Source organism: Amblyomma mixtum, chromosome 3 (assembly GCF_055824585.1).
Source record: "Amblyomma mixtum isolate Tamu chromosome 3, ASM5582458v1, whole genome shotgun sequence".
Classification (NCBI taxonomy): domain Eukaryota; kingdom Metazoa; phylum Arthropoda; class Arachnida; order Ixodida; family Ixodidae; genus Amblyomma; species Amblyomma mixtum.
Genome location: NC_143014.1, coordinates 172,024,892 through 172,096,655, shown reverse-complemented (window position 1 = coordinate 172,096,655; position 71,764 = coordinate 172,024,892). Strand labels below are relative to the sequence as shown.

The window sequence follows — 71,764 nt, the reverse complement described above, 5'->3', positions numbered from 1 at the left end:
GCCGGGCCAGGCCCGGGCTGGGCTTCACTCCTGGATTCACGGGCCGGGCTCGCTAGAGCGATAATTTAGCGGGCCTGGGCCGGGCCCGGGCTTGAAGCCGCGGGCCTGGGCCGGGCTCGGGCTTAAGGTCTCGGGCCTCGGAATGAGGCCCGTGCAGTGCTCTAGTGCGTAGTTGCGTTGATTGTGTCCTCAGCGAGACGGCTGCGACTTGGCAGTGGAGTATCATACACCACCTATTGTGTTTCACGCTGCATGACGCGTACGCGACATTTCGGTTCCTCACGTGAGCATTTCATCGATTCATCTGCTTACGCAAAACGAATCGTGCTGCGCAGTGTTCACCTGCGCGCTTTCTTGAAATATAAGCTGTGTCGAAAGAAGTTGGGTGGCATTAAAGAGCATAAAAATACAATCTGTGGATATATCGACTGCTATTGTACAATCCTTACGGTATGCAAAAAATTTCGTTCATAAATAACTTTCCCGTGAAAAAATGTGCTCGTCCAAAATTCCTGAGTACGAGGAACTTGCGCCTTAAAGTTAGCAGAAATTTAAGATGTTTCATCAATGATATGCAGGAATGGAGGCAATACTTCGAAACAATGTGGATCGCCCGGAAATTCAGAAATAAGCTAAAAAAAATCTGTTGATGTAACCTTACCTGGGTTACCCATGGCGAGCATGCATTCTCTGGTTTTTGTGCCTGACTAAAGCGTTAAAACGCCAAAGCTTTACAGGCGCGGTCCCACGTAAGAAAGAGAGCATTGCCTTCTCAGTACCAAACACTGAGTTCACGTAAATTTTCTTTCTGATTAAAAAAGCCGACATATTTGTACGTATCGTTAGAAGTTATCTGCGTACTGTTAACGTGCGCAAATAAGAAAAAAGGAGTGCGAAAGGAAAGGCAAGGAGGCTAACCGGGCCCGCATGAGGAGGAGACAAACGGGCAAAAGAGTCAGCAGTGATTGAAGCTTGAAGCTTGAAGCTTGCATACTTCTGCGGCACATTGCTCTCGCGGCGAAATAATGCACACTATCGCTCCTTGCGCCATAGGTGATATCAGTCATCCAAGTTGGACGCCTCGAAAGTCGCGCTTTTTGCTATCGAAGCTTGTCATCGCATTATCTTGAATGGGATAAAACGTAAGAAGTCACATTAGTCGTGTCTGCCTCGTCGTTTCTCCGGTGTTGTAAGCCCAGAACCTGTGTGATGTAACTTTTCTGGGTGCAGTGTAAGAATTCAGGAGGTAGGGGGCAAGGGTTTGACTTTCTACGGGTTGCGAATAGTCGCAACAATTTTCTTAGAGGTTCTTGCAAAGAAGTAAATAGCATTTTTGCATTCATACGCTTATGACAGGTAAGAAAAACACATGTGGATCATTCGCAAAAATCTCTGTTCGTCGGAAGATCTTCTTTCGATTCGGTTGCTTTTTCATCGTTAATATCGCCGTTATTTCGGTCACTTTTGACTGACTTATTACCAGAAATCGTTGTGCGTGAATAATCTTATTTGTTTTCAGTTATTTTTTTAACAAGCTCTTCTAATGTAATTGGAAAGCACGTACTTGGTGACCACTAGAATTGGGGCCGTAGGCTCAGTACGTGGTGCTGTACTGGCGCAGAAACATTGTTGTTCCCTTAGAGTTTACTTCCGACTTCACATGCATGACTTGTGTCAGTTTCTAGATAGACTTGACAGCACGTACATCTGACGCGGCGATCCTCCGAACTTACCCGAGCTTAGCCGAGTTACTCCCATGCTTCACACAAGATTCTTGGTCGGGTTTGACCCCGTTAAGTAGTGCTTTCGCACTGAAACACACTGAACTCCAGACATATTGCACTGCACAAATAACACTTCTTTTATTTCTTTGAACAAAACGCGCACTTTATACAGAGGGTAGCAGAAATATTAAATACCAAATCACAGACCAGATGACACACGTGCACGCTTGAAACTACGTTTCGAGTGCCAAGGAGTTAGTGCGACGCTGAGCGCTCGACCGCTCGTCACAAACACGCGCGTACGCACACAGCACAAGGACGACCGCAGCTAACGTGTTAACCTATTCGAGACATGGCTTGCACCATAACGGCGTTATGGCACTGCGAGCAACGCCCGCTCGCAGACACACAAAAGCATCACTCGGCGTCTGAGAGCAGAATGAAGTACGCCGGAAAGCAAGGTGTGAATAATACATGAACATATATACACAGGCTTCGCTTACGAGGCTTGCGCGCACAGTGAAGCAGTGCAGGACACTGAGGACCGGCGCATTTTATACGGCGGTTTTAATTAGCCTCGCGGCGATAGGTACTGAAAATAACCTGATTTTGCGTTTTTCAAGGAGCCAAGTAGGTCGGAAACCTAAACTTCCCGGCTTGCACCGGGCCTGAGGTGCTAGTGAAGCGGAACAGTATACTCATCCGAAGCAGTTCCCTAACCGACAGGAAAAACGGCCGGCTCGCTTCTTGGAGAAAGCAATCAATGTTTTTCTTCCCGCTCAGAAAACGGCGGCAGCCCTTCCGCATTGGTTCTGGTTGTTCAGCAGTAAGGCTCAGGCCTAAGGCCGCGAGACTGCGTAGTTCTTTATTTTTCTATGACTGCAGTGTGCTGCAAAAAATAAAAAAAAATGAATTAAGCAAGAAATGAACAAAAAATTCACATGCGCGAAGTGATTAAGCTGGTGAAAACAAGTGCGGCTAGACCTGCGGCAAGCGAAGCACTAACAAATAAAGGACGCGGTAAGCAGTGGTGCATCGAACCTCGTGCCTTTACGCAAACACTTGGCTGGTTATTCACAAGCAAACTATGAGAAATTTACAAGCAGAAGCAAACATTGAAGAGAGTCGCCTATACACATGTACACAATGAATACCGCTGCTGTGAAAGCCGGTGATGTCGCCGCTGGGGAGACATCACGGTCGCTGCGGCCTCGCCGAATTTCTGAGCACAAAAGGATGGGATCTCAAGGGCTGAATGTGCTCACGTCCCCATTACTTTTGAAGACGAGCAAAACGTATTTACAACTCGCGTACTCTCTGATGAAATAAAAGGTAAGCTGGGCAAACATGGAACCGCGTATAGTTTCCTAACGTGGAGTCAAGTGGGAAAGGAAGTGCCGACGAAATCTTGCAGTATTGATTTTAAAATAATTAGGCTCGTACCAGGTGGCAGTGAATAAACATCGAAGTAATGAGCACCGCAATTGCCTCACTGACATAATTTAAGAAACTTTTAAAATAATTTAGGGTACATTATAAAATTAAGTGGTTCCAACCCTTGCTTTCATCCAAAAAAGAAAATTGCAGTTTTGGAAGAGCAGCTTGAATATTTGGGAGGTACTGCTCATAGCTGTTTAATGAGCACCACCTCTACCAGCTGTTGACAATTAGCACCTGGGCTAGGTTTAGCACCAGGGCGCACCGCTCCACAATGGGCCAGACCGAAAGCTTTCTTCCGTGTATTTTGTTAAAAGCTGTCCCTTTGCCGGCCGCATTGTCCTTCATATTTATGTTTTGAATGAAAACAAGCTGTCGCACTTCCTATTGCTTCATATTCGAATACGGTACCTCGATCAACACTCGAAGCGTCTAATTACCTAAACTTATTGCCTAATGAGGAGGTCACTAAATTCATGTACCTTCCGTGGTGGCTGACAATGCAAGCGAATGAAAGAAAACTATACAGGCTGACCTCTCGCAGTTACTTATTCTCTTTAACATCGTTTACAAGTGCACCTTGCACTTACACGGTGCTGAGTCGATTTTGGGCCAATACACTGAAATGAATAGCTTCGTAAAAATTAAAAACAAGCAGGTTTGACCTCAGCAAAGGAAGTGCTTAGCTGAAGATTTTCGGGCCGATATGCGTTTTTGCTTGGCTTGCTTCAGGCACTTCCCTATTATGGTCGCATTTCTGAGAAAACATGTAGCCGCAACACTGCAGGCAGCCGCACTGGTCGTCCGGGACAAGGCCATCCGCCAGGCGGGCGTCGTGCTTGCTTGCGTTACCTCCGTGGGTGGCAGTTTGTTTGCTCCAGGCGCTCGGGCGGATGGCATCTGGAAAAGTCTGAGGCGAAAGAAACGGCGTCTGACGTCTGCAGTGTTTTTTCTGAAGGGGCCACCAACGTCTCAACGCGCCGACTGGCGACGGGGGCAAACCCTACTCAGATCAGAGATTATGCACTGTCCCGCAAGAGTGGGACGAGCGAAAAGTGAACGACAGATAGCAGTCGAGGCAAGCTTTTGATGGTAGTTTTATATAGGAGGTGATAGGAACACTTAATAATGATCTTTATTTGAATGACTTTGAGACAGAAAGGGACGACACTTTCTAAAAGTAGACCAGAAGTTTTGTGGCGCCGTAAAAGAACGCCCAATAATGCATCAATCTAGACAAAAACTACCTTATTACGACGCCTCCTTGCGTGTTCGAACCCATGTTTGGAAAGAATGAAAAGCCTGCGAGACTGCACTCCCTCGCATGAGTTGACATGCTGCTGCCAGTTAGCATAGAAAGGGCTTGAGGCCGAAGCGTATGGGCGCGTAGCATCGAATTATGTCGAGCATACAGGAGATCATCTAAATGCTGAGCTTCTTTTAAGAATCACGCAGGAATTTCTTATTGCAGTGGAAAATAGTCAGGAATTAACAAAGGACTAACGTTGTTGTCAGGTTCGGTCCTGTGTCCACTGTGAACCACAAGGTTTGGAGAAAGCTGTACGCCTTTCCAACAGATGAATCTAATCCTAAATCATTCCTTGCAATTTGTTGTACTTCGCCGTGAAGAGATCAACCTTGCACCCTTACGTGTGACCCCTCCAGTCACGAAATATGATCGAATGCCAGGAAAATATTCATCATTAAAATAATATTGTTGAGCATGCTTTCGCACAAAAAAACGTAACTAGACAATTGCAGAAACTGAAAATTTCATCAACGCTCGCTTGCAAATTCGCTTTCTGGTGGCCACTGTACGGAATAAAACGACAAAGCGTGGCTGAAAAGGACAGTCGGAGATCACGACAAGTTCTGTATTTTTGGGACCTGAAACTTACTACGCGACAATTTTGATTAACCACCGTGAAAAAGTCAGATAATCTGGTGAGATACGGACAAGCATCGCATTAAAGGAATGATTTTTATCATCTCGGCACTTGAACGTACACCATTGCAACCTCAGAAAGTTGAGACGGTTTGTTATGTTTTACCAGAGCACATGCCGTTGAGATACCATATGAAACCGTCGAAACTGAAGGCCAGGTTTTACCTGTAGGTACGAATTTCTTTCTGTATGTGAGGAATTATGTAATTTTGCAGGCTTAGATTCTAAACAGAAAAAGTATGCAGAATGGACAAAATATTAAGGAAATATATGTTGCATGTTGTTCAGGTTTGACTCGCATGCCATCGGACGAATCGTATTCACCCTGCATAATGAACGAAATAGTGAGCAGATACTTAATCTCATTGCAGGCTAACCTGAGTGCAGAGAAAGCGTAAAGAAATTCTAAAGAAAGCATATTTCAAGACAGTAGCCAGGCGTAAAAGCTTAATCTGGTGTTTTCAAACATTTTCGTTGCAAAATATTTGTGCACAGTACAGCTCCTGCTTTCCAATAGGGCTCAGTTGTCTTTTGCCTCGTAGCTCCGAGGTAGGCCGTTTAACTCATTAGCCGCAAATACTTAGAGGCCGATAGTCCCCTTCGTACTGTCCCTCCACAGGTGCCATCAGGGAAGTTCGCGAAAATGAGTAGAGAGTTGGGAGTTTCAGATCTGTTCTAGCTAAAGAAGCTTGCCGTATAGCCATATTTAAGTTATGAATCCTGTGCTGATCGCTTTTAGTCAAACATTATTAGAGTAACGGTGATGATGATTGATATGCTGCGTTACAAGTTGCCAAACAGTTGATGTGGCATATGAAAGGCTATATATAACTGAACCGAAACAAATCACATGTCTTTAAGCTGCTATGAACGCCATTTTTTTATATTTACTAAAAATGGAAAACTTATTAAAGCTTCAGTGCTATCACAAAAATCCCAACGACTTATAGGAGAAGCAGGTATGCGTTAAGCAATCGCAATATGCAAAGGGCAGCTGCCAGTAAGGCTGCTTGCTGAAAGCTTGACCTTTCTATAGTTTAAATGGTTCAGTTCGATACTGAGCGCTTTTCTTTATAGTGTTTCATGGGGTGAGCCTAAATATAAAGTTATCCTCTTCAAGTTTTGTTATATGGATTCGGAACACAAGCGTGTGAATCAAGCTTTCCTTCGTTCCGGTTCTACAGTGTGCTACGCGAAAATTAGGGAAGCGCTGTCATCGCAGTGCTTACTCGTTGGGGCCCCTTTGCCATTGTTGGTTTAGCCGTGGTATCCGCCGTAACCTCCGTGGCCGTAGCCGGAGATGCCATACGCGGGCACGTGCTTCCCATTGGCCGAGTGGTATGGTGCAGCCGCTGGAAGACTCGTCTTGGTGCCGGGCTCGTTGGTCTTGACCATGGCGCGGAAGCCCCACTTGTCGGCCACGTAGTGCACCTGCCGGTGGCGGCCGTCGATGTTGCCCAGGTAGTAGGATCCCACCACCGGGCCGTACGCCGAACCGGTCTCGTGGCGGCCGTGAATGCTTCCGTAGCCGTCGACGACGTCGTAGCCGAAAGTGTACTCGCCATAGTCCTGGTAGAGCACAGGGAGATCACAGTGAGGCACGAGCAGACAATGTTCACAAGTTTTATTTCCCTAATGCTCATTGTCCCTCGTCTGGTGCGTCCTAGAACTCAAGGTAGAGTAACCACTCGGAATTATTCCTACCGCACCAGCCACGATATGTACAACATACAGTTCTTTGCCAGTGGAGGAACATTATACACAAGTACCATTCCATCGCGGCAGCGGTTTAATGGACAGGTGCTGAACTACCATTATAAGTGAAAGGGCGCCTAAGGTAGGATACCTGCCTTCCCATTTTGCCAGGCTAAACTCCCCCGCGGCAGCTGTTACTACTGTCTGTGCCATCGTCGCCACTATGGAGCAATGCATAGCCTTTATGCCACTGTCACAGATCGAAGTGCTTCCTGCTGCCTGGCACGACCAATGGGTTGACATCTTTTTGAGCAAACTGAGAGTAGTTATAGCGAATAGAAAACCAGCCGAGTTAGTCGAAGTGGCACCTCGTCATTCCACTTTGTTGACGTACTATGAGCTAAGGCTTGGTAGTAGCAAACTTTTGCAACAGTCCAATAGCAGAAAAAAATCAAGACTAGAAATGCAGACAGCTTAATTTTTGTATCCTTCTTTAGGTGAGCCAACACTACCGCCTGCTTTGCTGCTTCGGTCCTCACTACACAGCACTGGTATCCCGCGAAGAAAGAAAAAAAAGAGTTACGTTTTGCTTTCTGTAGGTATTGCTGTGTCCTCCATGGTGTCCGTGGTAACCGGCGTTCACCAGAGCCAAGAGAGCAAAGAAGGCAGCAACCTAAAATACAGGACATAAATGGGCAAGTGAGTGTACCACGAGAGCTGCACATAAAACTCCTGCTTACAGAGCAGTACGCTAAGGTACCGCGCCGAAATTCTCATCTGTCACAAGTGACAGAACCTATCAAACAAAATGACTCGTCAGACTTCTTCAGGATAATCTGTTACCAATTTCACAGCCTACCGGGCAAGGGGAAAGTAAAAATTTCAACAAATACCGACATTGTCATGCTGTGTTGAGTTCTGGTTGTCGTCAGCAGAAAAAGAAAATACACGAGTCAGGCATGGAAATTTCGCTTCAACACACTTCACGCGAACAATATCGAGATCGAAGTTGATGTGTGAGTCTGCTGCGATGGTTAAGCCACCAAGTAATCCTCGAAGGTTACCGGTTGGATAAAAGCTCTAGCTTCTTCGTTTCTACCATAGATTAGCGTTGCTTCCTACCCACTACCCGCACCAGGAAACGCTGTGAGTCAAAGAGGTTATTCAACAATTGACTACAAGTTACCACATAATAAGAGCGGCCAGCCACCGCTTATAATCCTCCCCCCTCCCCTCTCCTCTACTCTTCTTTCGAATTTTCTCCTCATATCAGGCTCGTTTATCTAGATAACGCGACAATGGCGAAAGCAAATGTAAAATGAGGTCTCGATGAGCAGGAGCTGAGCGTCAAATTATCAGGCTGCTTCAAACAACCCAATAATTTTTCACCAGGCTTACTACACCGGACACGAAAGAGGTGTACTACGGGAGCAACGCACGAAAGTTCAGTTAAGCGACGTCGCAGCCGCGAATGAACTCGCGTCAGCGCCACATATCCTTTCACGTCGCAGAGGCAAAAGCAAGGCGAACGTCGTCACATCCATCCGTCGAGTGGCCACGCGGCGACGGCGTGCCGATGCGGCTCCGGCGGAGAGCAACGGCCGGCCCTCGCGGCACGGGCCACCCGGCGGGGACGGCGCGTGCCCTTGAAGCGGCGCTACTCACGGGTGCGAGCGTCATGGTAGCGTCTCTGTGTCCGGCGGCGGTGCGCACTGATCGAGCGAAGTGAGGCGAGCGGCGGCGGTGCACTGCTTGGTGGGGAGTGACCCTACGCAGCGGCCTGCTTTATACGGCCATTTCCGGGCGGTGCTGCGCCCACCTACTTTCGCCGCGGAACGGGCCAATCCGGCAGCGCAGAAAAAAAGTATCTAGGCTAGCGGAGGTTATTAAAAGGGAGTCCCCTTGTAATCCCCCGGCCTTTGTTGCGCGGCATTAAACTCTTTCTTCAAACGGTTCTCACCATTACGCCCGCTTTCCCAAGTTGTTTTCCTTTTCGCCTCAACTCGAGCGGAGAGCGCCCCCTCTCTCAGATTGGCCGGAGATGAGGTGCGCATTACCTGCTTTGCGCCGAACAGGAAGAGGGAGAGGCAAGCGGCGCGGGACCGCCGCAGCGCACTGCTCCGCTTCCGATGGTAAACATGCACGACGACACGCGTGCTTAGCCATTGCTTTGCGGCCGCGACCGTTTTGTCCGCGGCATCAGCGATGCGCGCCTGTCGTAGATGGCTGGCCGCGCGCCGAGAGGAGGAAGCGTTCGATGAACGACGCCGCAGCTTTGCGCGCTCCGAAGATCGCCACAGTTCGGTGCCTCGCATCGCCGGTCTGCTTCGTTAGTTGCTGAATATCCACTTTTCCCAAGGGCTACTGCTCACGTTGTTGCTCACATGGGTGCACTGAACGCACGGCCCACTCTTAGCTTACTACTGGTGTGACTGAGAAGAACGAAGCTAGGAATCCTGGCCGATAAATCTGTCATTCAATCAGTGAGGTGACCAAGCGGTGGCTTTGTCGCTTAGCTGAAGGAAACCGTGCATGAAAACAAGAGAGAGATACGATTTGCATGACAGGGCAAATGACAAGTTGCAACATGAGAACTTTGGGAGGTGTCTTTGTGCTTCTTCTTTTTTTCGTTTTTTTTTTGTTGAAACATCGTTGCTACACACTTCAGTCTCAATTATGCCACAGACGTCACATCAATGGACACTGACCGATGAATTCGCAGATTATTTGGCTATTTTGTTGGCAATGGAGTGACGAACCTCTTGTTATCCTAACGTCTGCGTAATTCTAAGCTTAACTAAAAGGCGCTGTTCTCACGCGTGTGAGCATGCGCAGACATCAAAGCGTGCTTATACAAGTGTTCAAATTTAGGCGTCCACGGTTTTTAAAAAGAAGCGATGAGCAGAACACACATGCCGAGATGAGCTTATGCGATAAGAATATGCGAGAGAAGATGCGATTATGCCAACACGCGGACACAAAGAGTAATTGTAGTCATTTTGCTCGCAATTAGTTAAAATCAATAACAAACTGTTTAGTCACTTTAGTGAGCCTGTGTGTTCATATTGGAAAGAGAGAGAGAAAAAAAAATTATATGCTCTAAAATCTCTCCGAGGTTGGGTCCTCATGTATTCATGGACTACCCCATTTTCTAAATACTCGCAGCACACGTGCATTGCGAGATATCTCTCTACAAATCCGCATAAATACGCATGCATCACAGGGACGGGGGATGCGAAGTTCATCCCTGCCCTGACCCAGCTGTTTCCTCTGCTGGTTCTTCGATTTTGCAGGCCCAAAGTAAAACGCTTACAGTCATCAGCCTATCCGTTACCCGAAGCCGTTGACCGACGAAACGGCATGCACAACTGCGTCATACTGGGATGGAGTTTGGCGTGGATATTTCTAAACCCATTTTGGACTGGACTGGAAAATTGGACGCACATAGTTCGGGAAACGGGCGTGCTGCGACAATCCCACCAAATAGATTAGCCTAGGAGCACGACCTCCTTTGAGCCTTCAATATGAATATGCGCACTGACTGCAGTGACAAAACAGTTAATGAAATGATTTTAGTTTATTATTTTACTGTTGTCTGGTCAAACAGCATGTGCTCGAAAATTCCTTTCGTGAGCCACTCGTCGATTCATGTGATTGTGAAATCCTACTTTTCAGTACCCTGAATAAAGGCCACTAACCAACTCTCAAGATCAGTGATCCGCAAAGCCTCCCCATTCACTTTTCTTTCATATAAATTTTAATGGAGCACCAGCCGTGCCTCCATGTATCTTTGCGGTTGCCTCCCGTAGTCCTACCCTAACTCCTGGAGCAAATTTTTGAAACGTCCGCCACAAAACAGGAATCTTAGCTGAACCCCTGCTCACGTGCACTAGCTTTCCCTTGGTTATCTATTTGACGCCGTGAACAACTCAAATAAGTAATAGAAAGTAGCAGATGGTTTAGCATGGCTAAGCGCGGAATAGTGTGCAGTAGCACTGTGTACGGTGGGCACTTAAGGTAATTACGTGCTGAAGGCATCCAACCTAAAGGCCTTTACCCGGAAGGAATTTACCGCAAATGCCTTCACCATTAAGACCTTTACCCGAGAGGACTTTGGCCTAAAGGCATTTGGCCCAAAGGTCTTTACCACAAAGGCCTTTGGCGAAAAAGCTTTTACTCTGAAGGCATTTACCTTGAGGGCCTTCACCCAGGTGAAGGCTTGCCAGGAGTTGCACACCTGGCAGGTTGTCCGCAATCCGGTGGGAAGGTGGCCCGCCTCCCACAAAGCAGACTTCAGGGACGTATGTACTTACGTACAGTCTTTGTCAAAAGTTTAGAGCTCAGGGGGTTTGCTTCTAAGCCCTGTAGTGGGACTCCTGAAGCATTCGTGGCGGCCCTACCCATTGGAGGAGACAGAACCAGAAATCATCTTACCTTGAGGAAATTTGGAGCGCTGGAGATGCATAACGAACCACACAGTGTGGCTCAGAAGCAAACCCCCTGGGCTCCAAACTTTTGACAAACTTTTGGCTGTACGTATGCCCGAAATCGGAAAATGCGCCTAGTATCACTACCCTCTAGTAGCGTCATGAAAGGCGGGAAAATACGAAATATTAACCAGTAATAGTTAGTTGGTACTTACAACTGCACCTACTACAAAGGAATAGAATAGAATGAGCATTTCACTACGGCGTCCCTCATAGCCGGACGTTAAACCCCATAAACCATAAACAAGAATGGAATAGAATTCGAATTAAATTTGAATAGAATCGAAATAGGATTGAAATAGAATTAGAATGGAATTAGAATATAATTGGAGTAGAACTGCAAAAGAATTGCAATGCTTTCGCATTACTGGCACGCAAGTTCCATAAGTGCCCCCGGTAGTTTTTTTCGCGCTCTGTATCTACATGTTTCCTATTTTGACCAGCCTGGCGTCTTGAATCAGCTTCCGCATGTGGACGACAGGGTAACAAAAACTAGACATGATCATCCCAGGGCACCAACAAGTTCGACGGAATTACATCAAATCTAAACTGGGGTGTTTTGTTTTTACATCCGAGAAACGGAGGCCGTTATGCCATTTTTGTAGCGCTAAAATGCCAAACCCGCCGCTCGACAGACACGTTCATACAGGCGGTTCGAAAATCGCTTACTGTGAGACGACAAAGAAAAGAAAAAAGCCCGCATGATTACAGTTGGGCCACCGTGCCGTTATGAGCACGCTTAGTAAACCGCACCCGTTAAGTTCGAGCTATCGTATACGGCAGTGCACGCACCGTGACCACGGGAAACCGCCTCCTTGTCTGTACGTCTAGCGGAGCGCTACAGTAAACAAATGGTTGGCAAGATCACGTCATTTCTGTCATTATAGACGCCCATGATTAAACCAGACTGCATATAATCTGGAGAAATGGTTCGTTTGACGAGCCGTAATGAGCGTGCTCTTTACACCAAAACTCAAGCGTCCACGCAATGGACGTTTTTCTGCCCCGCGCCGCCGTATAACGGCCGGCTTGAAACGCGCGTTTGCCGTTCCGCGTACTTACGGGCACTGCTGTTTACGTGGATTGCAATGTCACTGCGGTGAGCGAGAAACCGGCACTTACATTGCGCAATTTCTGCATATGCAGTGTGGCGCAACCGCCACGTTTGAAGCGGGGCTGCTTGCTGACCGCCGCTCCCACCTGGAAGCACATAATTGGCAGTTTTGCGGTCGTTTTCGGCTTTGGGAAAGCCCGTCGTTTCTTCGGGCAGTGGCTGATGTTCCTGCAGTCACTCACCTGCGCTATGCCGGGCCGCAGAAAGCGGCCTTCATTTACAGACTAGCGGTCAAGGATTCGGCTAAAAATTTACGTCGGCGAGCATGCTGTTTTCAATATGGATTTGTAAGAAGCGCATTTGATGAAACCTGTTGGTTATTATACAGTTGCTTCTTTTTATTTTCAAGTGGACTTTTGTACAGAAAATTTATTTTGTATTAGGGGCGTGGAGGATAGATGACGTCTTCGATCGAAATTTCTGTACGGAAGATGTGAATATGCCGTTCTTCGTTTGGCTGCAGATCATTCCAGCCGCAAGACGACGCGGCGGAAATTGCCCGGAGGTGAACGCTGTTCTTTGCAGTCGGAGCGCACAGACGACCTTGTGATGGTGTATGTCGCCGGAGAAACGATGGGCTGACTGATACTCCTGAATAGGAAGGGTACAACTTATGAATGAGACACCATGGAGAAATTTTCCGTCCCGTTTCTAAGGTTTAGAAAGGCTTATGGTTTATGGGGCTTAACGTCCCAAAGTGATTCAGGGTGTAAGGGACGCTGTAGCGGAGGGCTCGGAATAATTTCAACTAAACAGTGCACGTTAAAAAACAGTGTTTTTTAACGTGCACTCTGATCGCACAGTCCACGGGCCTCCATCATTTCGCCTTCATAGAAATGCGACCACCGCTGCCGGAATCGAACTCGCGCCTTTGGGGCCAGCTTGCAGCCGTGCACCATAACCACTGAGCCACAGCGGCGTTATAAGTTAGGAAGGTTTTATTTTTATTTTATTTTATCAAATACTGCCGGCTGCCCTTCGGCGGCCAAGGCAGGAGGGGGTACAAACAAAAGATAATAAAAAATACACTCTTGGCGTTCACATGAAGTTACAAAATGGACACTTCATAATCAGAAGAACACCATCAAAAGAAGTTAAGCAGTACATGGTAGATATGCTGTGGGGAGAGCAGATATGAGCAGCAAGAATTGTGATGACGCACGAAGAAAACACATGCACAAAAAGACAAAAGGTACAGTAGAGTGCTAGGCATCGCTTTGCCAGCTATCGGAAGGATAGCTTGCTTTGTATTTAAAACTAGACGCAGTAGTCTAGTACCAATATTCGATATAAATGAACTCGATAGCGCGATTATGTACCGTTTCTAGTGTTAGAGATGTGTTATGCATACCAGGGCCCCAAACTGTTGACGCGTGTTATAAAAGGTGAACAAAGGCTAGGTATGCTAACCATGTTATCGATAGAGTGGCAATCCGCAGATCACGGCGGAAAAAAGAAAACAAGGCTGAAGTTGACATAATTATTAATGTTTTTAATATGAAGTGTCCGTGTTAGATTATGCGTTAGAGCGATGCCCAAGCACTTAGACGAAGAAACAGCTAAAATAGAACCGGATAAGACGTGTTTGGATGTCACGTTTGATTGCGTGCGATGGAGAGAAATGAAAGATGCCTTGCTGATATTAAGTGGCATTAACGAGAGCGCACCAGGTTTCGATTCGGTTAAGATCCTATTAAGGATGTCAGTACTGTTAAAAATAAGACGGAGAATTGCGCAATAAGCCGATAATAATCAGACGTTAATGGAAGACTCGTGCGCAGGCCGTTACCTTAAGCTTATGATTTCTTCCTCCTGTGGCGTCGATAACATTAATTCGAAATTTCTGGTTAACACAAAGATGTACAGTTCAATGATGTTTACCAAACGGTTTGACCAGTCTCTGGAAACAGGCTGTATTCCCAATGACTGGAAGGTTGGGACGGTGATTCCGCTGCACAAGTCTGGCGATAAACATTGCCCTGATAAGTTTCCCCCTGTGTCGCTCACCAGCATTCCATGTAAAATGATGGAACATGTCATCTAATCTCATCTTGCTAACTTTTTAGAATCCAATTGCTTTTTCAGTAATGCCCAACACGGCTTCCGTAAATTGGTTTGGTTTGGTTTATGGGGTTTAACGTCCCAAAGCGACTGAGGCTATGAGAGACGCCGTAGTGAAGGGCTCCGGAAATTTCGACCACCTGGGGTTCTCTAACGTGCACTGACATCGCACTGTACACGGGCCTCTAGAATTTCTCCTCCAAAGAAATTCCAGCCGCCGCGGCCGGGATCGAACCCGCGTCTTTCGGGTCAGCAGCCGAGCACCATAACCGCTGAGCCACCGCGGCGGCGCTTCCGTAAATTGTTTTCATGCGAAGTGCAACTCATATGTTTCACAAATGACTTGCATTGCATTCTAGATCGCGGGTCCCATGCTGATTCTATATTTATGGATTTTCCTAAACCATTTGACAAGGTTTCACATGAGCTTCTTTTTCTTAAACTAAACAGCTTAACATCGATTCCACATTGCTAGCATGGTTGCATTGTTTTCTTTCAAACTGAAGTCAGTTCGTAACAGCAAATAACGTCAATTCAGATTCCTCGCCTGTTTGCACTGGCGGACCTCAGGGGTCCGTTCTTGGGCCCCTTCTCTTTCTCATATACATAAACGTTACCAACTAATATATCGTCTTCCATTTGTGTTTTTGCCGATGACTGCGTTATTTGCCGCGAAATTAATTATGATAACGATATATCTGTTCTTCAGTCAGATATTAACAAGGTACTGGATTGGTGTAACCTGTGGATTATGAAGCTAAACATTACTAAATGCAAGCAATTGCCCATTTCTCGTTTATCTACTACACCCTCTACCTACTGCATTAATGGCATCACTCTTGAAACTGTGTCGTCTTATAAATATCAGGGTGTCCACGTCTCTTCTAGCCTGTCTTGGAAAACTCATGTTGACTACATTATAAATAACGCCAACCGCATCCTTGGATACCTTCGCAGAAATTTTTCATGTGCACCGAGTTCATTAAAACTATTACTTTTCAAAACATTGGTCCGCTCTAAATTGGAATATGCTTCAACGGTGTGGAACCCTGGGGTCAAATCTCTCATTTCTGACTTAGAATCAGTTCAAAACCGCGGTTGTCGTTTCATACTTTCCAACTATCATCGTACTAGTAGCGTAACTGTCATGAAAGCTAACCTTTCCCTACCGCTTCTTTCCCATCGCAGGTCAATAGCTTCATTATGTACTTTTCACAAAATTTATCATACTCCTTATCTTAAAGAGAAGTTATTAAAAAGACCACCGTATATTTCAGCACGCACTGATCAAGGAACCGGCACAAAGTTCGGATCCTTGCTTGTCTTACAAGATGCTTTCACGATTCGTTCATACTTGAAACTTGTGTCAGCTGGAATCAACTTCCCCAAAATATTTCTGTAATTACTGATACTGCTGCATTTCGTAACGCTGTTACTAATTTTATATAAGTATGTGTTTATAACGTTGTTTTAATTTATTAGCTGCTGTTTCATTTGTGGTTTGTTTTGTGCAATGCTGCAGTTTGTTAATGCTGTTATTGATTTTATACAAGTGTGTGTTGTAACTGTATTCAATTTTTTAACTGCTGTTTTTGTTTTTTGTACTTGTATGTTATTCCTACTCCCCTCTGTAACGCCTAACGGCCCTGAGGGTAAATAAATAAATAAATAAATAAATAAATAAATAAATAAATAAATAAATAAAAGTAAATAATGTCAAAGAAAAAGCAATTGGACAAGCTCCGTACCATGAGGAACACTTGAAATAACGGGGAAACGAAGGGAAGAATATTTGCTGGCATATCCAAATTGTTCTTTGTCAGTCAGAAAGTTGTGAATCCTTTCCAAAGTTACGGTTTAAGCGCGAATTTTGCGTCCCTGTGGCTCTCTGCTGTTGTCATGGTGTGCCCCGCTTCGTGCATGAAGTCGCCTGATTTTGTTCGATGTGAGGTTCCCGCACTAAAGAGCCCGCTAAGGAGATTGGATCGTTTTCAAGGTGTTTCCGTGAGTGCAGCTGATCAGGGGCATTTGAATGTTGTTGCATACAACTTGGCACAGACTTTGCCAACGTTGTGGGTATGGCTGGCTTTCAACAGTTGTTTGTTTTCCGGCAGTTACCTCATGCATATTATTCGGTTCACTGCTCAAAAACAGCTCACTCTACTTGGTTATTTGCTAACGGTAGTGCGACCTCATCACGTCATTGGCCATTTTTATGCCGCGTTTCGCTACAGGCCGATGTTGACACTGGGCTTCTGGGGCATTTAACGTTGCTAGTGCAAAGGTATGAAATCTAGCACTTTTTCAAAAAATCCAAAGGAAATGACAGCGGCAGCTCTGCCAAGGGCTTCCTGTAGAGTTAATGGGCATCCTCTGCGTCATCGATGTAGTATGCGATATGTACTTAGATATCACAACTGATGAGTCGCTGTATTCAATCCTACTCTAACTGGATTCTATTAGATTCAAATTAATTTCATACACAAATGACAGAGGTTAGAATTCCGCGGGAAAATGCGTCAACGTACCGATTGATGGCTTACGTGCCATAAAAAAGGGTGTTCGCTAAATTAACGAAAAATAAAAACCAAAACCCTTGCGTCTTTGTGATGCCTAACTGCATCTCGTGTAACTTGTTGCTCTTTTTTCTGTTACACGTTATAGTATCTTGCTACACATTTCACTAACTTCTTTACTGATTGTGGACCTTATTTTTGTCTGGTGAAGAGAAGATTGCGCACATCGAAACTAGAGCATCTTGACTTATTCATAGGCAGCAATACAAAGACAGTAGCCGGTGATAGTATTCTGCAACGCCGTTCCTGTACTAACTGTTGGTGTAGGCGGGCGTTTAGTGTGCGGAAACAAACAGAACAAAAAAATGAGGCTTATAACAGCGCACTCAAGCACACAGCTGTTACAGACGTTCGGGAGAATGCACTTTGCTGTACCGTGAAACAGGCCACCCTGACCACTGGATCTTGAGAGAAGCTCAACGCGGTGGCTGCATGGAGGCTGAGGTGAGAGAGCGCTGAGCAAAACCTTTACTTGTAATCAGAACGCACGCATGCGCGCACTGACACGCGAACGCGTTCGAGTGAAGGCACAAGTGCACGCACCTGGCCCACTGCACTGAAGAGACAGACGTTTTCCTCTCGGCTCAAAGGAAATTGAATTAATCCTGTTTCCGTTGCACGAAACTGGCCCGCGATTCTGAAAAAAGGAGGAAATAATGGCTCCTCACTGCGCAAGCCTGAACCACACATTTCACTTGTCGCGCGCAGGCGTTCGAAGACCGGGAGTTTCAATGTAATCCCAAATATATAGGGATGCAGTTATGGGGGTCGTTGTCAGAGCTAATACATGCAATATCAGGAAAAAAAAAAGGGGGGGGGGGGGGGGGGGGCCTTCGCGTCAGGGACAAAAATATGCACGGCGATTATGCGAAAAAAGCCGCTATACGGTGACGAGTAACGCTCTTGACAGCTCGCCGCTTGATGCCGCTTCGGGCGCTGAACAATCTCGGCTCATAACCGCGGGCAAGCGTCACTCACACCTGACACACATCGGGCAGCATTCAATGGCGGTACAATCGATTGTGCGGCCGAGGCTGGCTGCGCGCCGTGAATGCGAAACGAAGCTCCCTCGGAAAAAATTGTGCCGACATTTCGAGCTGCAGCGGCAGTCGCCGCATCGAGGAGCGCCCGAGCGAGCCGCTCGCATGACGCTTGACTGACTGCTGTGTCGGCGGGCGGGCGATCTTTTGTTTCTTTGCCGCCGACGAGCGCACCCCCCGTTCGATCGGCTCAATTGGGAAGGGGCCCTCTCCGAGCTGTTTGCGCTTAACGCGACTGCCGCGTATTTTCTCGCCCGCCGTATTTTCTCTTCATCTGCCGCGTGCGCGCACGTTTGTTCGCGGCGCGGTGTCGGTGGCCTCCGCGCATTGTACAAGGTCTATTGAAATAGGTCGCGAAGCCGGAGCCCGAATGCGGTCCAGAACCAAGTGCTAGCGACATCAAATTATGGGTGGAACTAAAGCGCCAAAATGAAATGAGTGGACAAACAACTAGAAGAGGAAAATAATTAGGACATATTTTGTGTTTCAAAAACATTAAAAACAATTGCAGTGATTCCTTTTTAAAATATTTTAGTTGTGTGCATTTTGTTAGAAAGTATAGCGCTTGCTTAGTAAAAATTTATGACAGCGTTCGCTCAGAGTAGCGGCAATGGCAGCGGGACGATGCCAAGGTTGACGGTGCTCTGATGTAATACCCTGGTCATATCTTTTGACCATTCTGCTTGCTTTTGTTTGAAACTCGATTCTGCTAGCCCTACTTTTTCCTCGTTGCTTGTTGCTCGAGTTCTTGGTGTGCATCGTTCGTGTACAGTTTCCGCTTTTGCCTTTTGCCAGCGCTTCTGTTTAGTTTCGTTCCGTTGGATGCGGTTCTGTCGCTTTTGGCCCCAAAGGGCATCGTCTGTGGCCATGGCGCCCCCGTACGCAAAAAAGAGGTGTGCGGTCGCACGATGTGCGAGCGATAACCTGTCTGGCGGCGTCACATTTCATCGCTTCAGCGCGACACCTGCGACATTCAGCGCGACACCTGAGGTGAGGACGAAGGAAAAAGGCACAACGAGAACTGACTACCTAAAAATAGCGTTGGTGGTCGGCACTCGTGTCTTCTTTCTTCGTTCTCGTGTCGGGTGTCGCGCTGAAGCGTCGCGGCGTTCAGCAGTTTATTTTTCCCGCCAAGCAGCACCTGACGCTGACGTCACGTATATGACGTCACTAAAACACGTGACTTCGACGTCGCGTTTTTGTTTTAATTATGACGTCAGTTTTTAGTTGTCCACGCATTTCGAAGACGGCGCTGGCTGCGCACCACAAGCCGCCATGTTTTGAACGTATGGGCTTCTATGGAGCCTACGCTACCATAGTACATCTACCTTGCATTGTATCCCGCCGGCCGCCGTTATTCCGGGCACTATCATTTCGCGCGCGCGGCGCAGCTTTCTCGGCGCCATCGCACGCACGCGCGGCCGCCCGGACGGCGGTAGCTGCCGCCGAGCGTCCGAAGTCCGTCACGCTTTGTGGCGCGCGGGCATTTCGCGGCCTTTTGTGTGTATTTGCGTGCTACCCGCGCCTCGGTGCCTTTTATTTCTCGCCACTCGGCGGGGGTCCCTCTTTTGCTGTGTTTGTTCCGCGCAGCGGCGGCGGCGGCCAGTTGGTCCCCATCACGAGCCCCACTTATCCTCTGGGCGGGGTCGCGGCAGCAGTTGCTCAACTTGCGTTGAAAGGTGCGCTCGCCGTTGTTCTTTCCCGTCTTTCTCGGTTTCGGCCCGCGAGATTGACGGCGCCGAGAAGCAAGGGAGGGAACGCACGCCGTGATATTCCTCTCGCGAAACAAAGAGAAGTTTATAAGAGGAAGGTCATACTCGACGTCAGTCTTTCTTCATTTACTTTTTAACGGGATACAACACGAATTTTCGCTGCAGTTTCCAGGATACCACGCTACAGCCTTCCGCGATATAGTTGCCTCTGCCAGTGACAGACCATTGCGCTAGTGTTATTTCCAGTTTCCGCAATAACATTTCGGGCTTTTTCAGACGCTTGTAAAACCCGATGAAGGAAGCACGCCTTCTGTAGAGTTGATACATTACGACCGGGAACGAACAACACCCAGTTGAGAAGAACCGTATGTTGTTCATCCACTGGTGTCCGGATTGAACCCTTGGGCCTCGATAACTTGGTAATTTTTTAAACGAAAGCGCACTGATGAAGGCTTTTGTGCGCATACCTTGCGCAGCTGACGGCAGTTGGAGGCAATTCTACAATCAGGTCGACTATGGAATCGCGTTACCGGCAAGCCCAACGTAGCCGAGGGCGCGGAATAAGCTTCCTGAATCCGCCAATTGCACAGCAGAGTGAAACATGTGAACGCTGCAAGGATCGTAGATGAGGTGTACGCTCCTTCCAAAGGAGGCCCAGGTTACAGTCACATTCAACCAGGGGGCCACAATTTCGATCTCGTAAGGTACGTAAAGGCTCTGCTCGGCCCCGTAGATCACGAGCGTTGACCACCGGCATGTGCGTGTCGATGTTGCAATTAGCTTCTCTTCGCGCAGGAAACTCTTCGGCTCGCATAGCCTTACATCACACTGTATTTTATGACCGATGCAGAACTTTGCGGCCTCCAAAACTGCGACGAAGATAGCCAGGGCGGAGCTGGTGTGCTTGTTACCTCAGCCGATGGTTTAATGCTTCTCTGTGGAAATGAGGAGCCATTTCCGAAAGAAAGATGCGCATACCTTTTCGATAAACGCTTCAGTATAAACCGGACCACTGCGCAGGAGGGAATGAAGGACAGGCAGAGAGATTAACCAGGCTTGCATCCGGTCGGTTACCCCCCATTTGAGGAACAAAGGGAACAATAAATAGATGGCCGACCATCGAAAATGACCACGCGCGTAGGCGTGTCCGCAGGCGAATCTTACTAAAAAAAAAAAAAAAAAAACATTCGGCATAGACATTTAATACTGCCTACGTGCGGGAATGCGAAAGAATTACTGAACCTGGGTGCACTCACACTTACCCACCCATTCGCCCCGCCGCGGTGGCTCAGTGGCTATGGTGCTCGGCCGCTGACCCGAAAGACGCGGGTTCGATCCCGGCCGCGGCGGCTGAATTTCTTTGGAGGAGAAATTCTAGAGGCCCGTGTACTGTGCGATGTCAGTGCACGTTAAAGAACCCCAGGTGGTCGAAATTTCCGGAGCCCTCCACTACGGCGTCCCTCATAGCCTGAGTTGCTTCGGGACGTTAAACCCCAATAAACCAAACCATACCCACCCATTCACCCACACACGCACAAACACACGCGTATGACACCACCCGCACCCGGAATGCTGTACGACGAGTGGTTGCATCACAATTTTGATACGAAAGTCTGAAAAGGCATACAATTAAAGGTGCATATGTAGCAGGTTCGAATCCCTGTCGCAACCTAGCCTCCAACTGACTAGCACATATAAGCTACATGCAACAAAAAAATCGCATGACACCACCCGTAACGCTGTACGACAAACGGTTACGTCACAATTTTGATACGAACATCGAGAAAACTGTCGCCACATTGTGGGCGAGTATGACGAACGACATGTAGAGGGTTGTCTGAAGTGGTGGTGTTCGCCTTGCTGTGTGTGTCATACGGCCGCATGATGACGTCACTCCGTTCTTCTTGGCATCGATGGGATTTTCTGTACCATTGGCGAGTACACGCGTGCACACACTCACGCGTCGCCAGCTTTTCTCGTATTGGGACTAGTAATGCTTGCGCGTTAAAAAAAAATGGCGGTTTCAGTTCAATGGCGCAATGGCAGCTCCATGTTTTTGGAATTTTTTCAGAGAAGGCGAGCACAAGCTATGCCAGGAGAAAAAGCTCGCGCTCATTGGAAACAGGTGAGTGCCCGGCCGCACTGGGGATCGAACCCCGTGAATAGGAAAGGAAAAAGAAAACCCTGTGCATGAGGCCATTCAGCCATGTAAGGTGCAAAAGTAGAAACGCATGATGTTCGCAAAGCGGCGGACAGAAAAGCACTCAGCTGCAGCTTTTTTTTTTTCGCTGGCTTTCGCACTGTCTATGCCAGCATGTCCATGCCCATGAAGCTTTAATTAATGAAAATGCTTAGATACCTTTCAGAGCTAATAAACAAAATAGTTTGACCTATCGTTTTACGTGCGTGCGTGCGTGCGTGCGTGTGTGTTTGTGTGTGTGCGTGCGCACCGCACACTTTTTATTTGCGTTTTTTATTTTATTTATTTATATATGACGAAATACAAAACAACTTCTTAGACTCATAGCCAAAAGCAAGTGGCGGGTACAACTAAAAAGTAGGTTTAATATGCGGCATAGGCAACAGTATTACTCGACAAAATACCCGACAAAATACTGAACAATGTAAACACTTTAACATTACAGTACAGAACTAATCGTAGGGAGTATCACTTGAAGGAAAAAATACGGACATCAGTACAGAGGAAAATACATACATGGCAGTTGCAGCGGAGGAGGGGGAGTAGGCTCGGTAGCAGAAAGATCTTTCTGGGTAATATCTATCTGCTACAAGGAAACTTTCTGGGTAAGGTCCTAGAAAGACTGGGGCAGAGATAAGACCGAGAAGCTTGGCCGTGTTGGGCCCTGGAACGTGTGCTTACATTTGCGGAGGATGAGGCCATGCCCATAGTAATAATAAGCCATACTCTACTGACAAAGGTAACGAATGACGTTAAGAATCTTCACACACGAGATCCCGTGCTGGGCTCCCTCTCTGAGATACGCTCAAGAACTATAGTTGAGTGAGCGTTACTGTGAGGAAGCCCGCGTTCACTTCGCAGGCGGTTGCTTAGTCAAACAGCATACAAGACAGAATTTATCCAGGCCTCGAAAACGTGTTGTCTCTGCAGGTCTCAATCTGCAGGTCAATCTGGTGCGTTCTCTTGAAGATAGTGGTCTCAGAAAAGTAGATGATCATGCAAGTTGTAAATGCCAGTTATCAACTACTGTCTAACATGCAAATGCCACATTTATTGTAGCGCCCTGCATCAGCATGCTTCAGCATATTAATATGCAGGTGCAGTTTTCATACAGGAGTCGTACTTTGTAAGATTCTTTACCCGATTAATTCTTACCCTCTTTCCTTTGATTGCTATTGGATTTGACACATGGGCTGGTAGCTGCCAAGAAGTGTCATTCGCTGGCTCCGATATCAAAGGCGGAACTGACCAATGGTTAATAGGAAAGATGATGAAGACAGAAAATAATTGTCAGAAAATACGGCGGCAGCTATTCCACATTGTAGCTCTAATAGCTCCTTTAAACGCAGACATCGAAGTGGTCATTCACACGACTACAATTTTAAACAGCCGCCGCGGGAAAAAAAAAAGTCAAACGAAGGTAAATTCTGACGTATATGGCGTGTACTCAAAACAAATGAACTCGACAAAATGGGCAGCCGGGCTTTGCACCTACACATAAGTATTAATTCGCTGACACTGCCTCTTGATTGCGTTGCTGTGCTCATTTCACGCCATTTGTGTGGTAGGAAATTACGGGGTGGCTTGCGCGCCCTACATTTTTATGCCTTACCGCAACGATCTAGCCAAGCAACTTGCATGCGATTGCAGCTACTTCCACTTGGTGATTTGGGGCGTTTTTGATTCGAAAGACAAAGATAGGGGTCGAGCGTTATGCCGTTTTAGCAAAAGGAGACACTGACAACCTCGACACCTCAATGTATACTGGTGTCGTTGGGAGTGTTTGTTACACTCTTGAACAGCTGTCTGCTATATGTCAGCCCGTTCGGAGCACTTGATCCGAACAGGTTGTCATAGTGCACGTGAATGGTTCGATTTTTTGTGAGCTTGCAGGGTTTACCAAACTCTCTGTAAACTTGCACTTGAGGAAGAGGAAGGACGAGGATTGCAAACATTTTATTGAAAACCTGCACTAAAACCCAGTGAAATCTAGCGCTTGCTTCACTTTAGAAGGTAATCCTTTTTGTCAACAAGAACATTATCATCATGGACTCTTTATGTCGTGAGCGTATGACTGCAGCGTATTTCTGCGTATTCCTGCGGTGTCCTTCAATCATGATGAACCAATACCAACATGCCCAACTTCCCGCTCTGCGTCAGTGTGCAGCTCAGCACGAAAAACGGTTACAGTGCGATAGTGCTTCTTACTCTCTCCTTGCTTCTGCTGCTAGAAATCTGTCTCCATTGGTCGCAACAGGCCAATCGCACATTCCTATAGAGCGTTAAATAGGATCTTCTCAGTCGTTACACCAACATGCGAGTGGCACCGCTGGCGCGACAAAGAAGTATGGTTGGTTGATTGGTTTATGGGGTTTAACGTCCCAAAGCAACTAAGGCAATGAGAGACGCCGTAGTGAAGGGCTCCGGAAATTTCGACCACCTGGGGTTCTTTAACGTGCACTGACATCGCACAGTACACGGGCCTCTAGAATTTCTCCTCCAAAGAAATTCTGCCGCCGCAGCCAGGATCAAACCCGCGCCTTTTGGGTCAGCAGCCGAGCACCATAACTACCGAGCCAGTAAGTGTAAGTGTTGACAACACACCGTCCGTAAAGCGCTAGTTTTCTGTGCCACTTTATACACGAATCTATTAGATACATGTCATAGGTTCGTATGAATAGACTCGGTGACCGAACGCAGAGGGCCGAACATATGCTGATTTCGCCTCAGCATAGTTTGTATGCATGCTCGGCAAGTTTGCGTTACACGATTTCCGCATGGACGCACCGTCACGCACATTACGCGGTGTGTGGCAAGGGCTTAGAAGCGTGCTTGCGGACGGTCTCAAGGTCCATACCAAGCAGCGCGCTCACTAAACAGGTCACAGCACTTGCAAATTATGGTCTCAAGGCTCTCTAGAAATTGGAATTCCAGAAAGACCGCTGAGCGTCTTGGAGAACCGTAGACAAAATGCTTGATTCTACAGGTTATGGCGATTCAAAGGTTCCGTGTGATCATTAGTTCGGTAGCTTGATTGAGACGGCAGCTCGCGATGAGGCGTGACCGCATTAGGATAAACTCGCGTATTTTTTGCAGACAATAGTCCTGAAGCGGGATGGTTTCGACACGCACGCACGCGCGCACACACACACACACACACACACACACACACACACACACACACACACACACACACACACACACACACACACACACACACACACACACACACACACACACACACACACACACACACACACACACACACACACAAACAAACATAATATTTACCATAGAAATATAGCACCAGTATCTGTATAGTGATGCCAGTGCACTGCACCCTATTTCTCAGCACTGCCGCTAATTGGAACAGCGAGTGATGAACTTTTTGTTCAAGATGAGTTCTGCAGAAGCGAAGTAAACAATCTGTACGAAAACGAAGAAGTCGGAGAGTGATAATGCCAGCCGTAAGAACGTGCGCAACAGCAAAAATAAGAGCCAGTGACTGTAACAGTCCAGGCGCCGAGGAGCTCGTTTGTGGACTTCCCAAAGACTCGTGAGCTACAGATTAAAGGCCCCGGTCTTAAATAAACCTCGCGAACAAGAAACGCTTCGCTGGAAGGACAGTATTACGTTCCACGCTTCACTTGCCGCTCAGTTTAGCTCGCGGCTTTGAAGCGAGGGTCGAATGCGGAAACGACTGCCTAGGAATGACTCAAGTCGGCAGCCGTAAAGTGCTCGCTAGATTCGTCCCGGGTGCTATAAAAAGTACAGATAACTGGCGAACATAAAACAAAAATTACGTTTTGCCCCATTGTCTGCCGCTGAATATACGAGCCGTAGCGCTTCACAGCGTTGTGACATACCACCATGACTCCGCCCTGTACTTCCTTTCTCTTGTGCTCACTGCTTCTCTTGACGAAGTGGTCACAACTGGCTTAGTTTTCAGGACGGATTGGCCGCACGCACAGTACGGTACGACATGCATGTAGCGAATGCTCGAGGGAAAATAGAAGCTTGAAAACAAAATAACAGGCGGAATAGCGATCCGAGTACAACACACATTGAACAGAAATAAAGTGTCCGCGCGAGACGCTGAAACGTGCCCCAAAAATGAACTGGCTGGGAAGGGAGCAAAATATTAGGCAGGTAAGCAAAAAGAAATGCTCGTCATGGCTTATAGCGAAACACTTTTGAAAAACCGCTGCTTACAGTGGCAATGAACACATTTTATCGAGATGGAAGACACCGGAAAGTAAAATAAAAACATGAATGGAAATGGACTTTCAGGCGCAAAAAGAAGGGTTCCGCAGTGAAATAAAAAACGTGGACTTGCATTTATTTAGGCGGTAACTCCTGAAGCAGAATTGATGGTTGGGCCCAATTTTTGTTCGCGTTGATAGCTACTCCCTTCATTGCCTTATCAAAACCGACTCAAAAGTTCATACTAGACAATTCTTCTTCATTAATTGAACGGCGGAGTTTTTAACCTAGGATCATTTAGATACATTCTTTAGTGTAGTGCAGACGCGTTCTGAAATTGAGAATGTGTTTTTGTAGCGTTTCCCTTAAAGCAACATCACGCGATACATTCGAGTGACATCTAAACACGCAAAGAAAACTGCTTAGGTAAACAGTGGTGGGTATTGCTGACAAGTTTTTTTCTATTTGTTTGTGTATGCGCACACGATGTATATTACATGATCACATTGTTCTGCAATATCCTCACACAGTGATATATTTCTTAGGTCTGCGTATGCATACTCTCTCTCTCTCTCAAAATATATGAGGGGTGCCTGAAAGTATTGGCCCTGAGTGTTTTTTTCTCGTGCTCAGAATAGATATTTCTTCGTTTCTGTTCCATTTGCGTTCCCGGAAAAAAGATACAATCTCCCAGATTGACAAAATGACGCCGCCCGTGTACATGTGTGCATTTTCGTCAGCGTCGCTCTGGTGCCTCCATCACACCAATCCACCATAATGGCGTTGTTGTCTGACCCTCATTTTGAACAATGCGCTGCGATTGAATTCCTAACGGTAGAAATGTAAACTACACATCGCGATTGTATGCAGTGCCACTGCCGGAGTGGGGCGGCGGCGGCGAGCACTTTCCACTCCAGTCCGGCTGTGGCTGTGCATAGACGTTCTGCAATCGACAGAAAGGCTTATTTTCTTTTACTATTGTGCATATTATTAAAAGTAATTAAAAATATAGCATCCCGGCCTGTGCCACTTAAGGATAACGGGCTTAAACCAATTAAAATAAAAAAGTAGGGTACCTTGAAAAAAAAACAGCAATTTCATGTGGCAGAAAATGCAAAGAAAAAACTCTAAAACGGAGTTGTAGATAATGGGAGATAAGGAAAGTTAAGGGGATGGGTCTAAAAGGAATATATAAAAAATATGTAGTAGTGAATGATAACGGTTTTCTTACTTGGCTGGCTGTTGAAATTACATCATTTATAAATAGGAGATGCTGCGCAGGTCTGACTTCAGGAAGTCTGCTCTTGGTGGGTTTTTCCCTGTTCTTGCTGCTTTAGGCTGTTAGAAAGTTAGTTGAAGGAATGAAATCCTCCGAAAGCGGATAAACTGATCTTCGCTACATTTTTCTTCATAACATGTTTGTCCGCCACCAAGCCAGCCCAAAAACAAAAAAGGATCATTGCCAAATTCGGCTGTACTTTCCCACGGAAGCACAGCACAGTTCCCCGCAGTAATGGGATCTGAGGCCTAGCTCTTCAGGCTCTATCTAACTGCCTGACTCTCAGGTGCCGGCTGGGCAATATTATCTTTATTTCTTTTTAACTGTCCCCTCTAATTTATGTCTGTCTGTCACAAAGCCAGCGGCCTTTTTTCTTGGTATTTTATGCCTCAGTGTAATTACTGTCTCTCTCTCTCTCTGGACTTGCCCATGCTCCCTGCAGTCCTGATTTAGCACCGTCACATTCTCATCTTTCCCAGCCACTGAACGCTGAGTTTCGCGGATCCAGGTTTGAGAACGACAGGAGCGTAATTCGTTCTGCGAAAGGATGGTTGCGTAAGAAAACCATCTGGTACAAGGAAGGCAAGCATGCATCTGTTTCGCGCCGGCGTAAAACCGTAGACAGACGGAAATTGCATACCAAAAATAACCCACGTCCGAGGTAGCTATGGGGCTGCACTTTATGAGAATCTCGTGAATTCTGAATAAACAGTGCTTGAGAAAAGAACTGAGGGGCATTACTTGCTGGGCGCCCGTCCTGTGTGAGCGCGCGTGTGTGTAGTATACATATTTCTGCTTACGCGAAGCTGAATACCAGGACTCTACCACGGTGGTTGTAGGGCAGGTACAGGGTATAATAGCGGCGGGATACACAACTTCTCGCCGTTTACTCCATTTCTGATCCAGTGCTCCCCATTCGCACGCGCAATTGTTTCATTTCTCAGCGGTTAACTGCGAGCGCCGAAAGCTCCCAATTCAGTGAAGGCTGTTTCCTGGTGGAAGGCTATTGTTGGAAAAGCGCTATTGTATAATGCATCTGAGAGCACCCGAGAATAGAATTTTAACACAGGCTACACGCTTTATTTTCTTGAGGCGCTGTGTAACTGCTCTCATGCTCTCTTGCACACAGGCCGGTGGCCTTGGAGGTTGCCTTTAAGGTATGCTTCCGCGACACCGAAATGATATTTTCTGCTCTAACCAGGCGCCTGTACGTTGTTGCAGGCATGTGAATTTTCTTTTTGCTTTAATGCCATGATGTAGCGTTTGCATTGAATCTAGAAGTTGTGTACGACCACCTGCTAGGGACTTGCAAAAGGGTCCTGCAGTATTGAAAGTAAATGAATGAGTGAACGAATGAATGAATGAATGAATGAATGAATGAATGAATGAATGAATCGTCATGAACAGGAGAACAATGTCTGTATTAAGAATCAGGAGCAACACCCGAGTGGAAGAAAAAAAAAGCGAATTGTAAACGACCGTTTCTAAATACAGCTCGCCTTCACGGAGCAATTACCGCGCTTAGTACTCTGAGGTTGTTCGTAAGCAGTGTAAAGAAGGCATTCAGCGAATGTAAGACCGCTATGATACAATTTATTTCGTCCGATTCTATTCGATTCTTGCAATCCGTCCATCCCTCTTACTGATTGCAGCCATTAGGACGGAATATTGGGGGCAATGGAACTGCTTAAAGATTAAAAATGAAATGTTATTCGGATGAAATTATTATATTACCCCTCCCGCCCTTTCGCTCCGTTGACAACATAGCACTGTATGCCCGTACACACATGGTGTAATAATGTCCGCAATTATAGAGGCAGTCGAACACTAAACTTTTCGCCCTTGAAATGTGGCATTAGCCATGTGTGCTGAGCGCTGTTCCTTAACAAAGAGCGCCCAGTATTTATATAAGCCTTTCTAGGCTTGGAAAATTATCTCTTTATAAATGTAGTCTGTGTGCCTGATAGTCATGCAAGTGTTCCACAACAGCGTGGAAACTTTGTTCCATGCATGCTTTTCCTTGCTGGAACCGAAAAATTTCGCGCAGTGCCACCTAGCAGCCTTTATATCTCGTTAGCATACAAACATCCATGTCGCAGCATTCCTAAGGTATATTTTTACGGCACCACTCTGACGACAACATCTGTATGTACCGGCGCACAACTGATGCAATTAAACAAATGACGAGGTTCTACGCGTGCCAATCCTTCTTGAACTAGTTCGTGGCGCCGCCGCAGCGTAGCGTCATCACAGTTCCCTTTTAAAGCAAGCTGCACAAAATCCACCCGACCACTTACGTGAATAAGTGAAAGTTTTGCGACTACTATCCAAACCTATAACACATGGTCCGGACACGTCAAAAGAACTAACGACGTGCGATGTGAGCGCGCGCGCGCGCGCACACGCGCACACGCACGCACGCACGCACGCACGCACGCACGCACGCACGCACGCACACACACACACACACACACACACACACACACACACGCACGCACACACACACACACGCACACACACACGCACGCACGCACGCACGCACGCACGCGCACATACACACACACACACACACACACACACACACACACACACACACACACACACACACACACACACACACACACACACAAAACCAATGATCGAGCAGTGGGAGGGGGAGCTGGCCAGCTCGGAACCCGAAATCCAGCAACGGCTCTTCAGTAGGGTACTGCTGGCGGCCAAGTAGTATGGAGTCCTAGACAGAGGCACTCCAGCCAAAAATGATTCGTTCTGAGTAAAAGTGTTTCTCCTCCTCCTCCTGTTGAGTGACCATTAACCGCGGTTCTTACTTGTTTTCTTTTGCGCCTCATCCCTCATGTCAGCCTGATAAGCTGCTACTGCAATCTTACTTTGCTATGCAGCGGTTTCAAGCGTGGTTGCAGCAGTGATAGAGATTGGTTAGTACGCTTCCAGCTTTGTTTCCTAGCTGTTGCATGCGTAAATTCTTATTCCTCGCTCTCTTGCACCTGAACACTTGCGCAGATAAACGAATTTCGTACAGGAGAATTCGAACGTGAACAACACAATAAGAAGACTTAATTGAGAAAAATTAACTGCTTTCATGCTGCGTTATTATCCACTAGGTACCATGACCGCTCTGAGGAAATATATAACGGACCCTAATTTCTATGTTTTTGTCTTCAGTTATTATTTGTGAGATTTTGTGCAATCCACATTTCATTTTTTCTTCGCAGTACTGTAGCAAACAGCTGAACTAATTCTCTGTGTGACAGCTACAGAGGAGGGAGCGAAGGTCCTTGTAGGAGTGTTACAGCTTGTTGGAACAGACCTTCATCTTGTGTAAACTGGAACTGTTTTTTTCTGTCTTGCACCGATTTGTGTAGGAATGAATTCATTGGGCGTGTTTTTGTACTCTTTCTATTTCGTTTGGGATGTAGCCCTTCAAGGTGGCTCAGTGGCTATGGCTTTCAGCCGTTGAGCCCATAGTCGTGGCATTGAATCCCGACCGCTATGTCCGCATTTCTATGGAGGCGAAATGCTTCTAGAAACACCTGTGTGCTGTCCCTGGTGGTCGAAGGTGATCGGGAGAACACCACCACAGCGTATTTCGTATTCCACGTTCAGCTTTGGGCCGTTAAACCCTGAATACCACTATGTGAAGGAGCATGTGAAGGAGCAAAATGTGAAGGAGCAAAATGAGCAAGCTTCGCATACAAAACGATTATTTATTTACACATAATGTTAATCACATGAACAGGAGTATACGTTTTCTTGACGGCGTCGATAGATTGTTCGGACTGTCACAAAACGCCGCATTTAGTCGATTTATATATTTATATAGGTGCGCTTGTGCATTTGAAACTAAAGCGTTTTAGCTTAACACTAACGCAGTAAGGCTGCAGGAGGTGAACAACGACAAAAGCGGCAGGAGGACTAGACGCAACACAAGACGACGGGACGTAGTGGGGCCTCAGCAGCGAGCGGCAACGGGAGACACGGAAGATGGCGGACGGAGCACGGTGCAAGGCAGGCACGATGAGACATCAGTTGGAAGGTGTAGACTCTGCAATCACTGGGGCCAGGAAAAGGAAGAAATGGAAAAAATGGTATGAAATAGTCAACAGCGAAGAAATGAAGCAATTGCACAGCCTTGTACTAAACTTCGCACCGCTTTTTTTTTTTGGTGCCTAAAGAGAATAGAAAGCACCTGCAATAATTTTTGCTCGTTTTTTCATTTCTATTAATTCTGTTTCTTCCGTATCTGGGCAGGCGTTCCTAACGCCTGCCTACTAAGGGCCGAGTTTTGTTTAGCAATCCTGCATTTGAATTGCCTCTCGCTGGTTATTTCAAACGTGTTGCAATGGCACCTTTTTAAGACGCACAACTATGCTTAGTCTAAATTATCGTTCTTGAAACCAGAAAGCGCAGAATACTGACAATAACGGGTTTGTGTTTTCAGACACAGTGTCCAAACTGAGCGCTCCTCTCTGCTCTAAAATCCCTACCAACGGCATCTATTTATTTTTTCAAACAATTCAGCCACGTTCGTTGCGGAAACTCAAACGAAGCGGATCACCATGAGAGGCACGCCCAGTTCCGGGTTGTGCAAGTTCACCGCTCAGATGGCGAAGCACTTGAATGCGGCAATGTGCGCGTCTCAATGGAATGCGAACACGGGGTTGTCTTGCGATAACTCTAGCCGAGATATCCGCAACGTGCGTGGATGGTCGCCGACGTCCCCACGCCACGCACGTGTCAAGCACGGCTGACTGCCAGCCGTGTTGGCGGGTAACTTTGGTTTAGTTTGTTGTTTATTTTTAATACATTGCTCAAGATGATAAACCGATCGAGGTGGGCAAATAACTTGTACCGCTGCGTACATTCACATGTGCCCCGAAGAACATGATATTGGATATCATAGTGTTTCTGTATATTAACCACTGTTTGCAGCCCTCAGAGCCTTAAATCAACAAGCCATTCCATCTGTAATGCATCTGGTGCGCCTAAGGTTGACAGGCGTATCGCGGGAATTTCGCCTCCTACGACAAAAAACATGTCAGGTGCAAGGTGCGGTAATAGATATAGAAGGGGTGTGAATTCTGAGCAGGGCAAAGGAGCAACGAAAATATATTTATACGAGGAAAATATTCAAGACTCCTAATTACAGCATAACAAAATGAGTTATTGTTCTTTCTGCACGCGCTAATCTCCCCTCCCTCACCCCCGGTCACTTGAAGAGAAGCTGCAAGTACAGTTTTTTTTTTCTGGTTTGTACAGATAAACCACCAGTTTTTTTAGGTTGTTGCAAAGTAAGCGCTGGACATTCACGCTGCAACATTCTTCGTGCCCGCCGGCACGCGCGCACAACATCCGAACGCCGGAACGCAGAAAATTGACCCTGAGAAAACCTGTACGCACAGGAGCAAGCGCAGAAAGACGTAGGACTTGTTGCCGATGGGAGCCCCGTGCTCAGCCGTAGAAGCCACCGTAGCCGCCGCCATAGCCGCCGCCATAGCCGCCGCCGTAGCCGCCGGCGAACGGGAAGTATCCTCCTCCAAATCCGACCGAAGGCACCACTGGTCCCTTGGCAGACACGTATGGCGCGGCAGCGGCCAGGCTGGTCTTGGTTCCAGGCTCGTTGGTCTTGACGACGGCGCGGAATCCGAGCTTGTCGGCCACGTAGTGCACCTGCCGGTGGCGGCCGTCGACGTCGGCCAGGGTGTAGCTGCCCACAACGGGTCCGTAAGCCGCGCCGGTCTCGTAACGGCTGTTCGTGGCGCCCAGTCCGTTCACGATGTTGTATCCGAAGCTGTACCGTCCGAAGTCCTGCAACGAGCAGTTTTGCGAGTCTCTACAAAGCGCTCGCGTCTACCTGCTATTGTCGACGCTTCGTACACTCATTCCGGTACAAGAATTTGAACCTGTCTGTGAAAGGTGGCTTCTTCCTTTGGCCAACCTAACTTTGGACGTGTGCATAGAATCTAATTGCCCGGAGGATGGCTCTGACATGGGTATATGCGCCTTAAAGAAGACTGAGCTTTAACTTCTCACGCAGTCCTTCATATGTGAATGGAAATAGCATCTTCGAACTTACAAATACGATAAAATTTACCCGGAGAAAATAACAGCCGGGTGTGCTGTTTCCTTCAAAACTCTACGTGTCTCCGCATGTGACGAGTACAGTCGCCGGGCTCTGCGATGAGGCTGGGTAACTGTTCTTACGCACGTTAGCGCAAGCACGTTAATTAATATGGGTTGAAAATGATGCCTAGGTCTCCATAAAGAAAAGCCGGATATTCGATCTAATGACCCCACCTTCTGCGTACAGTTTCATTGTATAGGAGCGGAGACAGCATCAAGGTAAGATGGGAAGGTGGGCGACTTAGCCAGTGCTCTTCATAAACAACACACAAAACGCCGAATGCGAGAGTGAGAAGCAATAAAAAACTTGCTGGTTTGTGCGCTGGTATAATGGGCAGCGTAAAGGTTTGGGCAAATTGGTACGACATGCTTTGGGAGGAACGGCGCGGCAGGGAAAGACTCAGGCTTAAGAAAAAAACACTCGTAAGCGCCAACTTCCAACTTCCGTGGCGTTTCCAACCATGGCGTTCACACAAGAAAGCGCATTATTATCACCAAATGCTCGCTGTTATCTAGGAAATCATGCGAAACGCGGCATCTTTGCTCCTGTTCACATAGTCTTAGGTAATAAAGTTTATGGTGCTTTGCTTCTCAGCACAGCTAAGTTTCTGTTTGCTGGCCTACCATGGCACAGTAAACATAGGTTTGAACAAGTGAGTTGCTGTAAGCACCTTAAAAACAAAACCTAGCCGTCGTGAGAAAAACTGGCACCATTATTTCCCTAACAGATCTGCAATATGTATGGTTTTACATGTCGACGGCATCCTAATATTCTTGCTGAGAAAATACCACATTAAACAGAATAGGGGTAACCTCATAGAACTTGTGGTAGCTTGTAGAAAATTAAGTTTCATGCAGATTACTCTTCCTAATTAGTACCGATTCAAAGTGGTCATATGAAATATCGCGGGTATCGCATGTACAAGCACTCCTTGACATTGAAGCTGGTTAAGCCTGTTGGCGGTTCTTCAGAACTGAGATATTGTGTCAGTCGTTCTTTAACTGGAAAGAAAATGTCGGATGTATTCTCTTGAGAGTCAAGGGCTTCACTTACATCCTGCTTCCTGTGCGTTCTACTAAATCCCCCATACGGTGCTATGGCGCCGGCCGCAGCCAATGCTGCTAGGCTCAGAATCGTTGCGACCTGCAATGAGAGTCAGTAAAACAGGTAAGCCTTTCATCTTGTACAGTCAATGTGACTTCGATGGAATTTCGCCGAAAAGAAACAAAGTACAGCCTTTGTCAAAAGTTTAAAGCCGGGGGGGGGGGGGGGGGGGGGGGGGTGAGGAGGGGGTGTGCTTCAAAGCCTTGTAATGGAACTCTGGTAGTATCCATGGAAGTTCTTACCTTTGGTGAAGGGGTTGGGGAGGGGGTACCAGAGTTCGTATTACCTTTAATAGATTTGGAGCGCTAGGGATGCATAACAAGTCACATGGTGTTGCCCATGATCAAAATCCTCTAGCTTCAAAATTTTCACAAAGACTGTACAAGCTTTATCTAATTGAAAAATGCAGCTTTCTCGGGCTGTTTGAGACACTCGCGATGGCTCAGTGGCTACTGCATTCGACTCGGTTGATCCGGTTTCGTCTTCCTTCCCTAGGAAGAGCATGGCGTACACATGGCCAGGTGACTGAGTGGTTAGCGAGTTCGGCTGCTAAGTGCGAGACGCCCGATGAAATCCGGGCCGCGGTGGCCGCGTTTCGATGGAGGCGAAACGCAAAATACGCTCTCATGTTGTGCGATGTCAATGCGCGGTAAAGAATTTCAGGCGGTCAAAATTAATTCGGAGACCTCCACTACAGCACCCTTTTTTTTTCTTCCTTCTGTAATTATCTCTTTTGTCCCTTCCTTCACAGCACAGTAGAGGTGTTCCCGATAACTGATTTTGATTTAATTTCCGTTTGATTTATTGATGTTAGAGATAAATTCTTAACAGCATCAGGGTACACAATGAGCAAAGTGACGCCGCAGTATGTCCGTCGGGCTCATTGTGTATAGCCATTACGCTGTTAGGGAATTTTTACACTACAGCGGGGTCACTTGTAAGCGAGAAATATTTAGCTGCGCTTCGCGAAAGTGCTGATGCTTCACAGTCCTTCCTGGCAGGACCTAAGACAGCACATAAGCTCAGAGAAGACCCAACGCACGTGATAAGCAGATCTTCCAGCTTATTTTACTGCCACCATCTACGCTACGAAAAGCTTTTATTGTTGCTAACGATACGCAATATTAGTCTACCTGCTCTCCGGCCCTCCCGCTCCTAGACACTTTACCGAATCATCCTCATACCTGCTCTAAAAAAATGAGAACTTTCGATTAATGTACCACATCGAATGAATGGAGTTCTTGATTCCTATATCTACGGCGAGACGAAACAACTTTATACGGGAGTAACCTCGGCTGCAGGCTGAAAGAACTAGGCCCGACATTACCCACGGCGTTCCAATTTTTTAAAAAAGATTTCTTAAAGTAAAACAAAGCACTCTGAAGGAATTAAAAAAAATTCAATAGTTTTAGACGCTGTCCGTTGAGGTAGACCTGTTTTCTTCGGATTATGTTTGTGAATTTCGTTATCGGTGTGTAAGTGAACGCCTCAGCAAGTAACGTTAAAAACGCACATATTTTTTTTTTTGTTTCTTCGATGAAAAAAGTTGGCACTGAGGGTAGCTATGTAGAAAAACTTGAGTAGGAGCATTTATACGATGCTAGAACGCTTGCTGGTTCCTGTTCTATGTGGGCCACAGTACAGTTTTGGTAGCTGTTAACTCATCGCTACAAAGCCCGGAACTGTCTATTACTTCCTTCGTATAGTCTATGACTTACCCAGCATACACAGCTCAGGATAGTTAATTAACCTCGACATCGTTACCATAATAAATCTTTATGCTCATAGACTGTTTCGCTTGTATGAAGTTGAGCAAAACCGACATACTGATACCATCTCCTCTATGGCTCCTTTGTCTGATTCGCCAGATCCTCCTGTCTTTCCCTGTCTTTGCGTTTGGGCTGTCAATATGTCGACTGCTATGTCGACTGCAGCAAAGCTACATTCAGTGAACATAACTGCCTCATACAAGCAGGTATATCAGCTGAGCTAGCACTTGAGGAGTCCTACGCATATGCCATGCCAACACTGCAAATACAGAAACTAAAAGCCTGAAAAAAACGCGTATACGGGCTGCATATTTATGGCTATCGCGTTGTCTTTGGTACTCTTGGGGTGTGCTTCTCTAGTTGCAGTTCAGAGTTCTCTCGCATTTGCCAAGTCCTCGAATGTAGGCCAGTATGCTGCTATGTGCGACCTCCAGCAGGTACGGTTTCTGTCGCGATCTCGAGATGCCGTCAAGCTGAGTGTTTTATCAAGCAAATGAGCTTCGCAAACTGCTTCTGTGGCAAATCGCAGAGACTAGCATGTACGTACTTCTAGAGAACGCGAAATTAAGCTTTACCGTACCACTCGTTTCATGTTCTCGCACATATTTAGAGCCATGCTGTGTGTGCGTAGATCCAAAAGCGCATGGTGGGTAGGCGTATGTCGAATATTCGAGAGGCTACAGGGCAGAAGTCAAAGCATTAACGCAGTGCACATGCCAGCTAACTATCTCTCTGGACTCTGCTACTTGCACCGCATCATGGGCGCTAATGGGCCATTGCGTTGCACGCACTGCGGGGGCTATTCGGACAACTGATTACCCGCCCTCCAGCCACAATTTTATTCCACCAATGTCCTCGAAAGCTCCCCACCCACTTAGCTACATGGAGAACCTCACTAACTACCTTCATCGCTTAAACCTAGTAAGCTCCAGATGTTCTTCACTCTAAACACAGATACGCCCATATGGGTGTAAAAAAAGAGTAAGCTGTCCTCTAGTGGATGTGTCTACATCATCGTAGACGCAGTTACAAACGTGACGCTTCACCGGGCTTGGCTTCAGTGAACAAAAATTCAGGGGCACTTTGACTGTCTAAAGTGCGTAGAGGCGAAAGCGTTTTCCGCACCACTTTGGCTGCTTCTGTGGCACTGGTGGCGTCACATGTAATTGAGTACTAATTACTAAGTGATGACAAATCACTAATTTATGGTTAATTACTGATTAATGCCTGAATACTAATTAACTGCTAATTAATTACGCTTAGGCTTCGCGTTTACGAATGGAGCGCGACAGCGTGTTGTAGCGCTGCCACGGAACTCCACCACCCGTTCGGCGCGATGCCTTGCCGTTCGAACGCAACGCTTTTTGAGGAAAGGAAATGGCGCAGTAATTCTCTGTCATGTCGGTAGACACCTGAACCGCACCGTAGAGGAAGGGAGGAAGTGGGAGTGAAAGAAGAAAGACAAAGATGGCCCGTAATTAAGAAAATGAAAATTGTTTTTGAGGAAAGGAAATTACGCAGTAACTGTCTCACATATCTCGGTGGACACCCGTCAAAACTCAGAGGGGCGGGGGGGGGGGGGGGGAGGGGGTGCACTTTTATGACCTAAAGTGCGGTCACTGATGTGTGGTTAAGATGTTAAGCTTCGCCTCTGAGTGTGGAACGCGACAGCGTCTTGCAACGCTGCCAGGGAGTCCATAGAACGCCATCGCCCATTCGGTTCTACGCCTCGTTCGTCGGTAAATTGGTTTTTGTGGAAAGGAAATGTATCTGTCTCTCATATCTCGGTGGACACCTAAACCTCGCCGGAAGGGAAGGTAGGAGGATGGCAGTGAGCGAAGACACCGTATTCACTAGACGCGCCTTTGTTCATTCCAAACCATCGAGCTGGCATGGCGGAGTTGATAGCAGGCTCGTCCCGCACTCCGAAGACCGGGGTTCGATTCCCGAGCTCGACCAATTTCCTACTCGGTTTTATTTATTTATATGCCTGACTAGAAAAGTTAATTAGGCTAATTGTGTAATTAAGCAATTAACTAAGCTCAGTACCACTCACTGGGAGCATCACTATATGATCCCTTCAATTGGTTGCGTGGTTGCTAGCCAAAGTACAATTGGCCCTGTTTGAAATTGACGCACTGTGACGTCACGACAGTTTCGACCAACTGAAAAGCGTGACATTTCTGTCGACAACTGCTGCTTACAACGATGAGACATTAAAGGCTTCCGCCTTAATATTTTCTGTGGCGGTCACTGAACTTACTGTGGTGAAAAAGAAAGGAAGGGATGCTTCTTAGTTATGATAAGATGGGCCGTGAATGCATCGTGGTGCACGAATTACGAAAACTAAAAAAATTGACAGACGATTACGATAGTCGGTAATGCGAAATTCACCTGTGACAGCTGTGGCAGCTGCTACCTGCCACAGCTGGCAGGTAACGTTTTACGCTGCTAGCCACCCTTCTGGATCTTCCCAACCACCTTCCAGCTGTTCATTCCTCCGCCCTCGCCGTGGCAGGTGGCGTTTCGCTCTGCTACTACCTGCCAACACGCCACCCCTCACAAGCCTACACACGCCACCTGTCAGGTGGCGTGTTACGCCGACCACTATGACGCCGAACGCAGGAACGGGCGCCTAAGAGCTGCGCTCTAAAACAAGGAACGCGAGTACTTTCTTACTTGACATCTTTTTCGCAGTATTACTGCGCATGCCGCAGGTGGCTCACAAAACTAGCCTGTTCGCTGAGCTCTTTCTTCGAGAATATCGACTTGGAAAGAAAGAGAAAGCGATGATAGGTTTCGCAACACTTAGGTGCAATGAAAGCTGATTGCTGCAGAATGGCCCGGTGGTTTGAACATCTGCTACTGCTTCCCTCATTGGTTGAGGTCGTCCGGGGAAACGGTAGCAGAGCCTTCAGCAAATGGGTCATGCTCATCTCGGCACTCCCGCGCTACTCCAAAGCCACCCTACCATTGCCTCAATGCTTGCGTTATTCTGAACGTGCTCTACTTTTTTGTACCCACACATTGAAGAGGAGCTGACATACTAATGGCGGAAGAATATTAAAAAGTCCTTCCCTACGATCCTATGGTTCACAATCTATCGTACGTTATCGCTCCTGAACGGGTCAGTCAACAACACCGGGCTTACCTTTGCGATCATGTCTCCGCGTTGGTGCTGTTACTCCCAAGTGACACGCTGTTCACCCACGCTGCCCTTATATAAGGGAGACCCGTGGCAAGAGCTTCTGCAGGAACCATTTTTCCTTCGTTTCCAGTGACCTTAGACATAAGCAGGTGGGCCGTTACATGGCGTTCGCCCCAGAATGACCGGCCCCGCGCCACCTTTGCATGACGCGCGCCATCGTTGAGTCAAATTTGAGCGACCATAACTGAGGCCAGCTTATGTCGCTGGGCAAAAAGTATGGCGCTCAACGGGCTCGCTTCGCCTTCCCGGCGCGTTTTGCTGGCAATTTGCGAACCAAGCGTGACCTTATTACGCGCTAAAGTTTCGCTCGAACTCTCGTGAGTTTTGCGCCACGCACGTGCTCACCGAGTACCTCGCTGGTCTGTCTCATGCAGCCGTTTGTCTCTTTCTTTTTCTGCAAGCTGTGTTCCGTGGAGCCACTGTACACTAAGCGTGCGCACAGGCATGTGGTGTCCTTACTGATTGCACAACTCTAGTCGCGAATTCGACCTTCGCTATGCCTTTTTACCGGCAAGGTTAAGGGCCAAATCAACCGTCTTGGGAACTTTGTAACCTCTTCTATGTGCTTAGTTTCTTCTTGAGCTTAGAGTGCAGATGTTTTAGCGACCCTTGTAGACATTTGTCTCAATGTTCGTAAAGGAGCAGCAGAAGAGTCTAGAAAAAAAAGGAAGGGTCTACAAAAAGAATTCGTTGCGACTTCAAGCCTTGAAACGCGTTGCCGCTTTGCATCGCAAACTACTTATTTTTCTTGCTGGAGGTTGCACATTTTCGGTGTTAATGTGATCGAAATAATGACAGTAAATCAAAGAAAAAAAAAAGACCTGCACGTGGGACATCTTAATGACGTTTAATTTATTTGGTAACGGCCTCTATGCTTTGTCAGTGTTGCAGGAAGAGTGCATTAAACGTATGCGGTACTAATGTAGCTACATGTGCAAAATAACCTAATTTATTCGGGGTTGCCATGGCACGTGTCCTCATCTCCTCATGTTCTCATATGCTATTATTTCCAGAGAGACTAGTGGCGCAATGGTGAAAGTACTGGAGTTTAAAACTCGCGCCTATGGCAGTGAGTAATGGTTGCACTTTGTGTGCCACTATCTTCTTAATTTGGCAGTTTCAAGCTTGATACCTTGTTTGAGTTCGAGTCGGCACTCGGGCCCCGAGGAAGTCCTATCCAATCGTTAATTTGAATTAATACGTTTTGTTTCAATTAATTAATTAATTAATTAATCAACCGAAATGATTTTACTTTGTGACATGGCACACAGAATAACTGGCTGCAGAAAAAAGCTGCTTTATAGCAGCTTCACTGAACTCCAGCAGCTCACCAAAACGAAGAAAAATAGTTTATTCACTCCTGCAACATGGCCACACCGGAAACACTGCAGCATAGTTAAAGAGAAGGGCAAGTATATAAAGGCTGTATCTCACGTAAACATAGGAATGCAAGGGAAGAGGAAATGGTTAAGTGATTTTTGTTTCCGCTAAAACGAGAAATGAACGGAAGCTCTGTATTGCAATAAACAGAGCGGGGAGGGCACGCCAGCACTTATGCTTGTTAACAAAATTTAACGAAGTTAAAAAAAAAAAAACAGAATGGTTCAAAACATTGCATAGAATTTGTTGCCTGCGAGCCATGCATCCGTAGCTCTGGGATTCCCTCAAGTACGGGGTCGTCCACTCTTAGTTAGAACACGCTAGCGCATGGCCGTGCTCTTTGGAGGGTCACTGCGTCCGAAACGGCTGCACATCGAAGTGAAGTGGAGACGACGCGAAGCACCACGTCCAGGTACACCCCCTCCTGGCCGCACTCTGAAGAGTGCGGCCATGCGCTAGCGTGTTCTAACTAAGAGTGGACGACCCTGTACGTGGGATGGATTCCGCGTGCTGCTGGAGCTGTTCATGTGGATCATGCATCGTTCGTCCTTCCGGCAAAGCGTGGACAGGAACAACGGCGAATATAACGCGGGAGCCGCGCGCTGCAGCGTTGCAAGCAGTCGACGAGTGGAGCGGTGAACCGTGGCGTTGTCAGGAGCTCGGAGGACGGCGGCTGCAGCGGTGCACTGAAGTGAGAGAGAAGTCAGGGCTGTTCTATTTTTGGTTATTCGAACGCGCCGTTTTATTTGCCAGTCATGGTGAGCGCGGTGATTCTAATAACAGCACGTCGTTTTTGTTGCAAAAGTCGATGACTGAGGCACACCGAGAGCCATGAATGGGATAGGGTTTGCATAGTAGACAGTGTGAGTATAAGAGTTTTAGTTATGACGCTCAGCGCCCAACATTTTTTCTTCTAACTTAAGCTCTGTGTGGTATGCGTAGGTATAAGGTAGGAATATATTGTAATGGTGAAAACGAAAGTGGCGGTCTGTGTTTTATCCCGTAACAATATACGTAGGTATAACAGTGCCGCAACACAGGAAAACCTAAATGATGCGCAGTTAAACGCGAGTAGAGCTAAAGCCAGCTAATGGAGCGTTGATTCCGGATTAGTTTCGGTGCTCGTTTTCGCACATGCATCCTGCCCTTTCGCATGCTCCTCTCGTTACTCAGTGATATATCACTACAATGCAATGAGAAACTGCACCATCTCACATGCAACGTTGTTTTACAGCGATAGCTATAGGGGTTTTTCCGGGATGAATGACATCGCAGTACGTACTAATCGTAAATTCACGCAAACTTGCGGAAACTCACTGCCAGTGCTACGGGAGCATACGCTTGCACGCTTGGGAGCATGCAAGCTAAGGGGAGGAGGGCCAGAGATGCGAGCACCCGTGCACGCAGCTCGTGCCTCGCACCTCGGGCAGCCTTCGTCGTCGTCAGGCGCGGTAGTCGGACGGATGATGCAGGTAAGCAGGTCACGCAGGCGAATTGAACCCAGGCAGCTCGGCACGCTGCCCGATGGAAGGTGAAAGTCCGTGCCCATACATTTCATGCGCAAAAATTGACAACGTTTAGCAATGCTGATTAATGCTGGGGAACTCGGAGATAGTGGTATCGCCCGTTCGCACTGGTGGTGCTTAACACTTGATTCGTAAGAATCGTAGCATAGCTCGGGGCAGGAGCGTCCGCGCTTTGCCGAAGCCACAGAGAGTGCGCATCTGCGTGGTCGTTACGAGTGGGGGACGTACAGTCTTTATCAAAAGTAACCAGGCCGCATGGTTTGCTTCTCATTCGTATAGCAGACCCCTCACATTTTCCCTAAAGTTCAAAAACTTCTTTGAAGGTGAGGGCAGGGGTTCAAATTCAAATTCAAATTTATTTAGCATCAACAATGATGTTACAAAACTCGATGCTCGATGCTCCTTACCATACAGAGATTTAGAGCTTGAGGGCCGGCATAATAGCTTTACTATATGACTGAGAAGTAAACCATGCAGCCTGGTTACTTTTGACAAAGACTGTACTTTCAGGTTTAAACAGAAAAGGAAAAGCGAAAAAGGTATGCCGATTAAGTCTCCTAAATTCGGTTTTAACTGAAAACGGCCCGTATTTATTCGTTTTTAAATGACATAAGGGAGATCGAATACTTTTCAAAAAACAACGAACTAGGATTTATTTACAACTACGCCAAAGAGACACTGGCTGGAGAGCGTCGAAACGAGAGGCTAGCTTCTCCGGGATCTCTGAGTGTCTGTTTTCCGGCTATAGACGGAGCAATCGTACCCTCCGCGCGCCCGCCCTCACTTTCATATCACCACCACACACCGACACCGCTTTCCCTATGGGGGAGTAATGGGCGCTTCCGAACTTTTCTTGGAACAGGCCGAGGCGTTTCCCTCGGACACAGTGGGTGGCTCGTAGTGTTGTGCCTTGAAGAGGTCTTGGTGGGTGTCACTGGCAGAAAGTCTTTGACAGTATTCATGGCATGGACGCCACTTGCTACTGAGTAAAAATAACCCAATCAAAGGAGAAAATTAATCATGTACGCCGACCAGGGCCGCGGTTGAGATAGTGGTACCTTTGGATTAAGCAGCGCAGCCGAACGTCTTGAGGCATTGATCCGATACTTTGCACGCCTCTGCATACCGAGAGGCTGCACGTACAGTCTTTGCCAAAAGTAACCCGGCACAGGTGGTTGGTTTGTTTCTTAGCCGCGTAGCGAAGCACTCATGGCAGCCCTTAAGCTCTGATTCTGTGTAAAGAAAGGTGAGACCTTGTCCTTACATTATGGCACCGTTCGGTCTTCAGGGCTCCTGTAAATGCTCCGTTATACGTTTGAGAAGCAAAAACCTGTTGCTCGGTTACTTTTGGCAAAAGGGGTACCTCTCCGCCAAGCGTCGTATTCTAGCGTAGCGATGTTCAGTCAGTACCCCCCCCCCCCCCCCCCCCCCCCCAGGCCAGTTACTTTATTAAGTAGGTTTCTCCACTGCATTAAGGACGCTTAGATGACACCATGCATAAATGTCACGAAAAACTGTCATGTTCTGGCTACCGGGACTGTTAACCGGCCATGCCAACCGGCCAGTCAACCCGTAGGCCATGCAATGACTCGTCGTCTTCTTGCTCAACCTCGGGGCAACATGTAAACGCTAATATGACATCCCGTCTTAAGGAAGTCTAATTTCAATTAACGTTCTTACCTGAAGGTTGAATCATTCCTTCCGTTACTTCCGTTACTTTCGGAAATGGCGATAACATATCCTTGAACAAGAAGAGCTCTAAATACGACCATATATGCATTAACTCTGTAAATCTAACGCTTGGGCTGGTAAAAAGGTTGAGATAAGCATATAAGTGAATTTGACCCCACAGAGATATCACGTTATATGACCGAAAAGAAGTCAGTATCGTCAACAGAAAAACCAATCATACAAAATATGCAAACTCTGTTCTGAAAAAAAAAAAAAGCCCGCCATATTTTCCCAAAATAAAAACCGGATCGAATGTCCAGCCTCTAGTTATAATTGTATAGTTATGAGCAAATACGATGATTGGTACTATTCTTAAAGTGGGTGGACACCTGGGCTTTACCATTAAGGAAGTTATTACGGTAGGTGGCAAAGGGGCAGACATTTAAAAGAAGATAAAACTGACGACATTTTATTCATTTATTATTCATTTATTTTTACTTATTTCTACTACAGGCCGCAAAGGCCTAAGCAAGAGTGGCATACTATAGAGTAGACTTTAGGCTAGCTCTCACTGAATTTATTGTCAATTTTTTTTCCTGGCTTGCAGTGGATCATACGACACTTCGACAGTGAGACATTGCAGGAGTCCATTACGCTCAGCATAGCTTTGTTTACACTTTGATCCATTCGGGCAAGAAAGGCAACCGTAGCAGAAGAGGTTTACATAAGCACGACAGCCTATTTATTGAAACCGTATACTTTATTCCAGATCGCAACTGCTTTCAAAAAACCACTCCCTGCACCGTGTCAGACTTCGCTGTGAAATGAGTTGAAAATTTTTGTTTCCCATTTGCAGTCGACTTGTAAATTGTTTATCCGTAGTATCCGTGTCGTCCATATCCGTATCCGCCGTATCCATATCCGCCGTGCCCGTAAGCTGGCACGGCCTTGCCGTGGGCGGTCAAGTAGGGTGCAGCGGCGGGGAGGCTGGTCTTAGTCCCAGGCTCGTTGGTCTTGACGACGGCGCGGAATCCGAGCTTGTCGGCCACGTAGTGCACCTGCCGGTGGCGGCCGTCGATGTCTCCCAGGTAGTAGGAACCGTGCACGGGGCCGTACGCATTTCCGGCTTCGTGGCGGCCGTTGACTGCTCCGTAGCCGTTGACGATGTCGTATCCGAACCGGTAATGTCCGTAGTCCTGGACAGGAGCGCAATGTAAGGTAGGGACGGCACAGCGACGATAAGCGCGAAAACTAAGGACTGCGGGTGCAGAGCGTAGATATAACGAAAATGACGCCTGAATGATTACACACGCTTTAAAAAGGCTGTTAAGCGCTCATGGAAGTATTGCTTAGAACAAGGTTAATAAACTCCCGCTAAGTGACTTCCGGTTGTTTTGTCGGCGCAGTTCCGCTTAATACGGCCAAGCGAACGCACCTGTTAGAAAATTATACGACGTCACTCCTGCAAGTGACAGCGTGTATTTTTCCCATGTTTAATCCAAACAAAGTTGTATTCTGCAGCAGGTAGCATAGCGGCCACAGTCATCTACTTAATATAGATTACGTATCCAGCTGCGGTTCATTGTACACTGCTCACGACTAATTCCGAGGTGAGATCGATAGCCGATAATTAAAGATACAGGCTCTTACTTTTATTATTGCTTATGAGGACAAAATTCACAGTCAGTCTACTGAAATTCCTCGTGTAGTCCGAAATAGACAGCTTTCATGATCTAGGCAATTTTTTGACGTAGATATTCCGAGTCTTATGTTTTTATGTATTATCCAATTGCATGTCATCGCAAAACCAGGGGCGATACGAGTTGTCAAGCATACTGTCTAGGTGAAGTAAGAATATGTCGAATTTGCGGGAGTCTTTAAAGTAAAAGTTATTTATCGGCAGCACACAGAATCGAATTCAATAACCTCGCTAGAAGAGACACATCGACCCTAAGAAACAAGGAAGGGCTGTTGCCAGGCCTGCACAGCCGAAGGTGATCTTAAGATGAAAAAGTTCCCTGTCTACGAGAAACGCGGGAGGCAATGGTGAAAGTTGTAAGTTTAAGTGCATAGTAACGAGGAAAGCGAGGTATTTTAGGCAAACGAGCCTCTCTTTACGACGACCGCACTTACGTCTTGCTTCCTGTATGTTCTGCTAGATCCGCCATGGTGTCCTCCCGCGTAGCCTCCTAAAGCGACGGATGCGACGCCGAGGAAAACGACAACCTGCATCAGCCCCAAGAGTGACGCCGACAACGAAGTTCAGGGCTCGTGAAGCGTCATCACTTCCCCCGTGACAAAGAAAATATCTATTCGAGCAAACGCCCGGCTTTCAAATTAAAGCTGACAGGAGCTGCCCTACACAACTTGAAAAAACAGAACGTGCACATGCAAGGGTGGTCGAGCGGGCTAGTTGGTAGTTCATATTTGGAAAAAAATAAAAAATAAAAAAACAGCACACCCTTAAGACACGGACTCAGCAAGATAGGGCGACACAAGGCTCTCCTGGGAGGTTTTCAACCATCTCTTCACCATGGTACAAGACTAATGAAGATCATTCGTTCCGAGTGGCAACGACAAGCACGTTTATACCGCGAAACTCTACGTGCAGCTTCACCGCCTCGACAGCTCCCCAAGAATGAAGATGAAGTGGCGTGAGCTTTCTGCTCTTGCTCACAGTACTGTAGAAGCCCTATGGCAGTACGAACTCTGATGCCTACGAGCCAACACACCGAAACAGCGCTGCAGATTCAACAAGATGCACACGCTCAGAAACGTGGTGCTGCCGGACAAAGTGACTCGCGTTCTCAGCCTGGGCCCAAAATGCGCCGTTGAACCCAATCAGTCGCCCCCAGAACTAATTGGTGAGGCAAGTGGCAAATCGTGCTCTTCTTGCTCTAGCTGCTTGTCTGAAGGCAGTCAGATTTTGTCGCTCTGCAGGTTCAAGGACAAAATTGGGCCCATTAATATGTCACTTCATTTCTATGAAGGCATAATCTTTCGCTATTCGGACGTAACCGTGTGCCGTCCTATCCTGTGCCGTCACATATCATTTGTACAAATTTGGCACCATGTTCACTAAGCTTCTACGACATAAGAGCGGCGCTTGATCGGCCGCCGCACGAGTGCTGGCCAGTCACGATGTCCAGGGAGGCATTGAAACACCCCCTATACACAAAGCGTTGACCAGGAAAGAACAGCGCATAAGTAGTTTTGAACCTTGACCCTTTGGTCCACACCTTGGTCGCGTCCTAGTCCCTTTTGACGCTTTCTGTTTCCCTCCTTTTGGCACACATTTCCTTCCTCTACTGCAAGCACCCCTGTTAGCGTGAAACGAAAAAAGTTGCTGCCGAGTTTACTTCGTATACCGCCTTGTCGTCTGGCGAGCGTACATGTGGAGCAATACCTACAACTATTAGCATGGCTGCCGGCCACTAAGAATGCGCGGGCGCACGCTCATCAGTTAATTAGTAAGCTGGCAGTTACTCAGGATTATATCTATTCAATAGAAATGCTTTCGCGATAACGGGCATGTAAGCTTCGTTGTCAATCGCTGACTGAAACTTCATGGGCAGTGGAAGTTATACTCAACAGATATCTAGGACACAGAAGAACGTAAAAAAATTCTTGTTAATGATCTGTTGTTGCAGTTAGCTCCAAGTTAAAACATTGTGGGATATGCAGACATCATAAAAGAAAGAATTGACCAATGGTGTCCTTCATGACGGTATAGTATAATTTTTACGCTCCGCCACTATTATTTACGAGGAATCAAAGCTCACGGAAAATTAACTATGTTCTCAGTAAAATTTATTAAAACGCATTGCCTTATTTCACTGAACGGGGGAAGTAAAAATGCCAATAAAGGGGCCTTCTCACAGAAAACTTTCCTCTTCGACGTTGTGCTAAAATTTCTCTTAGCAAATAAGCTTTCCTAGTCAGCTGCGTTAGTTCCTTAATTAAATCTTGAATGCGTCCTCTGCCCGCGAAGCTAACTCTGTCATTAAGCTTTATGTTGCAATCCCTGGGCTGATTTCTACAGATAGAAGAACCAAGAGTGGGGCGGCGGGAGAGGTAATCGCTGCTTGAAGCCATATCCTAGGGTCCGCCCCAGAGTTGTACGGCACGGGCGTGGTTACCTGAGTGAGCATGTTTCCACAGTCCAGGGGCTCTTGCAACTGACTTTAGCGGCTACGGTCTGTCTGGTTTTATAAGTCTCGGCCAACCTGCCCCTTACTGGTTGCCGTTGTTCACTCGCCAAGAAAGTCTCCCTAGGCTAGCGGGCATTTTCCCCGGAATGCTGCATTTCGTGTCTCAGAGCTCGCACACACGTTTCTCGTCTCCATGCCGTACACGCCGTCATTCAGTCGCCTGCTCTCGGAAGCCGGTTTCCTGTGGTCTTTTGCTTCGGCGGAGGTGCTTTCATTGGGTTCGGATCTCGCGGTTGACTTGCTCTGAAACCGTGTGAAACAGGAAAGAAAAATATCGACAAGATTCCCATAGGTGACCTTTATGGGCAAGGCTGAAGCTGAGAGCGCCTTGCGACTGCGGAGCTGCGTCAGAGCCATGAGTGAGTTTGCTGCTCGACATGCAAATAATCTTGCCTCAATGCACGACCTCCGCTCTTGGTCTCTCGTTCGCCCCGCCGAACCCAAGAAGCAAATAAAGTCTTGTGTTTTATGTTTACACATAGAGGCAAACACATAGCTTAAACGAAAACTCAGGTGTACCAAAGTAAAAACAGTATCAGACGCACACTAGCAGTCAGAGGTAAATGACAAACAAAACACACAACCGGTCTGTAAAGTAAGCAAGAAGAATAGATTGGAAGATGCAGGCCAAAAAAAGAATAATAAACGTGTTCTACGTGCACTTTATGTATTAGTGATTCTTTGACAACTGCGCGGATTTGAAGAGACGCTTATCAACTTTTACACCGAATGTTGGAATTTAGAACGCCCTAATACATCAGCTTTAGTGTAACCGACTTGCAAGAGTTGGTAGTTCTTACAAAAGCTAAGGTTACGTCGAATTCTCCCACCCTTGAAAGCACGTCAGCTCACTAGATTGGAAATGAGGATTCTATTGTGGATGTGTCAACAACCCTTTTTCTTGCTTCTTTGAAATGAGCGACACATAGTGCAGTGGTGGCGTCTGCCGGCCCAGTCATGAGACGCTGCGCATGCTGCGAGGGCTTTGTCGCTTGCGTTTGAAAAGACGCGCATCGCTTGCGACAGTACAGTTATACGAAGAGTTCTTTTTATTCTTCAAATGAGCCAAGCCCGCCTAAACAGGAACTGAGAAAGATTCTTATCCGCACAAACCGTAGCGCTATCCAAGGTGTAATATGATATTTTTACATGTAAGTTAGAGCAACTCGGCCACTGTACTGAAAAATTAGGCAAATAATTTGGTCAGTATCGGCATGCAAACTTTGATTTGGCTGCTTTTGAGGCGAAGCTATATATTTCACCCAGTTTTCTTCCGAAATCCTTATTTCCATTGTAGTAATTCAAGCTCCTATCATGAAAACAACGCTTGAAAATGAATATGGTGTGAACTGAACAGAAAAAGAATTAGACGATTCAGTGGGTGCAGTCGGGGCAGTGCTGTGCTTCACCAACCCAAGCGAGTAAATGTGAAAAGCAGGCTTCAGATAGAAGCAGCTTTCTTTTCTTCTGCTCCCGCTTCGGCGGCAGGTAAGTAAACTAGCTAAAATGTATGAGATTAGAACTCATTCTACTTAGTTAGTTTAGTTTATGGGGTTTAACGTCCCAAAGCGACTAAGGCTATGAGAGACGCCGTAGTGGAGGGCTCCGGAAATTTAGACCACCTGGGGTTCTTTAACGTGCACTGACATCGCACAGTACACGGGCCTCTAGAATTTCTCCTCCAAAGAAATTCCAGCCGCCGCGGCCGGGATCGAACCCGCGTCTTTCGGGTCAGCAGCCGAGCACCATAACCGCTGAGCCACCGCGGCGGCACCCCATTCTACTTCCCTGTAGTGTTCTAAATTCATTATTACTACGTGGACAGGGTACAAAACGACAGAAGAACCGCTTTTCCTGTCGTTTCATGTCGGCGAGGTCTAGTAATAATGAATTTCAGGAAGTAAATACCAACTAGCCCTTATAAACACTTTAAAGTTTAATTTAGCGGAGGCGCATCCTTGTTTTCTTGGTGACAGGGCTTATGATTAATTCGTTATTTTCGTCTTTTGGGCTCATATTTCCGCCGATCTCTTCATCTCCTGCGCAGTCAATCGTAATGTAGCGCTGGAGAAGAAATAAATGAAACAAAACTCGAAAAAGTTCAAACTATGGGTCTCAAGTCGTTCTGATCCGTGCATCAGCAGGATCTGGCTAATTTTTGATTTGAAATAAGGTTTGCACGTAGTTTTTTCTGGACGTTACGGGGCAACTTTCGTTATGATATCTTTTCCAAAGTAACGATGGATGAATGTGCTCGTCAATACAATATAATTTCACTTAATTTATGTTGCTGAATTTTGCTCATTTCTAACAAAACAAAAACAACTCACCTTTTATTATTACGTTGAATCTCGGGCATATTTACTTTCACAGTGAAACATCAGTGTCAGCTTCAATTTCAGCTTCAGACTAAGTTTCTTTGCAGCCTAACTCAAGGGTATGCTTATATTTCTGTATGAACTTGAAGTAATTATGACTGATTGATTGAAACACGTCCTTTGTTAAAAGCCCTTACGTGCACATTGTTCGAGACATCCGCGCTAGCATGTGGCCCCACAGTTGTCATGACGGTCGATGCTGGTGCTGATTCGGTCGTCGTCGACTTCCGTCAAGCTTGGTGCTAGGGCCTTCTGCCACAATTGAAATCTCTAATTACCCGGAGCCCTGCTTGAAATTGCTGTACTGTGAGAGATTTTCCTAAATACTTGGGGAAGTCAAAGCAAGTTTCTTGGACTTTATTATTGCGATGTTTGTAATGAGTGAACCGCATTAGCCTTTCGCCCCTCCTCCGGATTAGGCTGCTTGTGGCCTTTCACTCCACGCCTAACTCTAAAAAAAAAAGAAAGTGCCGCTCCGCGTTTATCGCTAAAGAAAATCGGAAACAAAACGTTATAACTGCCTCACTAATCACCTTTTCAAGCATCTTCCCACACACTAAATCCAGGCACAACTTTCTGTGGCTATGAAACAGAAGCTTCAACTGCGAAGCGACGGTTGCAAGCGTATGTGGGTCTCACGCACTCGCTAGCCAACCTCAGAGGTCATGAAAATTACCAGGCGACCATCAAAAATGGTGCAAATCGCAGCGCTAGCTGACCTCTCAACCCCGCCTGCCTGTGACGTCACTGCGGAATGAGGCGGTTAATTGTGCAGCTACAAATGAATTCACAGCCCCCTTGAGAGTCTGCCGCTGACCGAGGGCGCAAAACCAAACGGCTCGGCGCTGCACTGATTCTGAAACGAGAAAGTGGCACCGCCGTGGTTCGCCTGTCTCTTGCGTCCGAGGGGTTCGCGGCTTCACGGCTGGGCGCCAACTTCGTGATCTTGATGCCGTTGACGCTTCCGCTCCCCCTCACGGGCTCGCAACTCTAGATGCTCACGTAGTCATCGCTTTCAATCGCGTTCGCGGAGACGTTCGCGAAGCGCTACCCAGTACCCAGTACTGCAGTACGTCGAGTGACTGGATCTTCCCTTACACAGGTAGCAGTGCAAAGCGCACTACTCCTCTAAGGACCGCTGTGATGCGATCGTGACAGGGTCAAAGATCTGCGTTGCAGCTTAGCGGAAAAATATTTTCATAGAAAAAAAAAGCTTCTTGGCAATTTCATGGTCAACTGCCACAACAGAAATTGAAATCGACGCTTGAATTGCACCTGACGATATGCAGGTAAACTAGTCGACGTATATTAAAAAGAAAAAAAAAAACAGATTGAGAAAAAATTATTGCGCATTTCTACATACAGTCGCAAAGTAGTTTACTGTTTTCTAAAGTTCGTTGCATTAATTCTGCCAGAGCATCCGCAGTTGTACATAGAGCGCTTTGAAATCGAGGTGCGTCTCAGAAGAAAAAAAAACATAAAAGAAGACCAGTTTCAAACTTAGCCTTGCTCTCCAATTACCGTAGCGTCCTGACAGCGGTCTTGCGGTCGACCAGAGAAAGTATGGATTTCTTGTTCTGTGAAAGCCGCTCGTGGTTTCATGAGCCACAGATACTAAGTACCTTTCTCTTTTTCCGAAATGATGCCAATAGCGCAGCCTAAAATAGAAAGCGTACGCAGAAGCATTGTTTGAGCACCCTTCAATCTGGCACACAATAATTGCCTTCCACTGCTCTCATCAAACATAGTTAGCATATGCTCGATAGAGGCCAGAACGATTGAAGATGATGGTCGGCCAGCGGAAGAAGATGAGAAACGGCGATATGACTAAGAAATAGGTTACGACGCGCTCTGCAGGAAACACATAGGTTTCACGACCAGAAGGATGAAAGGCGGCAGCGCTACAAACATATGCGAATAATACCCTTACTGTCGTACCGGACTTTTTTTATGTTTAGTATTCCTGAATTTCGACACCGTACAGAAGCCTACATGGAGCAACAGCCACATGAGGGCAGCGGAATGAAATGTTAAATTTTGTATTCACCAGATATTATTTATTAATATTTCTCTTATCTCCAACTTCGCGTGAGGATACGTCAGTTGCATTTTGCTTGTGTTATATTGCCAGCTTTTTAAGTTTTATTTTATCGTTTTTGTAAGACTTTTTTACATCTGTATTTCTAGGTACTTAACTTTTGTTAATCTTGATTGCACAAAACAAAGAAGGCGCAGCTAAATTTGCTTTTATTCTCTTTTCTATCCTTGAAGTACGCTGCATCGCAACCTCTTTTGCAATAAATTATGTGCGCATCGAGCTATCATCCAAATCCTTGTTTATACTGTTATTCACTTTTAGTAAAGGCATTGATATCAATGTCATCTGGTTCTTCAAGCAGGTGGCTGCCTTCATACTTGCGGAAAACTAAATTCGCCTCTACTTTAAAATTTTTTTATTTATAATTTCAGCCATTTTCACGAAACGAGACTAGGCCAAACGTTGAAATGTACGAACGCGAACGCATACCCGCGCCGTATTTAAAACAAGGAACAGTTTTGTTAGGGCACGCTAACGCGGAATGCAGGAAATCACGCTTTGTTTTCTTTTTTTTTTACACCTTGGCTTGGATTCAGTAGGCTGCTTACTGTTCTATCTTTTGTTGTTCTTTTCATTTAGTAAGGCTAGCGAAATGTGAGCGTCATGGTTCCTTACGCGTTGCCTTAGTTTCACGTGCCCAGCAAATGTGGCACATTAACGAAAAAGTCTCAGCTATCAAGCAACCACTATTCTGGCAGCCCTTTCTAAAAGCTGCATCTTACACATCACCCTCACAACGTTACGTTGTAATAGGCCTGTGTTTGGCGCGAGCTCGAAGCCTCCTGCCGAAAAGCGTTTCGGCTACTGGTTAGACGCGCCCGGACGGAAGCTCCACTTAGCGCGCTCACGCTGGCCCTATTTTTCTCACGTGGCGCTTTGCGTGCGGCCGGCAGGGCGTGCCAGCGCATTTTCTTTCTTACCTAACTCATTTCTGGTTCGTTCATTTCCAGTCTCCACCCCTTACTTCCTGTAACCATATCGGCTCCCTCTGTGCGCGTTCCCACCCAGCGCGTGGCAGCGGTGCACGCCAAATGAATGATGGCGTATGCGGCGGCTCCGGAGCTGCACGTTGAGTGTTTAGAAACCATGAAGAAATTCACTGGCAATAAAAAAGGTGAAGACATAGGCCTAAGCGCCGCCTAAAGAGGATTGTGTTACCCTATTTAGATTTTTACTGCGGCGCTTGTCTTTGTACTTGCTGGGCGGCTCTCGGCTGAGAGCTCCGGCCGTGTGGGCAGAAGAAAGAGGACAAAGGTGCGTGCCGCCGTCTGCGCAGGCATGCATCCTTTGGGGGCTGCACGCCAAACCCTGGCCAATCCCTTATCATGGCTGGGTGCCATACAATATTGGCACAACAACAAAATGCGAAGGCATGGCGGATGGCGGCAGTTACAACCACGCTGCACCCTAGCAGACTACGTGTTTTGTTTGCTGTTTCCTTATGCAGACTGCGATGAAGGTGGTCGGATTTTTTTTTTCATTTTTGAACGGGCAATGTATCGATGGTTCCTGAATAAACTACAGGAAGAGCAGTTAAATTGGAGCTGACAGCTCCAAGCGGCAAGAGGCTGTGGTCAATGGGCAGCATCCATTTTAAATGATCTTCTTGGTTAAGGGAAACTTCGGCGACCACGCGTCTTTTTCCTCATCACCGGGTGCACATTCCTCACTTATTTGCTGGCCACAGTGATGTGACAAGCATTTTCAAGCTGGACAAAATAAAAAAAGAGATCGTTGACATTCGAACATCGATTACACTTCGGGCTTTTAGTGCGTTCTAGCCTAGTGCAACCTATACCGCTATCGTTGCTGCTACTGAAGGCACAATAGCTTCTTGCGTGCGTCGGGCTTATGAGCCTGGGTGGCGTTTTGCTACACCTTTCCATTGTAGGGCTTAAACTCAAGCTGATGTAACTGTAATTTAATGGCATTCCGATTTCGAAAAGAGGAATGCAGTAAAACATATTCGGATGAGCACATCTAGATCCCCTAAACTTTTTAGGCGAAAATTTTTAAATCCCTTGAATGAAAATTAAACAACCCACGCAATTCGGCAGGTAGCAGAATAAGAGAAAAATATGACATTTTTTTTTTTGTTCAAGCCTGCCTTGCAATGTCCACGCGTGCAGTAGTGGCCAGGATAATACGGAGCACACTTCGACGATTAAACTCCTCTCTTTCCTGCCGTATAAAACACAGTGTGTCGTTCGATATTTACGCAGGCCACTTGTGAGCGTGCGCATAAACGCTTCGAACCTTCCCAGAAGTTCTTCTTAACTTCCCATTTCCTCTAGGGAACGCGAGAGAACACCGAAACGCGCGTCTTATTATTCTGGCCGTGAGCGTAACGTTCGCTAATATTGAAGATGGAGTACTTTATAATTGAGCCATCAGGCGGTACTTGTCCTCTGCACTCACAGAATGACACTTGTCGGACGCATCGTTACCATTGCTACTGAATGAAGCCTCTGACAAAGCTTCAGTGACCGCGCTCGCGAGAGAGAGGCAGCACGCGAAAGGTCGGCACGCCTTCCCTCTCACTTTGGTTCTCAAAGGGCCCGACCCCACAAGACCTAGCACCCAGCCCTGAAGTTGTTGCTAGTCTAAATTAAAGACTTTATGGCATTGTTGTCAAAGTTTGCCCGCGAAAGGGGGCAGAACCGGGAGTGCTCCGATAAAAGGGGGCCGGATGGGTTGTCGCCACCACGACCAAATTTCACGGGCTCGATTTATCGAACGGATGCTAAGAGCGGGTGTATCTACAGACAGCAGCTAAATTTCGTTTCTAACCATATTCTAGCTATAACAGGACAGACCGCTACATCAGTTTCATTCCTATCGCTATCTAGCTACAACTAATGTCCGAAACAAAATAAACATAAGAAAGAATCCGTGCTGCAAACGCACAATTTCACGAAAAATTGCGGATTTGCGTGCTCTTTCAAGAAATCGCGTGAAACCTGGGGCCCTGACAGAATGCGAAAAGACCAAAGGAGTTGAGAGAGGGGAAATGCTACTCCGCTCTCAAGAATAGCAGCAGGGCTTGAGCGAGAGTTTTTCGTAAGCTGAGGTCGCACACGGGCTTTGTGATTCAAGTATCACCCAAACGCACCGAGGCACCGGGTATCGGGCACCGACGAAAATCTCGAGCTGCGAAGCCATTAGCTCGATATCGAAATTATGAGCTAAAAGGACGCAATGTTGATGACACAAAGCATGGTGCATGACGAAGGTCGATGCTGCTTGGACCTTGCAGTGGGAAAGACAATTTTGGCGACCTGCACGTTAGGAGTCCTTATGCTTTTAAACTTACCCTCTTCCACAATTTAAAATCACTGTAACGCTATATGCTACTCACGGTTACTGGATACACTTTTTTTCCCAAATTTACCGCAGCGTGACGCATACGCGGAAGGTGCGGGGTTCGATCGAGTGCCGCTGAGTATCGACCGGTTTCCAATAAGCACAAGCTTTACCCTGACCTGGTTCTCGGCTTCTTTGGGGTGAAATGCTTGGAAAATGGGTATTTGATAGGGGTGTGCAAATAGTGCTTTTTCCAAGCCGAATCGAATACGAATCGAACATTTGCATGTTCAGTCGCTACTTGCACGAATATGCCTACAATACAAATGTTCATGCGAAACAGTGAAGTGCTGGTGGCGGCGTTAAAGCGCATAAAGTTTAAGGCGCAGCTATCGTAAAAACCGATATTGGTCTCCACTTGGGAGCACGCAACTCAGATTCATTATATCAATAACTCTGTGACCGTCACGTCATACGCATAGGAAAATTACCCTTTCCTGCTGATGACTAACGACTAAAGCGTGCAGACTCGCCCCGCATCTCAATCGATGAGAGGGACAAGAGTTATGAGCCATGGGACTTGGCCTGCGAGTTTAGGCATGAAGACAGGGCTTGCTAAACATGACTCAACCCTGCCGCGTCACCCAACCTTGGAAGCCATATGCACGGGCGTTACAAACGCCGTCATACGAATGGGCCGCTTCCCGACGCTGAACCCTTTTTTCGGCACAATGGTCGCGGCAGCATGCTGAGAGACATCGGAGTGGGTCCTGTTTTTGAAACAGTTGTTGGTGAAAATTACAGAGCACCATATTCGAATTTCGTGGTAGCTATTCCAAAACTATTAGAAAACTTGAGAATGCATTCGATTCGTTTGGAATAATTTTGAACACACTTTATTTGAATCGTTTAGGGGACCGAATAGGTGGGTATTCGATTCTGTATAAGAAAATTTCTAACATTCGCACACCACTAGTATTTGCCCCTCCTTGCGTCAGTATTTTGTGTCATTGCTCTCTTTGGCCAAGCTCATGATAATAAATTTTACAAATATTCTACAATTTAGACAATTACTGGCCTGCCAGGTGACATATACATTCGGCGCAAGTGGGAAAAAATTTAGAGCGATGGCTAACTACCTTATTCTGCCGTCCAACACAAGCGCTTATAATTCCCTCCGAGAAATTGTCGAGCCGTCCCATTGGTCGATGGCGAGGGTAATTACTACGTCATTTTCTATCGCCGTTTCCTTATGCTGCAACGATTAAGGTAACCGGCCTTAGTGCTTCCGAGTTCAGCATCATTTTACCGGGTTTGGAAAGCAGCGTTCTTTCAGCGAGGGGACATTGGTCGTGGTAATGGTCATAGCAGAAAAAAAAACAGAAGAAAAGGCTGCGCTGTGAACGCACTGTCAGTACCATTCAAGCATGAAGCAGAGCTCGCCGTTCCGCCGAGTGCTCATTGCGTGACTGCTGTTCGTGCGAAGGCTAGCTCACGCGAACTGTTGTGAGTGCACGAACCATTATTGTTTTGTTGCGTGCTCTGCTACGCGTTGCATTCGGCTGCTTACGCTCGTTGTGGCGTCAGCTTGCTACGGAACCATGTGTTCACCGTTAAAACATTGTGGTACTTCCGCGGCGACACAAACGGTTGTTCAAACAAAATCAAGATTACGACAGCTTGCGTTATCTCCAAAAGTGCGGTCTACGGCACTGCGTCATATAGCTTGTGTACCGTATCAGCGCAAGCACGCAAAGTTTATTTTACAAAACGTACAGTGTTTTGTCGCTTTTGAAGCTAATTGCTACATTTCAAGCTATAAGTAAACTTAACCGAGGCACTATTGTTTTGAAAGAAATTTATTACGTTCTGTAAAGCAACATGCACATCGTAACCGACGGCGCATATGTAACTCCGCGTTCCGTCAAAAACAGTTTTTAAGATATTACTATTTAACCCTATATTAGCGGCTTGCGAACATTTCGCCCGCAGTAAGAATCCTCGCTAATAATTTTAACTGCGACTGTACGTACAGCACCAGAACTACCTTAATTTCTGGTATACAGTCTGCGTACTATACCTATCTAAATTAAAAAATTTACGCTGAGCGGGCTATGTACAGGTGCGAACTACACGGTAGTTTTCTTTTCATTGCCGCCTGTTATAATGTCTCACAAAAACGAAATTGTCACTATTTCGAGGCGTTTTACGGCCATATTTTTGCTCTATTCGCGTTTCTGGCTATCGCGCAGTTTTCCATTTCTTCACCTGATTACTGGGACTAGCAGCTCTTTCCACTGGAAGAATATCGCGCGTGTCCTTCTTACAGGCAACATTGAAAATAAAGCACGTTGCTGATGATGGGCGCCTGATTTCACCCGCGTAGCTTGGCTGGTATCACAAGTGGCCAACGAAATGGGCTGATGTGCATTTCGCCTCATAAGAAGGAATCCTACGAAGGCAATGCTGCGAACGTATGCTCTTTGAAAAAGAACAAAAGAAAAACATTGGAGTGAAGAATACAGCGAAGACGAGCCTTTTGACGATGTAGAAATGACACTCCTTGTTTGCTCCAACAGCCTTGGTAATGTCGATCATGAAGGGTTGTGAGACTGCATAATTTGCTGTAAGTATAGACTCGATGAACAAAAAGAAAACATAAATAAAAAACACCGACATTCTATAACCCCTTCACTGTTTCACGGACTGCACATTCTGTCCCTGCGGACGATGTACCGGGTACGGGCAATTAAGCGAGTATTGAGGCCTACCCTCTGGGCACGAACTTCAGTCCGGAAATTACGGTGATTCGTATGCGCACTCGTTCGTAACCGAATGATTAGACCTACTTCACTACCACCCTCGTTTCCCTCCCTAAGCCTAACACTTTTGAGGTAGCCATCTTCACCACTTTTTCTGTACTGCTGTTTTTTTTTTGTATTGCCGTTATATACCCACTCAAGTAAATTAACGATCCCGAGGAGGGGAGAGAGGAGAAAGTACGGGCAAACACGGAAGTAAGTACTGCGCTCGGTTGGCTAAGGAGAAAAAGACCGAAGATGAAAAAGTCTCCGGTATATGTCGTCACCAGGAGTAAGCCTTATGCGTGAAATGCATTCTTTTTCTTGCACCTTCACACTGTAGAGCCTGCGAAGCTAGACGAACAGAGGGCGCGCTGTTATCACCGGGCCAAAATCGGCTGCCAGAGCCGTGACAATTCACGTAAAAAAGAAAAAGAGAATCGCGGCGAATTGTATGTGCTGTTGCCACTGCCACTCAATTCTAACGCAATATACCTTTTCACAAAACTCAGCCTTTACCTGACGACTTAAATTCCATACAAAAAGCACAGGACAAACATTGAAAATGTCGTTTAACTATTATTGCCAGCGCCAAATTGTAACAACAACTGGCACTGTTCATGAAAGGTGTAAAATGGAGTTGCACTGACGCTAACTTGAAGGAACTTGGTGCGGAAGGATCAGTTTTAAAGGATATTTTGAGCAAACGCTGGCCTAAAGCTTCCAAGGAGAAGCGTGGAAACGAGAGCTGGAAGCTTTCTCTGCGAAAAACCCAGTGATAGCGGCCTGCTCGTAAACTACAGGTGAAGCCAGAACAATACGGAGCATGCGTAAATGATAAAATTTCGATAATTAGGTTTTTTTGTTTTCCTTTCGCTCGAGCTAGTACCAGCAATGCGCTTGTGCGAAAACGCAGCGACCCTTTCATCCTCTGTATGAAGCGCTGGAAGAGTTAAAATGCCGAAGCGTGCTGCGTGCTATTCTGGCAGCGCCCGTGCATAGTTCTGAGACATCATTACACTATATGCTAAGAGCGCTGATAAAGAAAGTAGTATGTCATTCGCCGACTGAAATGTAAAAGGCCGAGCTGACCAATGGCAAAGATGCAAAAGAATGCACCATGAAAAGTTCCGTTGTAAAATACAGCCACAGATCCCTGCTCGCGAACAGTTACGTTTTCGCAGCGGTTCGAACTGATAGATTTTTAAGGCGGAAGCCTTTAATGCCTCATCGTTGTAAGCAGCAGTTGTCGACAGAAATGTCACGCTTTTCAATTGGTCCAAACGGTCGTCACGTCACAATGCGCGAATTTCAAACGAGGCCAATTGTACTTTGGCTAGTAACCAAGCAACCAATTGAAGGGATCGTATAGTGATGCTCCAAGAAAGTATGACTGAGATTAGTTAATTGCTTACTCAACCAATTAGTCGAATTAACCTTTCTAGTCAGACCAGATAAATAAAACCGAGTAAGAAATTGGCCGAGCTTGGGAATCAAACCCCGATCTCCGGAGTGCGAGTCGAGCACGCTACCACTCCGCCATGCCAGCTCGATGGTTTGGAATGAACAAAGGTGCATCTAGTGAATACGGTGTCTTCGTTCACTCCCATCTTCCTCCCTTCCCGTTACGGCGAGGCTTAGGTGTCCACCGAGATATGAGAGACAGATACATTTCCTTTCCTCAAAAACCAATTTACCAACGAGCAAGGCGTATTTGTCTGCGTTTCAGATTGGTCCAAATTGTCGTGACGTCACCGCGCGCGAATTTTGACGGGTGTCCACCGAAACATGTGAGACAGTTACTGCGCAACTTCCTTTCCTCAAATACAATTTTCGACTAGTGTCTACTTAGTTATGTGAGGCAGTTAATGCGTAATTTCGTTTCCTGAAATACAATTTTCATTTTCTTCATTACGGCCGCTCTTCTTTCACTCACACTTCCTCCCTTCCTGTACGGTGCGGCTCAGGTGTCCACCGATATGACAGAGAATTACAGTTCCATAAGCGTTGCGTTCAAAGGGCAACGCATCGCGCCGAACGGGTGGCGGCGTTCCTTGGACTCCGTGGCAGCGCTACAACACGCTGTCGCGTTCCACTCCTAAAGGCGAAGCTTAAGCGTCATTAATTGGCAGTTAATTAATGTGCCAACAAAATGTGCAGTGAACAATCGCGTAGCAGAATGCAGCTCTCAGGCTTTCGCCTTTCACCACTTTAGCCGCTAAAGTTCCTCGTAATTTTTTTTTTTGTCATTAATACAGATAGTTTAGGCAGTGGTCTAGAGTGTTTGTGAGAGACAAGCACGGTGCACGTGTCACACGTGTAGAGCGCTCGAACGGTGAGCTGAAAACGGTATTAAAAGCGAAATTAGGGAGCAACTAGTTAGTTTAGGTGAGGAGGTCCTGCTGATGCGTCTTGTACGTACCGCCATTGACAAAAGCTGCATTAATTGCGGAAGACACGGGCTGGCGGTGGCGGCGCTACGGTCGCTAGATCTCGTCGGCTGCTACGATAACCTCCGTAACGGCAACTTGGGCCATCGCTATCCGCCTACTTTTGTCAAAGGCAGTACGGCCGTGTATTGCACTTTGAAGCAGATACAGTCTTTAGAACCCTGCAGCTGGAGCGAGACATAGCTTTGCTTGCGGCGCAGTGAAGCTCTCCAGCGCTCTACATTGGACTGACAAGCACTGCACTCCAAAGGAAGAATTTAAATCAAGAAACATGCCTGGTCTAAGCAGACTGAAATCGAAGAATAAGAAAAATGCAAACAAATGTACAAAGGAATCTGGTACCTAATGATCGTTCAATAAAACTATAAAGAAAGAAATCAGTATGACGAAGACCATGGCTGTGGACGAGGAGGCACAGCGGTTACAGGAATTGTTTATTAATGAAATTATTTACTCCTTGTTTTTCTGGTTAGATTAAATTTAGCTTCCCTCATTTTTATTTATTGCCAAAGCCAATATTTCAAAATTCTTGCTGCTTCTCTGCACTTATATTGCTTGGTGCAACGACTTGCACGTAATGAAATGGGCGTTAATTTTTTTTTTAAATCCAACGTTCAAGAAATTTAGGACACATAAGCTCCTGCTTTAAGGGTATGACGCGATAGCGTTAATAGATCCCGTCTACGGCTCCTCTGCCCACGCCGACGTAGACACTGTCTCCATACCACGTGAAAGACATGGCATACATATAAAGCCCCGCTTTAACCAAGCCGTGCTAACCTGCTTGCATAGCCCAGGTGTAGCGTGCGTGATTCGCAACTTAAAGATCAAGTTAAAGGTGAAGAATGACATTAGAGTAATGCTGCGGCCATCTGATTACCAGTTTTGCGTTGTCACTTCAAATCCGCCGCTTCATGTGTGTGTCGCCCCGCCGCGGTGGCTCAGTGGTTACGGCGCTCGGCTGCTGACCCCAAAGACGCGGGGTCGATCCCGGCTACGGTGGCCGAATTTCGATGAAGACGAAATTCTAGAGGCCCGTGTACTGTGCGATGTCAGTGCAGGTTAAAGAACCCCAGGTGGTCAAAATTTCCGGAGCCCTTCACTACGGCGTCCCTCATAGCCTTAGTTGCTTTGGGACGTTAAACCCCAATAAACCAACCAACCAGCTTCATGTGTCACGTATTCACATTCTCAACCAATCCGGATATTTCGCTCACAATCCCATAACCCTTCGCTTTTAAATTTGCGCACAAATAAAGTTTTAAACAACAACAACAACTACAACGCACGCCTCCGGATTTTCAGCAGAACGGGACCCTTACAGCTTTCGCTTTAAAATGTACGCGCCAAATCGTTACAGTGCACCCGCAACTGCTCTGCCCTTACGAAGGGCTTCATTTCAAGCTACTTACCGGTGCCCGGTTTCTTGAAAAAGGGCTGTACGCGACCACGACGAAATAACGCACTCATAACGTTCGTGTCAGGCAAAGCTGCTGTCATTAATTTGCCACCATTTTCTGTTGAGGTCTGGATTCTTAGGTTGACATCATCAGTTCGGGATGACCGAAGAAGGGGCCTAATGTATACACCGTATTTCCCTAAACTCCTGGGGAGTTCTTGAAAGGTCTACGTCGGTGATAGGCACATGGGGAGTGGACCTATCGGTACCCATTAAACATTCAGCAACGCACGCTACACTGAAATTTAAAGAAAAATATCTTCAGCCTCGCATTCAGTACCACTTTTCAGTTTTATTTTCAACTTTCGCTTATCGAGTGGCTCTCTTACCTGCGCTGAGCTCAACTGAACACGAAAGAGAAAAGGAGGCCAGTGGATGCGGTGTCTTCGATGCGGTAGCAGGAAATAATTTATTTATGTACATGTATATTACACGTCGAGCACCCACGAAGAAGCACGGAGGACTGAGCAGGGGAGGACAGAAGACGCAGACTTCGTGCTCCCTGGGAGCCACGAGGAACACGCAGCACGTACGAGGTTCACAGGCAAGGGTGGAGCCGCTGGTCGGTCGCTGCTTCTCTTCAGACGGAGGGCAGGCCTGCGAGACCACAGTCCGGCATCGCCGATGCCTCACTTCTGCTTCAGCACTCATGCACGCAAGACAAAACAGGTGAGCCAAGGCAAAGCTCCGCCCCACAGAAAGAGGAATTGTGCAGGCTGTAGCTTAAGGACACCAGAATGGTTGAGGAAGTGTGAGGCAGTAGTCTACAAATTTTAAATGACATTTGTGCGCGCATGAGGTGGGTTTGTGTGCGCCTGAAGGCTGCATATCATCTAGAATCAAGTGTTATGTTCCCAACCAAAATAAGCTAGATATGAATGGTTCTTTAAAAGGTGAACATAAGGAGCTACTAATATAGATGATTAGGTCGACTACGATAGAAAACAGATTGTCATCGAAATATGTTTGCAGCAGACAAAACAACGACTGTCCCTTCTCTTTTTTGTTTAAAGCAGAGTTAATAGTCGCCTGAAAGCTCAAATTTCTATTAAAAGTCAAAGTTACCTTCAGCTGTAACGAAAATTGAAATGGCAGTTTCAGCATATCTCCAGTGCACTTACTTTTCATCGTTAGCGCCCTTCATTCTGGAGTAAAAGTCACTTTCTTTCCAATTTGTGAATATCGTTGGAGCCTTCAGTAAAATTGGGTTAATCTTGTCTTTGCTCCGACACCTCGCCGCCGCGACTTCGCCGCTACAGACAAGTGAATTATGATGAACATTATAAAATTGAAAGCGTTTCAACGGTTTCCAAGGCTATTTGTTTGCGTTTGTGTCAATATCATCGCCCTTTCACCTCTCTTAAGCTTTTGGCGACACTTCTTTAAAAGCGCTGAATGTGCCAAATGAGGGACGCGACGCCAAAAACATGCGCATTTAGTGTGCATGGAGCGCTGCGTTGGCCTAGAGTGGACACGGCAATGCTACGATTGTAAATGCTAATGAAAGACAGGCCAAATCATTGAGAATAAAAAGTGAACTCCCCAGTTGGTGAGCATTTCTTTGCTGAAACCCAGCTTTCATAGCTTGTCTGTGGATGTGAAGTATTTTATGTCTTGTAGCAAAACGACCACACATCGGATAATCCTGATCACTGTAAAAACAGGCGAAAGAAGATTCGGGACAGATACGTGAAAGGTTGGCTAATACACCAGTATGGAATAAAAAAGTGAGCATCTGATTTTTATCACCCCGAATTTTCAAGGCTATAAATCTAGAAAATTAAAAGGTCATACTTTCAGTCAATGTGAAATCCATGCCAGTATGTAAAAACACCGCAGCTGGATACCCTTTTTCATCAAATAAGGGTGGCGGCTCCAGAAAAATATGTTTAAACAGCTGTGCTAATGAGAATGTCATACCTTCGTTAGACCCCGCGTACGTTATAATGCACAACCTCACTTTTACGGCGCTTTTAAAAAGCGCGTCAGTTCTGCAACCGAAAATGCCATTGAAAGTCGGAGAGTACTACCCACCTTTACGTGGGTACCTGAGTACCCACGTACTCACCTTCTCACGAATTACGCAGCGATAGGGGTGCTCTGAGCAGCCTTCCAAATTTGTTGCTTTGTCTAAATCAGCTTCCTGATCCTAGCATCCAAATAACTCCCAAGTTTCTCGCGATTCATCATCAGATTATTTGAAATGTTGTTTCAAATATGTATTTTGTCGCGTATGTACTTGCCTAAATAAGATTCATAATCATGAAACATTGTTGCATGTTTCTAAAAGCACAGAGACTTGTAGCATACAGCTTAGAGGAAGGTCCCTCCTCCTCCTAAAGCTGCAAAATAGTTTTGTGCACGTTTATGGAGATACCTGGGCTCAAGAAATATATCTTAACGCTGACAAACCAAACTTTTTCAGCGGTCCGAAGAGGATATGTATGTAACGATATGGCAGCATAACGGCGCCTTCTCACAGGCCGCTATAGGGTACTGAGTTGGGAGAGTCATGCTCTTTGTCACGTCACTGCCCTCTTGGTGTTCTATGAATTCAATGTGCAAACATAAAAATGCCTCTTAATTCTATGCTTTATCTAATTAAAATTTGGTGGTTGTGGAAGCTGTCGCTCATGTGAGCAGATAAAAGGCCCGATCCTCTGGTCGCACTACAATAATCTCCGTGGTTGGCTCGCATTTTGGTCAATTTACGCTGTTTACCATAATTACCGACGTTATGGTCGTGCGACAATCGCGAACCGTCCTTGACAGAGCGAAGAACTTTGAGAATTTGTTACTAATTTGGCTGATGTGAGCAATAGTTCCCCAACGCTACCTCGTTTATTGAGAAATAGTATGGAATGACAGCTGTTTAGATATACGACAATTTGAAAAGGAGAGTTCCACCTTCCACGCAGGACCGGTCACCACCTCTGCATCTTCACTGGAGGAAAATTTCCCAGTCTATACTCAACAGTGCTGTTACTTGCTCGCTTTTTTCCCTCCGGTCATTACCACGTTTTCCGGGGTGAAGTTTACAAGAATCTGTCACGTAACTATGGTCCAACAGTAGAAGAAAGGAGGGAAGATGATGATGATGAACAAAAAGAAGGAGGGAAGCCCCAGTCTGCTGACCCAGTATCGACAAGAGCACCTTCAGGACATGTGCGGTCGTCACTGGCAGAATATATAAAGGACCCTCATTCCTAGAAGGATGAACCGGGGTGAAGGTGAGGGAAAGGAATGTTAATGGTTTGGAAAGGATAGAAAGGTGGCGCGTTTTGTAACAGTAATTGGTCAGTGCTCTGGCTATTCAAAGCATTCTATCTCACCGCCTGGGCTAGCGTAATTGGTCAGTGACTGTTAGCTGCTCAATCACGCGACTTAACAGAACGTTTGCAAATCTGGCCTTTATATTTTTCAACGAGACGCCAAGTAAAAAGCCTTGGCTTCTGCGCGCTCACACACAACTACACAAGAGCTTGCGCTTCCGTGCAGTCCTTACGCTTTGCTATTTAGAGCCCACCCTTTTTCGGTGCTACTGCTTGCGTGACTTGTCAATGCGCACCCTCCTGCAGGTATGACAGATCCTCAGCCCTTCTCGCATCGTAGAAACGGGTGTGTATAGCGAAGTTCTCCCAGGGAGCTTGGTTTCCTTCTTGTACACTTTGGATACGTGCTGCCTGTTCCCGCCCCCCCCCCCCCCCCCCGCATCTTTTCCATTGCTCTAAGAACACACTGGTGTTTTATCCTGATTACAAATACCATTGAAATAGAATTCAATGGTATATGATGCCATAATGTTTAATATTTTTATATTTTTATTTTAAAGCGAAAACAGGCTGCAAGCTACGTACCTGTAAGTTTCATTAGCCGAGCTGTACAAAGAAAGCATGCTGTGCGACAGAATTATTTTCATCGTCATCTCGGGTGAAAAACTTGGAAAACGTGTTGTTCAATTGGTCACGACAATATTGTAAATCCCGTTTTCTTTTTCTTCTCACACACGTTGCCATCAGTTTTCTTGTAGCTTAAGCGACGGTAAGTGACAAAAGATTAAGGCTGAACTGGGGGCCCAGTGTGGTCGTTGACGTACAGCGTTTGTCCAAAAAGTACAGTAGCCACCAGGATTGATGCTGGATCACATAGTGGGCCTCATGTGGCACTCCTGACACTGCTTAGTCCCTGAGTGGTTAAGACTAAAGGTCCGCTCACGGTGAGTAGTTCACAGCGCTGTTGGTGCAATACAAGCCACACTTCCTTGGCCAGAAGCAAATTATAGGGAACGTGTTTAAATTTTAACAAAAGGTGCACATTTTACGTATGATGCACTATATATGGTCCTCGTGAAAATGAACCTTTACTTGAAAAAGAAATGAACCTCGACTTCAATAAGAAAGAAAGACGCCTTTCTTTTCTTGCATGCAGTCCCTGTCCATTGTACTGTTAGTACGCAAGACCGATTTATAACTGACCGGCTCACGTGCGCTTGTCCAATGAGAGAATTACCTTACTTTGGAAAGACATGCGAACTGCTTGCGAATCTGAGATTACGTTTCTAGATGACACCTCTTACTACTCAATAGGTGGGATCATTATCGAGAACTAAGCGAGTGCTCTATTTGTAAATGACCTCTTACAGTGAATTTAAGAGCGTTTCTAAGGAGTCGCTGTTGGTAATGCAGGACGAAACTAGATGTGTTAGTAATGGTCGCAGACAACGGGTTGACCACAGCAGCTACCTGTTTCCGGGAGCGCGCGAAGCGAGGTATTTTAGAACGACGCATTCCCTGCCGAGAAGCACAGGCAACTTGGACAGCTATAGGTCGAAACGACAGGACGCGCAGTCATTAACAGCATTTTCGTGTTAGGTGGTAAAGCGTAACATCCACATTTAAAGATCACATCTTGCATCATGCTTAGGCCTGGCCCCGCCGGCAAGATCGGCATGTAAAATCGTGACCACGCTCAAAGCGAAGTCTCAATAAATACTCAAGAGCTGGTCACAACTCAGGTTGTACGTTAAAGCCGAAAAATCGGTTAGTATACTTTTAGGACTACTACCTGAAGCATTCTATCTCCAATTCGTTTCGAGAAAAATCATTAAAGCGCGAGGTTCATAATTTCAGGGCAGATCGATCGCTTTTTGGCGACACAATATAAGCGCAGCAGGGGAGCGATGACACGTACGAGTCTGTTCGGAGAGGCCATCAGGTGAGTAAGCGTCTAGCCGTGGTATCCGTGTCCGCCACCGTGTCCGCCACCGTGTCCGCCACCGTGGCCGCCACCGATGCCATACGCGGGTACGTGCTTCCCATTGGCCGAGTGGTATGGCGCGGCCGCTGGAAGGCTCGTCTTGGTGCCGGGCTCGTTGGTCTTGACCATGGCGCGGAAGCCCCACTTGTCGGCCACGTAGTGCACCTGCCGGTGGCGGCCGTCGATGTCGCCCAGGTAGTAGGAGCCGTGCACGGGGCCGTACGCCGAACCGGTCTCGTGGCGGCCGTTAATGGCGCCGTAGCCGTTGACGATGTCGTAGCCGAAGCGGTAGTGTCCGTAGTCCTGCACAACGCTTTGTTAAGTTTTCCTTGAAGAGTAAGCACCATTTGAGGAGACGGAAGATAAACGAAAACGAACGGGGTTAAATCTTAGTACGATGATCGTCACGTCGCATTAAGACCAGTTGCGTGCTCGCTAGGGTGTGTGTTTATTTGCAGTGTAACGTGATTTGAATGTTACAGGCGGTCATTTCCGCCAAATGGGCGCAACAAATTTTTGCTACTGTGATTATCACGTGCTCACCCATAAAAAAAATAGAATGATGGCGTATGATATGTTACGTATTTCTTCAGCCTTCTTGAAAAAAAAAATTACTGCGTGAGAGCTATTTTATTTTAATTAGTTGAGCCTACAGGGATCCCCTTTAAACAGAGCGAGATTGAACATACTGCTTCGTGTAGCTGGAACGAGCAGGCCTGCATGTACAAAGCACAGTGCAATGGCGAAAAAGTATTGCAACAAGGAAATACGACCCCTATTTTTTTAATTTTTTTTTTGCGTGAAGTACGAGGTATCGTAGAATGAAACTGCACATTTACCTCCATGATCCTAAACGCCTTTCTGTGCTAAAACTAAGGGCAGCGAAATTTCGCTGACGCTATAGAGGTCTTCTTTCGCTGAAAAAAACAAAAAGATGGTTGAAGAACAAAAGTTTGCTTACATCCTGCTTTCTGTACTGTTTGCTGTGACCTCCGTGACCTCCGTGGTAGCCTCCAAGAGCAACAGCCACCAAGGCAAACAGAACTGTCGTCCGAAGCTGTAAGAAAGGCGTGACAATATCAGAGCCTGCGGTGTGTTATCAATTAATTTGTCAAAATAGCCGCTGATTTGACATAGCTATTCAGTTTCTTCTAAGCGTATGAAGGCAGCATCACAACTATTCAAGACGTCTACCCACTGCTTCCATTTGTTTATTGGCGGAGACTACAAGTAACAACAGCACTCGATGTTTTTCTGCAGTCATTTAAATTCTCAGATACTATACGCGCTATCTTTTATTGCTGCACTGCGACAAGTAGTGGTCCATTTGTTTTTCTGTTCCAGCTCATTGCTACAATGTACAATAGCAGTTGAGCAAAGATAAAGAAATCTACTTTAAAAGTTTACTTCTTCTTAAGAAAAATGAATGCAGGAAGCCTCAGGCTGCACCCGGTGAAAGAAACACCCGGTATTTATTAGCCTCAGATTTCCGGGCAAAATTCTGACTGGCAGCACTTGGTGCGTTATTTCTCAAGAACGTCGCGTTAAAGAAAGGCGTCGTGAAGCGTCTCATTAAACCTCCAGTGTAACCCAGTGCCTCAAGTGTCAGGTCATAGGGGAAGAATAAACGGGAATTTACCAGACACCTCTCAAATGTGTGGTTACACAATAATGTTTGCAAGATTTATACTAGGTTCGCCCTTACACCTTAACTGTCGCAATACCTCTAAAAAATTACTTCTGAATTCATGTTGTCTTGCAGGAGCCCGCTCCTGCAGCTACTGCAGCGGTGCAGCCTAAATATTCTCGGTCACACACCTATAGCCAAGTGGTATGTTTCTTTGTGGAACTTCGTATAGAAAATAATTTTTTTCTCTGGAGCAGCAACGGACTGTCAGCTTACGCTTAGACCTCCCTATCACATTATACAGTGCGCGCGTGCACAGGGAATTTCTTTCAGTAGCTTTGTGCGGCGCCAGTGGCCTGTATTCTACATAAGCGGCTCTACTAGAAAAGATGAGGTTGACGCCATGAACAAAAGATGAAGCGACGGAGCACGCTGCTAAAAGCCGTGTTTACCTTTGTACCAACGAAAATGCCACGTTATTGCGTAATACATCGATTCCTTTCTTCTTCATTTCCCATATTACAATCGGCCGACATGTCACTTGTCCATTCCGAGGCGATATCAACAGCGCGACGGGGCGTGATCTATTGATGAACGGCGACGGTCATTGCATCCATAGTACCATTTCCGTCACTGTTCTACAAGCCAAAAATAAAAAAAAAACTTCCGCGAGATGGCTTCACAAGAGCTAGAGGGAAAGTAAAAACTACTACTTGCAGTCATATAACTTTCTTAAGCTATATATCTAAAGCTTCATGTGATATCGTATACCTTTACCGCGCTGGCATCTGTCATGGACTCCTCAGTGGAGGGCATCAGATGATTTCAACCCCTGTGAGTAAGCGCGAAGTCTTTTATTTTGCAGTATGTCTCGTTCTAAATACAACTGCTGTGTTTGGGAATCGAATTCAGCAGCAGAAAAGCGCCGCAGCTCTTGAACTAACGCGGCGGACAGGCATAGACATCTTCCCATGCTATTCAGTGACTGAGGGCAAAGAAGAGACAATACTGCTTAATATTGCTGCTATTTTGTCCACCTTTCCTTCCGGCTTAAAAACTACTCTCAAAACTTACAACCGCCTCCTGCAAAAGAACGGTATATGCTAATGCAAGAACAGTCCGGAAGTACTTTCCTTTACTCTGTTACAATGCGCTGCCTTCGCCTGCACTACACTGTTATCGCCAACGCGGGCCAACCGACGCGGAGCCGCGCGGAAGCGGTGTTTCACTCGAGGATCCAGACAGCGCAGATATCAGTGACAGGCGCGCATTTCAGGCAGGAACACGGCTGGAATGCGCGGTGAACGCCTCCGGAGCGGCGATCTAAGTGCAGAGCTCGCCGGCCTAGGTCCGTTCTCGACGAGCTTTGCACTTGGTCGGAGGAAAGTCTGCGCAGCGCAGTGTAGAGAACCGAGTGGAACGAAAAAAACACAATTGATTCCGCGACATCGCCCCCGTGCGAGGCAGACTTGGGCTACGGAGGAAAAGCGGCGCTATTCGGTAACAGCGCACGGTGCCCGAACAAACTTCCTGCATCCCGTGCGAGCCGCGTATACCTCCGGTGTGCCGTACGCTGTCCGAGCGACGGAAGCGGCCTCCCGCGCTCCGCCAAGGGCTCTTACTCCTGAGCGGCGGCCCGCAGCGCGCCTACCTCTCCGTCGGTCCGTGCTCTCTCACCTGAGCGACCATGCTTGCAATGTCGACAGTGGCTGGTGCGGATGAATTGGTACGGCGCGGCGCTCTGCTTTTATAGCTGGCCCAGCTGTTTCTTTCCCTTTCCAAAAGCCATTGAGTCGTTACGATTTCTCGTTTGTCAGGTGCTGATTTTGGAAGAATGGCCGAGTCGCTACTGCCAATCTCGCTCCGGCTGCTACCGCCGGCGCTGATGTGACGTCAGCGCTTGTCCAC

At 46.7% G+C, this 71,764-nt stretch overlaps 3 protein-coding genes and 1 pseudogene across 3 annotated transcripts; all 4 read right to left on the bottom strand.

The window, feature by feature from the left end:
* Positions 1 to 3,340: 3,340 nt before the first annotated feature.
* On the bottom strand, positions 3,341 to 8,537 carry LOC149352722 (cuticle protein 10.9-like). The gene is made up of 4 exons (XM_089577241.1): positions 8,467 to 8,537; positions 7,385 to 7,474; positions 6,336 to 6,675; positions 3,341 to 4,071 (listed from the first exon to the last, which is right to left on the bottom strand). Exons 1-3 carry the CDS (start codon positions 8,479 to 8,481, stop codon positions 6,364 to 6,366), a joined length of 417 nt encoding a protein of 138 aa, XP_089433367.1. The 5' UTR covers positions 8,482 to 8,537; the 3' UTR covers positions 3,341 to 4,071; positions 6,336 to 6,363.
* Positions 8,538 to 32,942: 24,405 nt separating this feature from the next.
* Positions 32,943 to 39,651, bottom strand: LOC149352721 (adult-specific rigid cuticular protein 15.7-like). Its single transcript, XM_089577240.1, has 3 exons — positions 39,640 to 39,651; positions 34,669 to 34,758; positions 32,943 to 33,299 (listed from the first exon to the last, which is right to left on the bottom strand). The coding sequence occupies exons 1-3, from the start codon at positions 39,649 to 39,651 to the stop codon at positions 32,943 to 32,945; spliced, it is 459 nt and encodes a 152-aa protein (XP_089433366.1).
* Positions 39,652 to 45,145: 5,494 nt separating this feature from the next.
* On the bottom strand, positions 45,146 to 46,505 carry LOC149352720 (adult-specific rigid cuticular protein 15.7 pseudogene; annotated as a pseudogene).
* Positions 46,506 to 68,199: 21,694 nt separating this feature from the next.
* LOC149352719 (adult-specific rigid cuticular protein 15.7-like) lies at positions 68,200 to 71,545 on the bottom strand. The gene is made up of 3 exons (XM_089577239.1): positions 71,534 to 71,545; positions 69,191 to 69,286; positions 68,200 to 68,532 (listed from the first exon to the last, which is right to left on the bottom strand). Exons 1-3 carry the CDS (start codon positions 71,543 to 71,545, stop codon positions 68,200 to 68,202), a joined length of 441 nt encoding a protein of 146 aa, XP_089433365.1.
* Positions 71,546 to 71,764: the final 219 nt, after the last annotated feature.

Coding starts and splice junctions, on each gene's coding strand:
- LOC149352722 (XM_089577241.1), bottom strand. Junction 6,676..7,384: donor ATACCTACAGAAAGCAAAAC/GTAACTCTTTTT, acceptor GTGCTCTACCAG/GACTATGGCGAGTACACTTT.
- LOC149352721 (XM_089577240.1), bottom strand. Junction 33,300..34,668: donor GAACGCACAGGAAGCAGGAT/GTAAGTGAAGCC, acceptor TGCTCGTTGCAG/GACTTCGGACGGTACAGCTT.
- LOC149352719 (XM_089577239.1), bottom strand. Junction 68,533..69,190: donor AACAGTACAGAAAGCAGGAT/GTAAGCAAACTT, acceptor AGCGTTGTGCAG/GACTACGGACACTACCGCTT.